The 60,948-nt window shown below is 48.3% G+C and overlaps 11 protein-coding genes across 12 annotated transcripts; 4 read left to right on the forward strand and 7 right to left on the reverse strand.

Annotated features, from left to right (window-relative positions):
* The first annotated feature begins 3,086 nt into the window (after positions 1–3,086).
* On the forward strand, positions 3,087–6,599 carry LOC100826775 (tobamovirus multiplication protein 3). Of its 2 annotated transcripts, XM_024462412.1 has the most exons (9): positions 3,186–3,448; positions 4,126–4,216; positions 4,318–4,370; positions 4,455–4,628; positions 5,312–5,430; positions 5,659–5,776; positions 5,868–5,945; positions 6,054–6,170; positions 6,287–6,599. In XM_024462412.1, the coding sequence occupies exons 1-8, from the start codon at positions 3,311–3,313 to the stop codon at positions 6,150–6,152; spliced, it is 870 nt and encodes a 289-aa protein (XP_024318180.1). In that variant the 5' UTR covers positions 3,186–3,310; the 3' UTR covers positions 6,153–6,170; positions 6,287–6,599. The 2 variants fall into 2 exon arrangements, with proteins under 2 accessions (XP_014755600.1, XP_024318180.1); XM_014900114.2 differs by having other exon boundaries at positions 3,087–3,448; positions 6,054–6,599.
* A 2,139-nt stretch (positions 6,600–8,738) lies between these two features.
* LOC100827083 lies at positions 8,739–9,733 on the forward strand. The gene has a single exon (XM_003572778.4). It carries the CDS (start codon positions 8,789–8,791, stop codon positions 9,539–9,541), a length of 753 nt encoding a protein of 250 aa, XP_003572826.1. The 5' UTR covers positions 8,739–8,788; the 3' UTR covers positions 9,542–9,733.
* Positions 9,708–11,937, reverse strand: LOC100827692. The gene has a single exon (XM_003572780.4). The coding sequence runs from the start codon at positions 11,281–11,283 to the stop codon at positions 9,925–9,927; it is 1,359 nt and encodes a 452-aa protein (XP_003572828.1). The 5' UTR covers positions 11,284–11,937; the 3' UTR covers positions 9,708–9,924.
* A 1,893-nt stretch (positions 11,938–13,830) lies between these two features.
* Positions 13,831–15,553, reverse strand: LOC100828000. Its single transcript, XM_003572781.4, has one exon. It carries the CDS (start codon positions 15,357–15,359, stop codon positions 14,034–14,036), a length of 1,326 nt encoding a protein of 441 aa, XP_003572829.1. The 5' UTR covers positions 15,360–15,553; the 3' UTR covers positions 13,831–14,033.
* Positions 15,554–18,319: 2,766 nt separating this feature from the next.
* Positions 18,320–19,787, reverse strand: LOC100828303 (cytosolic sulfotransferase 5). The gene has a single exon (XM_003572782.4). It carries the CDS (start codon positions 19,717–19,719, stop codon positions 18,718–18,720), a length of 1,002 nt encoding a protein of 333 aa, XP_003572830.1. The 5' UTR covers positions 19,720–19,787; the 3' UTR covers positions 18,320–18,717.
* Positions 19,788–27,184: 7,397 nt separating this feature from the next.
* LOC100828908 (glutamate receptor 2.7) lies at positions 27,185–30,807 on the reverse strand. The gene is made up of 3 exons (XM_003572783.3): positions 30,356–30,807; positions 28,574–30,202; positions 27,185–28,492 (listed from the first exon to the last, which is right to left on the reverse strand). Exons 1-3 carry the CDS (start codon positions 30,669–30,671, stop codon positions 27,408–27,410), a joined length of 3,030 nt encoding a protein of 1,009 aa, XP_003572831.2. The 5' UTR covers positions 30,672–30,807; the 3' UTR covers positions 27,185–27,407.
* Positions 30,808–32,038: 1,231 nt separating this feature from the next.
* LOC100829207 (uncharacterized ATP-dependent helicase C29A10.10c) lies at positions 32,039–38,895 on the reverse strand. The gene is made up of 7 exons (XM_014900582.2): positions 38,716–38,895; positions 37,307–37,852; positions 35,992–37,188; positions 32,898–33,225; positions 32,528–32,786; positions 32,207–32,432; positions 32,039–32,101 (listed from the first exon to the last, which is right to left on the reverse strand). Exons 1-7 carry the CDS (start codon positions 38,893–38,895, stop codon positions 32,078–32,080), a joined length of 2,760 nt encoding a protein of 919 aa, XP_014756068.2. The 3' UTR covers positions 32,039–32,077.
* A 923-nt stretch (positions 38,896–39,818) lies between these two features.
* Positions 39,819–44,088, forward strand: LOC100824084. The gene is made up of 4 exons (XM_003570064.4): positions 39,819–40,384; positions 40,987–41,211; positions 41,331–41,684; positions 43,207–44,088. Exons 1-4 carry the CDS (start codon positions 39,926–39,928, stop codon positions 43,678–43,680), a joined length of 1,512 nt encoding a protein of 503 aa, XP_003570112.1. The 5' UTR covers positions 39,819–39,925; the 3' UTR covers positions 43,681–44,088.
* Positions 44,089–44,272: 184 nt separating this feature from the next.
* On the reverse strand, positions 44,273–45,392 carry LOC100824393. The gene is made up of 2 exons (XM_003570065.4): positions 44,979–45,392; positions 44,273–44,888 (listed from the first exon to the last, which is right to left on the reverse strand). The coding sequence occupies exons 1-2, from the start codon at positions 45,203–45,205 to the stop codon at positions 44,588–44,590; spliced, it is 528 nt and encodes a 175-aa protein (XP_003570113.1). The 5' UTR covers positions 45,206–45,392; the 3' UTR covers positions 44,273–44,587.
* An 8,310-nt stretch (positions 45,393–53,702) lies between these two features.
* On the reverse strand, positions 53,703–54,297 carry LOC100824697 (histone H4). Its single transcript, XM_014900215.2, has one exon. It carries the CDS (start codon positions 54,151–54,153, stop codon positions 53,842–53,844), a length of 312 nt encoding a protein of 103 aa, XP_014755701.1. The 5' UTR covers positions 54,154–54,297; the 3' UTR covers positions 53,703–53,841.
* A 1,267-nt stretch (positions 54,298–55,564) lies between these two features.
* Positions 55,565–59,603, forward strand: LOC100825000. The gene is made up of 7 exons (XM_003570067.4): positions 55,565–55,974; positions 56,587–56,685; positions 57,041–57,404; positions 57,606–57,740; positions 58,773–58,855; positions 59,002–59,107; positions 59,209–59,603. Exons 1-7 carry the CDS (start codon positions 55,820–55,822, stop codon positions 59,314–59,316), a joined length of 1,050 nt encoding a protein of 349 aa, XP_003570115.1. The 5' UTR covers positions 55,565–55,819; the 3' UTR covers positions 59,317–59,603.
* The last annotated feature ends 1,345 nt before the right edge of the window (positions 59,604–60,948 follow it).

A 60,948-nucleotide genomic window follows, 5' to 3' on the forward strand; every position in this document is an offset into this window, starting at 1 on the left:
GATAGGCTGTATTGTTGCATTCGTAACTTGAAAGTTTTGTCTTTCTCAGTTAAAGGATGGCGTTCAGTCCGTTGAAAGTTTGGGTTTATATGTTACAAACTTTGCATTTATCAGTTGAAATTTGTGTGTTAATTAGTTGAATCTACCCTGCCATGCCAGCTTAATTGGCGCATGTGAGATGGAACCAAATCCAACCAGAATACAACACGAGGCATTAAGGCCCGATCAGATATGCAAGGCTGTAGAGAGAGAGAGAGAGATCTTGTTTTGAAAGATAAAGAGTCCGGCAGCATAGGGTGCTAGATTCATATGGTCTCGGCTTTGTGCAGCATTACAACAGGAGAGAGAGAAAGAAAGACAAGGCATAAAAGACATCACCGATCTGGCCAGGTCCGGGCTCGTTCTCCCTCTCGTCCAAAGAAAACAAAATAAAAAGACGCCAGGCCGGGACCGATTGTGCTAGAACAAGTTAGAGATCGACCGGTTGACGAGCAGCAGAGTGCAGTGGGGGTGTGAATGCCGGCCGCATCGATCATTGCATGAACGCATATGGGAACGATATATCGCACAATTGTAGCATCGGTCCATCCACTGCTCGATCGATCGATCGCGCGTCATCCTGTCCAAAAAACCGTTGAGATCCCTTCGTCCCGTCGCTTTCGACACGGGCCCTTCCCTCCTATCGGCTCCCTGTTTCTCTGTCCCCATCCCCAATCCCCATCACCCGCGCGCTGCCACCTCGGCCGCTTGTGCTCCCGTGGCCCGATCGAGCGTAGCGTGACAAAGACCCCATGGCCTGGAGCGCTGCTCCCCGGCAGCTAGTCGTGGAAGAAGAATATCCACATATGCACGCATGACATTGACACCGGGGGCCGATTGAGCCGCGCGCGAGAGCGACCTGTATCAAAAGTGGAACCGTGGAGTATGTAGCAGCCTGCCGCTCAAACCGATCTGCTATAGTGCTCGGTGCTCCGGCCTGTAAATGGGGATGGGGGCCTGGCCGGGCCGGCGTACTGTTGCTCCGTTTGCTTGCCCCTTTCCGGAGTAAAATAGCGTTCTCCGTTGATCCATATACTACGATAAATTAACAAACCTCCACATATAATATACTCCAGTATTGACTGCGTGGTCGTGGAGTGGTGCGGAACGGGAACCACATGCAGGAGCTGGCTGGAACGGAAACCGCAGACTGGGCACGTAGAAATTGGCCGATCGAGCTAGCTAGAGACCGCGCTACAGTGTTGTGCGGTTGGGGTGCGTACGTACGAGCTGGTCAATAGGGTCTCGCACGTTTATGGTTGGTCTGCGTATAGTAGTATTGTACTGCTGCATTTGTACCGGTACTCGGCAGGATGTGCCGCCGCTGCTGCTACAGTAGTGGAGTACTACCTCCACGACAAGTATTTAGAAAGAGGAAGTAGAAAACTCGATGGAAGAGAAGGCCCAAGTATTCCCTACATACTTACATCTGCTTCGATTCCTGGTGCGTTCCGTATGCAGCAATGGCGACCTTTTTTACGCGTATGTGTGTGTGGTGGAAAGAACACATGATGGTGTTTTTTTAGAGGAAAGTAAATGTGTCCTATTTTTAGTGGAGGGCAAACCAAAGTGATATACCTGCCCGGAAGTCGGCCCATATTTGAGCCAAGGGGGTGGCTAGCGCTTCGGCAGAAATAGGCCCAGCTCGATGACCAGGTGCAGCCCATTTGATTAAATTGTATGGCCAGTTCGAGCAGTCAAGTTTGGTTTTTTACATTGTAACTGAGCAGCTGTCAAAAAAAAAAAAAGTAACCGAGCAAGGAGGCCTCTACCAATGTCCCAATAAAGTGGCTACTTAACCCATTATTAAATACAGACAAAATATTTGAACTCATCACTTAACAGTATCTTTATAATAGATTATTATTGAGAGTTGATACTGAGATAGAAAAAGATTAGAGATCCATATGAGACGCTGGAGCTCACAATTTAAGTATTTTAGTAACAAAAGGTTTCTACAACAAGTATTTGATTGCTACATATGTTTTTGTACAGAGCAAAAAACCGTTTTTTGTCAGAGTTATCGTTAGGTGACCTTGTAAAATTGGTACCAATATACTACTTACGTATATACAGCAATCTTCCTCTGTATAATTCTCTACATAGCTCTCAGGAACTGGTCCCCCGCAAAACAAAACTCTCAGGAACTGGGAGGTGAACTATGGCGTTATGTATCAACTCTTCAACGACGACAACGTCCACGCCTGCACCGTTATGTGATCGTATATGTATAGAGAGAGATGTCATATCAGGAGCAAGTTGATACTAATTAATTGACATTTTGCCTTGAGCAAGGGGAATGGGGCACAAAGATCGCTTATTAATTTGCTATATCTTTTGGAATTGACCACCCGATAGGAACCATCAGTGTAGGTGGTGATGCTGCCTATTCAACTGTTCGATGATCTCTCGGAAGGGTATCTGTAATCTTATCGATCGCACATGTCTCTGTGGATTGGACAGCATGCGTCGATCTCTAAAAAAGGATGCTCTGTTCCAGTCGTCCAGTTCCAAACAGATGGGAAGAGAATTTTTTGCAGCGGTGGCCCCGGCTCACGCTTTTGTCAAAAATGTCCTCTTTTAAAAACTATTGACAAAACTATCCTGACGAAAAGCACACAAAACGACACTTGGTCTGATTTGTGGTAGGTTTAGGATGTTGGTCAGTAATATATATCTCAAAAGGCACAGCGCAAAATAATTCAAATAATCAACGCACAACACATACTAGACATCATCAGCTGCGACGCCGTCCAATCTTGGGTCGTGAAAAGCATGTCTTTTCTTGTCCAACCAACCCCTGACAGAGCCAGCAAAGGTTGGAAATAAGCTGGACTAGACTGGAACGGACCGCGTCGGAATCAAATACTGGGGAGTACAGGGAAGACTGAAGCTACTCTCAGGAAAAAAGAGAGAGAGATTAAAAGACTGCAACTTATAAGGAGTAAACCCAAAAACTGAAGTTTTTCCGGACACAGGTGACAGATCGGCTTCTGCTCGAGTCCTAATTCGGGCCGACAAGGCGAGAACTCGGGCGCAAATAAAATATGCAACGCCCGTCTGTACCGATACCGAACACCTCGGCTCCAATCCTCCAACCAACCTGTGTGCTCTCAATCTCCCTGTTCGAGCAACGAAAGCGACGCGAGCCGTCCATATAAATCCACGTCGCCGCCACCAGATTTCGGAGGCCACCCCGAATTTCCACCCGGCGGAGGAAGTCCCTTTGTCTCTCTTTCGAGGGATCCCTCCGTTCAGCCCGGCGGCGGCGATGGCATCGGCGGCGCCGGTGCCTATGCCGGCGGTCTTCGCGGGGTGGTGGGAGCGCGTGAACGGCTCGCCGGCGTGGCAGGACGGGATCTTCTGGGCCCTCGCCGCCCTCTACGGCCTCGTCGCTGCCTCCTCCTTCGTAAGCATCGAATCCTCGGAATAAACCTGTAGAGTACTCCCACTAGGTTAGGTTGGTGCCTTGATTTGTGTGCCTATTTGGTTGGAGTACCGATAAATTCGTGAAATCACTATCAGCGATCTCATCTCACTTGGGAATAAAGGCGATTTCGTTAGCTTTGTGGCTTGTGAAGTTGTGAGCATAATATTGTTTTGCATCCGAACCTTGTAAAAGCTGATGATGAGGAGTAGATTACAGACCTTTAGATCAATCAAACCGAAAACTGCAATTTGGAGTAGGGATAGTTTGGACAAAGGCTTGCGTTTGTTTTCTTGCTTATGTTTCTGATCAATCAAGACCTTGCTGGATAAACAGCATACAGGAAAAGAATATCTGGATAGAATCCAAATTATGGATAACCTTACTATCTGAGGCCTGCCTGTATGGAAAGGACATGCTGATGCGTTGCTACCCGCCCGTGTTCAAGCCTCCACAGTCCATATGCTCGCAACTGCTGAGTCGATGCGCCACTCTTCTTAATAGTTAATATATAAATGCCGAGGGACTCTTGCTCCTCAGGCGTCAATTTTTGAACTGTCAATGGCCTCTACTTTTCGTGGACTGCCTATGCTCACAGTTGGATGGACAAATTTATTTGAGGAATAGTAGGCAATATTAATAATGTGCCTTACATGCAGATCCAAGTTGCCAGAATACAGCAAAGAGTTCCTGAATATGGCTGGACAACACAAAAGGTCTTCCAATTCCTTAATTTTGTGGTTAATGGAGGTATATGGTTCAATCTCAAGTGGAATTAATAACGGAGTACAACTTGCATGCTCATTTATTTCCCGCGTAATACTGATTTTTGTTCTGTTGATAATCTGCAGCAAGGTGTTCTGTTTTCGCTTTCCGTCGCCAAGTTCAACAAGTGAATCCTCAGGTTTGGATACCTTCAATATTTTCTATCACTCAAATGAAATGTTCAATTTGATTGACCAGAGTTATATGTTTATTTATATTTCAGATCTTTCAGCATGTTATTCTTGATCTGCCGGGGCTTGCATTTTTCACTACCTACGCAATGTTGGCACTTTTCTGGGCTGAAATATCTTATCAAGCACGTGGTCTAGACACTGATGGCCTGAGATCAGGTTTCTACGCTATTAATGGTGTCATTTATGCAATACGGGTAAAGCAGGTTCTTGACAAGTCTATACTGCTTGTTAAGTTTGTTTAATTCAACTAGAGTTGTTTTTGCTAGTGATCATATTTTTCTCTTTACGGAGTGGTGTATTTCATGAAAATTTCTGCATGTGGAAACTCCCTGTACCATTGAAAACCATGATACACTTTTCTCTTTGTTTTCTCTGAAAAGAGATATACTACCTCCGTTCCTAAATATAAGATGTCCCACCTTTGTCCCAAGTCAAACTACTCAAAGTTTGACCAAGTTTATAGAACAATATGCTAATATCTACGATATCAAATAAGTATATTATGGAAATATATAGCGTGATGGGTTCATAAAACTAATTTAGAGTTGTATATGTTATCGCATTTCTTTATAAACCTGGTCAAACCTTTATGAAGTTTGACTTAGGACAAAACTAAAACATCTTATATTTAGGAACAGAGGGCGTACTTGCTATTGCTATTAATTCTGAATCATCACAATAGAAACAGTGTATGAAGGTAATAGGAAATAACTCTAGATCGCAGTTAGTCATTTATTGGTATTTCATTGCAGCGTTGACGGTTGGGTGTTTTCTTTAAATTAAATATCACCGCTCGCCTGTCTGTTTTATATGTGTTCTTCTCACTTCACTTATTATTCTGCGTTCTGTTTATTGTTCACTTACTCACATAAATTTGCTTCTTCAGGTTCTGTTGTGGGGATTGTTGTGGTGGAATCCAAATCCATCTATGCTCATCCTTTCAAAGCTATTTGTTGCTGGCCTGTCCTTTTCCGCTGCCCTGGGTTTTCTGCTTTATGGAGGAAGGTAAGATTATAAGAAGACTACTCCAATGCTTCTGTTACGTAAGTTTAAAATATGATGCATTTAGATCATGTTTTGGGTCAAAGTACTCAGCTAGGCTAGTTGCAATAACCACCCTGTAGTTTAGTACTTTACACTACCTCCATTTCACTTTTGCTCTATTTAGTTATATTATGCAACTGTAACATCACATTATGAGTTGTATTCACGTGCTGGTGATTTGATTGACAGGTTATTCCTCATGTTGAAACGTTTCCCTATTGAGTCAAAAGGGAGGCAACAAAAACTGAGTGAGGTTGGCAGAGTGGCTGCTATTTGTTCCTGTTGTTTTTTGGCACGATGTGTGATGGTAGGATGTCTCTTCTCTAATCCTTGAATGAGATTCCAAGTCATGTAGTTCACTTCTCACTTTTGGTAGTCCAATTTTGTTTTTTCTACAGATGTGTTTCAATGCCTTTGATAAAGAAGCTGACCTCGATGTTCTTGACCATCCAATTCTAAATTTCGTCTATTACTTGGTATGTGTGACTTGTGCAACCCATAGTCACCTCCTTATATCTAAACTGGAATTGTCTTTCCCAGTTTGGTAACTAGAAACTGATGTCTATTTATACCTTTTGTTGCAGCTTGTGGAAATTCTTCCTTCATCTCTTGTCCTGTACATTCTGAGGAGAATCCCTTCCAAGCTACGGCTCTCACAGTACCATCCCCTCAGCAGCGGCTAGAGAAAAGCACATCCTGAGGTGAGCTGAAACATGGAGATGGTGCTGCATTCATACCTGATTGCAGCCCCAAGACTCAAGAAAGGTTGGCCTACAGTCTGATCGTTAACCCTTGTTCTTTTTTTGACTGAAAACAGTAGGAGAGGCTCCTACGATCGTTAACCCTTGTTCAAAATGTGCACAGTTAGGGATCTGGAATCTACATGTAACCTGACCTCCTGCAGCTAACCTTGGAACATCAATGCGCTAATTTCATGTAATTAATTCGTTCTTATTACTATTAGGAATCAAGCATCTTGGCTTCTTTACCAGGCAAAATTTGTCGTGAAGCAATCTTTGTATAACTGAAAATCTGGGGTCATAGACGATGGACCACAGGCAAACCTTCTGTGTTTTGACGGAAATCTTTGTCTTCTTTAAGTAAAAATCCGAGCCGACTATTGTACTTTACCATCTACAGTACAAGTTGTACTGTTGTCATAAAAAAAGCCTGCAGGAAAAAATATATTAAATCTTTGTTAAATTCAAAATGTTAAAGCAAGGGACGCTAGTAATTCAGATTCGAAAGGACGACTCACATGAGTATCTGAAGGAGAATAATACTCCTACTATAACTAGGAGCCAAAGTAAACATGAGTATTTGGTCTGTTATCGGGTTTTTTTTTGACAGCCGGTCTGTTATCGTATTTGCTGGTATGCCCAGCCGTTTGCCGTTTGGTCTGTGCAAATTTAAGCTGGTTTCCCCAGCAGCTACTTGCTCAGTTTGTCTGGTTTGGGCTTTGTACACAAAGCTGGACATGAGGTGCCTTTTCGTCTAAAAAAAAGCAAACATGAGACTGCACTTGACAATTTCAAAACTTGTGAATGTTCTCTGATTTTAAATACCCCTTCCGTTTCATATTAAGCGACAAAATATTACATGTATCTAAACGTATTTTGGATATAAATACATTCATATTTGAACAAATTTGAGCAAGCTAATATGGAACGGAGGATTATTATGAAAATGTGTATGCGTGGCATACTGGCATCTGCAGTGTCGGATCACCCTGTGCAAAACCGAACCGTAAACCGAAAAACCGGAAGAAAATAACCGTAACCGAACTGAAAGTTCGGTTTTCTCGGTTTTCGGTTCCGGTTCCGGTTCCGGGTAGCCAAACTGCTAACCGTATGGGTTTCGGTTAAACCGAAAAAACCCGAAACTCAGACTCCCCTCGTTCGTTCCACGCGCGCCACGCCCCCACGAACCGGCCAGGCGAGCCCAGCCCAACTTCCAACCGGCCCATCTAACCTCCTAGCGCCTGCCTTGACCTAATCCACTCGACGCACGCTCCGCGCCCGCGCCTCCGCTCTTCCCGACGGCCTCCACTCCCGTCGTTCCCCTCGCCTCGAGAGGTCGAGCCGCCGCCGCTACCAGCCCACTCCGGCACTCCCTCTCTCCCACCGAGCCGCCGCCAGCCCACTCCTTCTCTACCAGCAGGCAGCAGGCAGCGCCAGACGCCGTTGGCCGCCAGCTCACTCCCTTTCCTTCGATGCGCCTTCGCTCACCTCGTCCCAAGCGCTACTCCTCCTCTCCTCCCGCCGCGCCGGGATCTCCCAAGCTCTAGCCGCGCTAGCCTCGGACCCCTCCTACAAGACAGTGCTCGAGTCGCCCTGGGCCACGTCGGGCAATTACTTGTGCCCGCACTCACCGACATGCCGCTGTTCTACAAGACAATGCTCGAGTCGCCTCGTCGTCAGCTGTTCGGTGGCATTCCAGACCCTGACGAGGAGACACAGTTGTGGAGAGAACACTGAGATCGGCGTGAGGCTACCCTGGTGAATCGAGCTGTTGTGTTCTTAATTGATGAACCAACGGAGGAATCGGCCACAAAATAAAGCCATCCACCGCATCTGAGCCAGGACATCTTTGATTTCCTGCCGCCAGACGCATCGAGCTGCTGCATGCAGCAAGACTTCAATTAATTGTACAATCTACATGCTCGGTTCTTTGATCGTTTGATCTTGCGTTAGCCCAGTGCTCATGTGGTGATTCACTCCAGTGAAATCAGAAAAAGGAATTTAGGAAGGAGGCGTTTCTAGTGAGGTTCTAATAGAAACATGTTTATGTATTTGCGCTTTATGGCTATCAAAACGTACACATCTGCTCTCAGGCATTTCTCAGCCCAGGTCACTAACCAAACACCCCATGTACATGTATGCCTGGTCAGGTAAAAACATACAAATTTTCAGGAAGCTCTCAAGCATTGCTTCAGAAGAGTTCATGCCAAAATTTCAATTTTCTTCTTTATTATGAGTTGTCAGATTGTTGAAACATGTGTATAAAAATTTACGTGTCGCTCAAAAATTCTCGTCAATTTGGGTTAATTTGGTTATAACCGAAACCGAACCAAAATAAATGGTTATAACCGAAACCGAACCAAAATAAATGGTTAACCGAACCGAACCGTAGTTTCGTACAAAACCGTATAAACTGAAATATACAAACCGTATAAACCGTGTTAACCGAACCGATCTAAAAACCGAACGCACACCTCTGTCGGAGGCTCTGTTGCCACCTACCGCTCCCGAACGGTACCAACTAAAGAAATTCAATTCTTTTTCTCCACCAAACCAAACTCGTGCACCAAACTCCGTCGATGTGTCTCTGCCTCCAAACTCAAACCTTGGTAATCTCCGCGCCTCAAACCCTAGCCGCCGCCATGGCCTTCCTCGCCGGCGCATCATCCATCGGTAGCCCCTTCGCCCTCGCCTTCTCCTCACATCGCCGGAATGATCTTCCCATGGCCGTCAAAGCCACCGCCAGCTCGAACTCGGTTTCAACCCACCCCTTTATCTCCTCCCTCCGCCTCGCCGCCTCCGCCGCGGTCCTCCTCGCGGCTACCTCCCCGGCCATCGCGTGCACCCCCTCGCCGCCTCCCCCTCCCCCCGCGCTAACCGTAACGGTCTCACCCGAGGACGCCATCCCCGGCGACTGCCACCCCTTCGAGAAGCTCATCATTGAGACCGCCGCCCTCTCCCGTTTCGGCGATGCGGAGGCCGCGAGGTCCCGCCTCTCCGCCGCCGGGGGCGGCGAGCACTACGCCCGCCTCTTCGCGGCGCAGACGCTCTTTGTGGACGGAAAGGTGGAGGAGGCGATCGCGGCCTTCGAGGAGCTCGCGCGGGAGGACCCCGGCGACTACCGCCCCCTGTTCTGCCAGGGCGTGCTGTATTCTATGCTGGGCAGGGAGACGGAATCGGATTCGATTCTCGAGCGCTGCCGGCTGATCGCCGGTGACAAATTCGGCGGCGGTTTTGCAATGCCGGTCTCGGCTGCCGAGGAGGCGCGACTAGAAGCAGCAGAGTCAGCGGCAGAGAAGACGGAAACGGAGGTCGAAGGGGAAAAGCTGTGACTGGAGTGGACTTTGGATCCCCAAATAAGGTACTTCGTAGGCATTTGGTCTCTTCTTTTTAAAGAAAAGTGTACGAATAGGGGGGATATTCGAAATAGCAGTGCCTGTTTTGCATTTCCGATACGTCGGCCACAAGTAAAGATATGCATTTCACATGGTCTAAGAATAAATTGAAGTGATCGATTTTGAGCCTGTTGACGAGTACAGTAGACACCACAAATTTGGGAGATGAATACAGTGCTTATAAATCTATAAGTTAAGTTCTCTGCTTGAATGTTCTGCATTAAGATGAAATTACTGGATTAGAATAACAAGAACAAAAGTTTACAATGAAGTTTCTGCTATAGTTTGGCAAGGCACAATCTACTGTATAAAATGGTCATCTACGTCCTGGGCTTCTCGAGGAGGGCCGAGAGGTACCACTCGTCTAACTCGATTCCCCTGTCCAGCTTCCTACCAGCATTCCACCACACCTTGTTGAAACCGACCCGGTTGAACATGGGCACGTAAGTCGTGTTCATCTGGTTGCCGAGGCAGAAGAAATGATCTAGCCAGAACAATCCTCCGGGCCTCAACACCCTGTAGATGTCAAACAATGTGAACTCGAGGATCATATCTGGGATCCAGTTGCTGAGTACGTGCATGGAGTGCACGATGTCGAGCGTGCCATCAAAGAAGGGCAGCCGGTGCCCGATGCTGAGGTAGATGGGCACAAGGCCCCTTGACGCGATGAAGCTGTTGAATGGACCGTCGAAGTTCATGGACGTGGTCACCACGGTCACCTCACGCTCCCGCATGCGTGCAGCGAACGTGCCAGACCCGCCACCGATGTCGAGACCAATGCGCACAGTACCATTTGGTCTCGTCGCGAGCACAGCGTCAATGGAGTAGTCGAGGGCACCGTCACCGTGCAACCAACGGTCCTTCTCCCGACCGCCAAGAAGGTCGAAGCAATCTTTGCAGTCATAGTGCCCCTTGGTCTTGCCACGGTTCACCAGGCAGGAGTAGTTCTTGCACGTGTAGGCATCCCACAGGATGCTGGTATCCGGCGGTATAGTCCACAGGCTTGCTGGCAGCGGCGTTGGCTCGACGTACCCCAACGGGGAACGCGGCCGGCACCGACGCCGTGGCAGGGGCTCGCAGCCCTTGAGCATGAGCTGCTGCGCAGACCACTCGTCAGATGGACACTCGCCGAGGGGCTTGTAGTTCATGTACTGCTCCAGCTCGTCCTGGAAACGGTGGCATGCTTGCCCCATCGCCGGGAACAGCTCGTCGGATCCAAGGTTCCGCGTGAAGCCGAATGGAAGCTTGTGGGGGCCGACGGCTAGCTTGAGCTCGCCGGTCAGCTTCCGTTGCCAAAACCCTTCGGTTGGCGCTTGCTTCTGCTCAACCTTGGTGGCCGCCATGTTGCTGGCATTGGCCCTGTTGCCCAGGAGTGCCTCCACGAGGGTGTTGGCCTTGTCAAGGTGGTCGTGCAGGTGCACGAGCTCGGCATGGCTCGCTGCGAGCGCATACTCCATGATGTTCAGGTCGCGGAAGGACAGCTTACCGGAGTTCCCGATGCGGACAGTCCAGTCATGCTCACCGAGGCATACGCCGACTGTGGAGCTGCGGCCGGAGAAGAGAAGGACGGATGCGATGTTTGTCGCAAGGACAAGGAGCAGTACCAAGGCCCTGGACCTCCATCTCTTGTGCTGTTGATCTCTAGGTTTCTTGGAGATGTCGTAGTCCATGCTGCGCATGGTGCAACAAGAAAATGTGGCCTTTTGGGGGTAGTATGCACGGTAGAACGAGGGCGATTTATATACCGTTGCTGAGTTCAGAGTCCAGCCTCACTTCACAGCTCACATAAACAGGGTCTTCGGACGGAAGCTTTTGTGAGGACTGAGTATTTAACTGAGTAGGAACCTGATGAGTATTCCGTTTAATTGATGCTTAGAACTGGGGCGTTGCTTAACAACTGAGCAAAGTTACATGGACTTGAGTAGGAACCTGGGGATTGAACGGGTGGTGATTTGATTGACTATAGATGGCGTGCATCGGTCACTGCAACCCGGCGCTGAAGATAAGCCCTATGGGCTGTGGCTCCGGCTCAGCGCTTATGACACTCGGCTAAAAACTGGCGTAAAATGCTTATGCACGCACGGCATACCCTTACGGCTCGTGGCCTAGAAATTAACGATCAACGGATCAAGTTGTTCAATTTGTATTCCAATTTGCAGCTGAAGTGTACTGCCTTACTTTCTACTCATTTACAGCGAGGACTATAACCCATACTCAGCTACATGCTGGCGTAAAAAGCACGCAGTCAAAGAGGATCGGATTATATTAGATACAATGGATGGCAAATTGATCACAAAGAAATTATGTCCCATGTCCTCACTGTAGCACCCCAGGCTCGACAAAGGGGCAGGCTAGTTTGTCATCTTGCAGTTCAATCGTACGGTGGAGAGGGACGTGGATTGTTCAAAGTGTCACTACCCTTTATAATTTTTTTTAAGAGCCAACCACAACGAGCTATTTATTGCCAATAGAAGGTTGAGAGAATCAACCCAAAGGGAGTACACAAAACACGGAAAAGAAGTACGAGAGGGGGGGGGGGGGGGGTAGAGTTCAACCAAGGTAAACCAAGCTATCTACGAAACATCATCATCTCCAGAAACCAACTCGCCAAGCCTGGCCCCCGCGCGATTCCACAGAGCAGCCTCCCCCTTGATAAGAAGCAACACTACCCCTTATACTTGACAACTCATTCGGGCGGACCCATCGGTGGTGAAGGCCATCACTGACGAATTTGTAAAGACTTGTCAGACCCGCCAGCGATGACTTGGCAAGTCAACCTTGGGTCCATTGTCGATCGAGTCACCACTGAAGCCTCTAATTAGGGACCCTTCAGTGGTGACTTTCGGCCACTCTGCCAGTGTCACCACTAGCGGGTTAAGTATAAGACCTGTCAGTGCTGACTTTTTCACAAATCTCATTCCAGCAGTCCAGAACAGTACTGCGCACGAAAACAATTTTTCCAGGTGCATTGAGTGCTTTCTGGGTCCCTAGCTGCGGCCTCTGGGCACCGTGGATCTCGTCCCTGTCCGGGCCTCTCTCCCACACCCTTCACGCGCGAGGCCTCCTCCTTGATCTCATCCTCCCAAGCCTCCTTGATCTCATCCTCCCAAGATCCACCTCCCTCTCCACCAAGATCTAGATATATATCTCATCCTCCCACATTCACCAAAATCCACTCGATCTAGTTATTAATCTCCCTCCTATCTCATTCACCAAGGTCTCCACGATCTAGGTCTCTTCCTCCTGCTATAATTTGGCCACTTTTTTAGTTAAATTTTTACCAGGCCTTCGTATAGCATTAATGGTGAGTAGTGTGAATTAAAATCAAGCTCTATGTAAAAACAATAATTTATTATTTTGTAGAGGCTTTAGCAGGAAAATAATACTTAAAAAATGTCAAAAAAAATTAAATCCTTATGTATGGTGTCGTATTATGGGTATATATAGTCTTGGGATGAACAGGATGAGTTAATACACAATTATAAAATGGACTATCTCGAAAGAAGTTTCTGAACTTAGGATTTAAACCTACAAATTTGAAAGCTGAACCAACTTTTGTAATAATTTGGCCATTTTTAGATGAAATTTTTACTAAGCCTTCATTTACATTAATTACGAGTAATTGAATTAACAACCACAGATTCTATGTAAAAACAATTTATCATTTTTTGGACCTATTTAATAGGAAAAAAGAATAACACTGGAAAGTTGTCAAAAAAATGGCAGGTATGTAAGTTTGGGATGAAAAGGATAAGTCAATACACAAATTTAATCCGAGTGACGGCACCATGGATAGACCCCCCCCCCCTGCCCCCCGCCCCCATCTTGTCCCTCTCTCGGCCGGCTTTATTTTTTTTAATTTGTAAAAATATGCTTGTCGACTTGTTTCGTCGACACTTGGCCAAGAGGGAAGGAGGGGGGAATATTGTTTCGCCGTGCACCCTCCTTTGCCCACGGCAAACTTGGCAAAGAAGTTGTTTGCCGAGACGATTTTGCCATGGAGGCAACTCGATAAAATAAGAAATCAGGTTGTGGAAGTTTTGAGGAAATAAGGTAGACACATCCTCCTATGTCTTGTTTTTTCGAAAGTATATACAATCATATGAATAGAGGGGTGTTGGGAATTGCAATGTTGGTTTTGCAATTCTGATAGGTCGGCGACAAGTGAAGGCATGGATTTCGCATGTTGTGGGGATAGATTGAGGCGATCATGGCAAGGCGATCTATTTTGAGCTTGTTAATGAGTACTCTTGACACTAATTCATGGGTTGAATACATTGCTTAGAATTGTGGAATGAGTACACTACATCATTGCAAAATTGCCGAAGTAGAATACCCGCAAGTAATTTATTCATTTTTTACTGTGAAAAAAGCACGTTGTATAGTATCTCTCTTTGAAAAAAAAACACATTTTGTAGCAAACGGTGAACTAGGTCTTGGGCTTTTCAAGCAGTGCTGAAAGGTACCACTCGTCCATCTCGATCCCCCGATCCATCTTCCGCCCGGCGTTCCACCGCACCTTGTTGAAACCGACCCGATCGAACATGGGCGCGTACGTCGTGTTCATCTGCGTGCCGAGGCAGAAGAAGTGGTCGAGCCAGAACAATCCTCCCGGCCTCAGCACCCTGTGGATGTCGAACAGCGTGAACTCGAGCATCGCGTCGGGGATCCAGTTGCTGAGCACGTGCATCGAGTGCACGACGTCGAGGGTGCCGTCGAAGAAGGGCAGCCGGTGCGCGACGCTGAGGTGCATGGACAGGAGGCCCCTGGACGCGATGAAGTTGTTGAAGGGGGCGTCGAAGTTCATGGACGTGGTCACGATGGTCACCCCGCGCTCCCGCATCCGCGCGGCGAAGGTGCCGGACCCGCCGCCGATGTCGAGCCCGATGCGCACCGTGCCGGTAGGCCTCGTGGCCAGCACGGCGTCGATGGAGTACGCGAGGGCGCCGTCGTCGCTCAGCCACCGGACTTTCTCCCTGCCGCCGGCGCGCAGGTCGAAGCAGTCCTTGCAGTCGTAGTGCCCGCTTATCTTGCCGCGGTTCTCCAGGCAGGAGTAGTTCTTGCACGTGTACGCGTCCCACACGATGCTGGTGTCCGGCGGGAGCGCCCACAGGCTCGCCGGCAGCGGCGTCGGGTCGACGTAGCCCTTTGGGGAGCGCGGCCGGCACCGCCGCCGTGGCAGCGGCTCGCAGCCCTTGAGCATGAGCCGCTGCCCGAACGACTCGTCAGACGGACACTCGCCACCGGGCTCGTAGTTCATGTACTTCTCGAGCTCTTCCGGGAAACGATGGCATGCTTGCCCCAGCGTGGGGAACAGCTCGTCGGATCCCAGGTTATGCGTGAAGCCCAATGGAAGCTTGTGGGGCCCGACGGCTAGCTTGACCTCGCCGGTCAGCCTCCGTCGCCAGAGCTCGTCGGTCGCCAATAGCTTCTGCTCTTCCTCGGCGCCGGTGGCCACTTCACTGGCATCGGCCTGTTTGCCCAGGAGTGTCTCCACGAGGGAGTTGGCCTTGGCGAGGCGGTCCTGCAGCTGCACGAGCTCGTCGTGGCTCGCCGAGAGCGCGTACTGCATGATGTTGCGGTCTCGGATCGACAGCACGCCAGATTTCCAGACGCGGACGTTGGCGGAGCTGCCGCCGGAGAAGAGGAAGGCGGAGGCGGTGGCCGTCACAACGACAAGGAATATGACCAGGACCTTGGCCCTGCAGCTCTTGCGCTGCTGATCTCTACGTTTCTTGGACTTGTCGCAGTCCATTCTGCTATCTGCAGAGGATGGAACCCTTCCAGTAACAACAACAACCAACTAAAGCTCCACAAAGTCGCTACTAGCTTGCATGCGTCTCTGCACACTATGGAGGGTACTCACTCCTATATATGAAGCATGATGTAAATGAGATAGTTTCAATAAACTTCTGCTAAATTTGGATTCCAACCTCAACATATATAGGACCTGTATAGGGTCGTCTCTCGTTGATGCTTAGAACTGGGGCATTGCTTCACAAGTGAGTAAAGTAGACGAGCTAGCTCGACCGCTCCAGTAGGAATCTCGTGATTCAACGGCTGGTGATTGGATTAGACTTTCGGGCTGCATAGGTCACTGCAATCCGGTGCTCAAGATGAGCCTATGAGTTTTGACTTACAGTTATGATATTTCCGTGACAACTTTGCACGGCATTTGCCCTTGCAGTTCGTCGCCTAGAGATTGACGATCAACTTGTTACATTTATTTCCACTTTGTAGCTGCAAAGTGTAGTCTCTACTCATTTACAGTCAGGACTATATAGACCATACTCAGCTAGCGTAAAAGGGAAACAATCAAAGATAGTCAGGATACAAACAACAAACGTAAATGCGAAAATGGTAAATGGTTCGTCAAAACTCGAAGAATTATGTACCGTGTTCTCATTGTTGCAACCGAAAGCTTTTATGCATGCTTGCTTAGTGTAATGCCAGTGTATACTGAAGTTAATTAACGAAGATAGAGAGGGACGTTGTAGTCAGATTTGGATGCTGTCATAGCTCAAGCGGTAGCTTTGTTTCTCAGCTACCTCTGTAGCTTTTTCTCCCCGTGTTAAGCACTGCCTGTTGTATTTTACTGCCTTGTGCTACGTGTAAATTTCGTGCTTTCCGTTCGATGGATTGCCTGACGGAAGCTGTATTTTTATGCGAACAAAGCGGCATGGAAATTGAGATTGCAAGCACCTGATCACTTTAGGAATTAATCACATCAAACGCTTTTAGCTAGTTTAGTATTTCTAGATAAAAATAGCAAGGATGCTAGAGGATGCCTCTCCTTCACTTATTACCCTCGCATCGCTCCCAATGGGCAATGAGGGCGGAACCCTAGCTCCTCGACACTGCTGCCCAATCACTCGTCTCCTCCCCATGCCGCCGCTAGAGAGCGCCTTGGGCAAAGCTCAATTCGGGTCGGAGACGCCACGAGGGTAGGACGTCCCTTGGCATGGCTTTTGTGGGGATCTAGCATGGTGACATGGTGCGATAGTGATGTGCACAGTGGTCGTGGTCCTGGGTAAGCACGGAGTATTATGTCCTCCATTTTTTCCCTCGCCGCCGCCTATAGTCACGCCAAGCAAAGCACACGTGGCGTGGTTGATGCAGCGGCATGGTCTTCTTTAGGCTGATTGGGGACGGGATTCGTGTCGAGTCCCGCGTGGATGCATGTCGCAGTCATGGCAGCTTGTGGCGTCTCTAGGGGCCGGGCTGTGTTTGGCGGTGTCACAGGCTGCTATGAGGCGGTGGTAGCCGTGTGCATTCGATTCAAGCCATCGAAGCGACACTCCCCACTTGTTGCCATCGGCGGCAGCAGCAGGATAGTCCTCCAATGGAGGTAGTTGGCTCAGTCGGCCTCTGCTTATTATGTGGCAATGATGGCGGTTGTGCTTTCATTGATGAGGCTCGAGTGTCTCATCCATGCCATGCCGACCATGAGTAAATTTGGATCAATGGATCCCGATGGACGATCGTAATGTGTACTTCTCTCCCCTTGCATAGGTGGGGGACAGGGGAGCCAATGATATGGTCCAATCTGAGTTTGATTTTGGCAGGATTGGTGGACGCTAGAACTGAGTTCTAGAGGTGACCATAGGTGATTAATTTTGGAGGACACCATGGTGGTTTCAAGCAGAGTCATGGATTGTGCAGTCAATGACGACTTGATCGGCGTTTTCATGTTTTGGGTGAAAACCCTCGATGTGGCTTTCACTAGTTTGCCACGCAACGACACACTTTTCTCGTTATGTTGTCGAAGACGTCGTATTTGTGCAAATGATCTCGCATTTATTGGTGGGACCCAACGTCTTGGATGAAAATCCATGGCCTTTTTTTGACTGGCTGGTTTGCCACGCAACGACACACGTTCCTCATTATCTTGTTGAGGACGTCGTATTTGTGCAAATGATCTCGCATTTATTGGTTGGACCCAACATCTTGGATGAAAATCCATGGCCTTTTTTTGACTGGCTGGGTACAGGTAACAACGGTATGCGATATATTTCTTGAATGCAACACTTTGGAACAATTGTGACTTAATTAGTTGCAACTTTTTTTGCCATCATTAATTATTCATCATTTAATGTACTTAGCTTGTAAGCTTATGCTTTGGCAGTGTTGTATGGAATCTTCTTTGATAAAGTTTGGTTGTATAAGTCCAATGACACAGAAGCCAAAAGGTTTGACCTTATTACTTTTCAAAAAAAAAAGGAAGATACAACTAGATACAGTGCCAATGGTGTGGCGTTAGGAGGTGACGTGGGTGATGATAGAGGCGGCTTCGACGACGCGCACTCCGGAGGAAACACTTGATCTTTGATCAGGCAATGTCGAAGTGTGTTTGCGTCGTGTCCTTGTTGAAGGTGGTGGCTTGAAACTCGTCTCTGGGGAAAACCCCCAGTTCGAGCTACGGTTGGCCTCATCATCATCGGCGTTCGTGAGACTTTTTTTTCTTCAGATTTGTCTAGGAGTTTCGGTCTCTTTTATACGGTTAGTGGTAGTCCGGTGGAATCCCTGCCGTGAGGCATTTGGCGTCCAGTTTTTCTTTTTTCTTGCGTTGATTTTTTTGGCGTCGGCACCTGCTTTTGTCCGGGTTTAATAATATATGACAATGTGCATGCGTCCAGTTTTTCTTTTTTCTTGCATTGATTTCTTTGACGTCGGCACCTGTCTTTGTCCGGGTTTAATAATGTATGACAGTGTGCATCAATCGATACAGAGATCGGAGTTTATATTTTTTTCCGAAGAAAAAAGAAAGATAGAGTGCATGCGACTGGTTTTTCTTTAGTATACTGATGTGATTGATTAAAGACCCGCCAACTTAGAACAGAACGAGCACAGGCTAAATGCATCAGTTTTTTATGCAGCACTCAGGCCCAATAAAGTTTTGAGCCCTTGTAATATCCTGATGTCTGGTGCAGAGGAAGTTGCCATGGCAACGAAGCCATAATGCATCCATCCTACATAGGCCGTTGCAGGGCTTGGGCCGTCGACCCGGTAACATATAGGGGTACCTGCACGTTATTATCAAAAAAAAAAAATTGTACCTGCTCGTGCAGTACCAGCGGCAGTGCGCCACCTGATGTCCTGATCTGATCAAGTGATCAGTTACGGATCAACGAGAGTCCGGAGCCTCGCAGGTTCTCCTCCACGACGGCATCAAGCCTCGACGCCATCTCGGGCGTCAAGAGCTCCTTCCAGTCCCCAACCTCCCCCTTCCTGAAGAAGGCCGAGTTCTTGAACGTCCACCCTGATCCCCCGTGCTCGCCGTCGCGGTTGGCCTCCACGCTCTTCATCCGGTCCATGCCGCACAGCGACACGACGGCCTCGGGGACGCGCTGGGTCACCTCGTCGTCGGTGAAAGGGACGCCGAGGAACTGCGCCATCCGCTTGACGCTCCCCACGGTGTCCTCCTTGAGCTGCTCGTACCGGAGGAACATGACCTCCTCCGGCCGCGCCACGCTCTCCTTCCAGTACTCGGCCATGTGGTCCCACACGGGCCCGAACGCCGACACGCCGTCGCAGTACAGCTCGAAGACCTCCGGGAACGGCGCCAGGGAGGAGCCCGGCACGGCCGGGTGCTTGGCGGCCTTCGCGATGTAGTGCCAGAAGGAGACGAGCGCGTCCTTGGGGTCCCTGCACAGGTACACGACGCGGCACCTCGACGCGGCCACGGACGCGTTCATGAGCGACAAGGGCGCGTGCACGGCCAGGGTGCGAGGCGACGGCATCGCGTCGATGAGGCGCGTGGGATGGCTGCTGTTTTGGTAGAGGGAGTGCAGGAACGGGACGAGGTCGTGCGGGCTGGACAAGAGCAGCGGGTGGCGCCGATCACGCGGCGCGTGCCGGCCGCGGTGGACGACGGCGTAGACGAGGGCCTTGAGCCACGTCGTGCCGGCCTTGGGCATGGTGGCCAGGACGACGTCGGTCGGGCGCGCGACGAACGTGTCGCGCATGGCCAGCGTCGGCGCCATCAGGTGCGCCGGGTACAAGAAGTTGTTGAACTTCCTGTACGGAGAGGTCCCGAGGCCTCGGCACGTCGGGAAGGAGGAGGCGAGCACCTCGTACCTCGCCAGGCCGTCTGCCGCGCCGTTCTGCTCGCCCATTTGCTCCTCTCTCGGTGGTGCGAGCTGGTGTTTGCCTGCTGCACTCTCGTTAATGGCACGTTATATAGCAAAAGAAGGTGAGAGCCTGCCCAGCTGCTCTTCTTCCTCGTGAACTGTCTCCACCCCGGTACGGAGTAGGTTGAAAATATTGCAACAAATGCTCTTACCGATAAGAATAGAAAAAAGGGAATTAAAAGGTTAAGCCAACTTGTCAAATACAAACAAACTAGGTGTGTGCCGCGTGGGAAAGCAACGTAGTTCTGGTTGTTATTTTATTTTACTACTCTGAAAATCATCATTTACGCCCCATTCGGTTTGCAGGATTTCTAAATGATAGGAATAGGAAAAGTATAGAAATAGAATGCCCAAACTAGTCTAATCCTATGGAAAGCAAATCCCCAGGAATTATAGATAGAGAGCATTCGGTTGTACAAATTTGCAACATATATAGGAAAGGTTCAGGATTCACTAGCCGCCAATACACTCATTTAATTGACTCAACTAGCCATTAGTAGCTTTCAAAGTGTGCATAAATAGCCTTGTTATGTCCACTTCCATCATCTTTCTAGTTGCTCTGGATCACCTCTCTTCTTCTCCTCAATCTCGTCATTTTCTGAAGAAGTTTTGCTCCTGAACAAGCCAACACAGCAGGGTCTTGTTGCTCATAGTTCCGAGGATTAGCATTCTGTAATAAGACAAAATTATTCTTTTCAACCAAAATAATCACCACGACAGCTTGCTAATCTTCTTCATCTGCACTTAGGCAGCACACATTGATGCAACAGATTAATTTCTCTGGATTGAAATCGCTAGTTAGTTAGTATATTAGTATATTACTTGTTGAATTGGTTCTGGCTTTGGAATCGTGGTTTGGTTGTATCTAACCATCTACTAATGTCCAATCCAACTAATCACGATTACTTGAGAAAGATTAATAGGTAGAGTCAAGTACTAGCACTACTCTTCTACCAGAAGTGCAGCAATCCAAGTTATAACAAACTGACGTCAGGTAACGAACAGATATTGCAAACCGCTATGCTATGAACAGAGATCTGCACAAGGTAAATTGTAACTAACAATTAGAAGAACAGATAACCTACGTGGTGCTCTTTGTTGAGTGTAACAACAAAGATAATCACTTACCCTAAAAAATTCAGATCCAAGCGAGCCAAAAACCACGCATGACCAAATCTGCTCGGGATACGAAGAAAATATTGCAGACGTACGAGGAGTAAATTGCTCTTAATCTCTCTCAAACCACATACATTGATGCAGCAGACAGATTTCTTAACACGGCAGACATACCTGCAAAGAGGAACCACCAGCCATGCCCAGCCTTGCCGGGTAGCCGCAGACAACAAGGAGCAGGCAGTATGAAAACGATATACTATGTGTTTTCGAGTCCACAGGCAGTACGAAAAAGTCATGTTGCACTAAATTTACTCTAATGCATCAGTCCGCACCAGTCCAGAGTGGTTTATGTTTGTTAAATCGAGTCGTTTTCCGTCTTGTCTTGAAAATTGAGCGATTAGGCCGCTGCTTTCTGCCTTGTGCCCCGCGCGTCCCGTCCACCATCCTCTCCCGCGCGCGCCCTCTACCCCACCGGAGCGCCGCCGTCGCCGTCGCCGCGCTGCCGCCTGCCGCCCACCGCCGTCGCCCCGCCGCGCCGCCGCCCGCCATCTCCCTGCATCGCTGCCGCCCGATGCCGTTGCCCCGCTGCGCTGCAGCCCGCCCCCGTCGCCACAATGTACTGCCTCCCGCCGCCGCACACGTGGCGAAGCAAGCCGCTGCTGCTGTTGCTTCGCCTGTCCGGGACCTGAGCCGCCCCATCCAAAGCAGCATGCGGCTTCTTCTGTCCCGCCCCGTCCTGGTCGTGCGGAAGGCCTTCACGAGGCGGCGGCTATGGAAGGCTGGGAGATCACCGTGGATGCGGATATGGCGTACGCCGACGGGGCCGAGTCCATTGCGACGGTAGCCCAGCGTCGCTCCGAACAGCACATGGTTGGGCGCCCGCAACCTGTTCGATGGTCTGCCCGAACAGACGGAAGTATTTTTCTTCTACATCTTTTGGGTCAAATGTGTAGATGCGTAGATGATGTATAGATGCATGCACCGATCAATTGGGATAGAAATTTGAATGAAATGGCATGATCAATTGGGATGGAATAGCACGGAAATTGAGGAAACCGTGATGATCGTTGAACACCCCTAGTCCAGGACATGTAGTTTTTAGCTGTGGCAAATAAGATAACTAAAAACAGTATTTGCAAGTGTGTTTTAGCATTGCTGTTGTATGCGTTTTTCAAAATTATAGTAGCACTAAAGAAGGTTCCTTCTATTCAATATCTTTATGGGGAAATAGGATACCCAAAGGAGTGAGTAAAGATTTCGTTTTATCAACAACGAAGGTAATACAAGAAATAGGATAGAATCTTTTAGTACTTCCTGTGGGTCTAAAAATGTTTTTACCTATCCGCATGAAACGGGAAATACTATGTTATTTCCTTTTCTTGGAATTTTGGGTTAGGCTCAAGGCTCAATCTGAAATTAATTTCTGAAAAATCTCAAAAGCCCATTCATAGAGTGAGATGAGGAAGTGGGAATAGTCCCACCTTGCTAGTTTAGAGAGGGTTGGACCAATATATAAGGTATGTTGATTCTCACCTCTTGAGCAAGGGAAATCCCCATGCGCGCTCCTCCTCCGCCGCCGCGCCGCGCCCGCGCCGCGTTTCGTGGTTCGAGTTCGAGCCAGGGCGGGGTCGTGCTTATCTTTTTGGCAGTCGGAATCCGTTGCGGACGCGTAACAAATCCCGATAATTGCGGAGTCGGTTTTGGTTTCGAGTCGGTTTTCGTTTCCTAAACCGAACCGCCGCCTGCGTGCCTATATAATAAGACGACCGCGGCCTCCGGACGTACCACGCCACAACCCTAACCGTCACGCCCACGATCCAATCTCGCTGTTCGCCGCCAACTGTTACTCCATCCCGTCGACTGCGTGCACAGATCGCTGGGAGAGGAGGCCTACGGAACCCCGACCTTCGAGATCCTGCCCGGGAGACGGTCGATAAGGTTTTTGGGGAGAGTTCTCACGCGACTGCTCGCTTCTTCACGTCCCTGTTTCGTTGGCATCTTCATCACCAATGGCCGACGACCTCGGAGATCCCGCGGCTCAGGCTGCCGCTCTAGCTCCGCAGCAACAGGCTGCCCAACTCCAAGCACAATGCAGGCTGCTCAACTCCAAGCCCAGGCAACTGCTGCTGCACAGGCGCAATCGCAGGCGCTGGCCGCTGCCCAGGAGGTAGTCAAGGCTGCTGCTGCTGCCAGCATGAACATCGACGCCGCCGGACTCGTCACCGAGCTCAACAAACAAACACAAGAAAAGAGTACAACACCGTACGTAATTTGCTTTTTCTTGTTAATTTTGATTAGTAGTTCTATTATTCATGCCGTGAAATTAGATGAGTTTTATTGCTGTGCGTTGCTATTTAATTTGTCTACTTTGCATGATATAATATGTTACATGTTTTACACATTGTTTTTCTAGATTAAATATTCATCGAAATTACCTAATTATTCATCAATCCAAAAACCTTATTCATGTAGGCAAGTTTCGATGTCTCAATTTGCTGTCGCATTGAAACCACCTGTGTTTACTGGACTACACTTTAAGAGGTGGCAGTATAAATGTCATATGTGGCTCGTGGCTATGGGCGCATGGTGGGCGGTACAACACGGGAAGACTCAAACAATTGCTCCTCAGCAGTTGTATGTTGAGGCTTGTGTTGTAGTCGTCGGTGCGATCTGTAGTGTGCTGGGAGATAAGCTCGTTGATGCTTATCTGCACTATCAGGATGCCAAAGAGTTGTGGGATGCGCTCGATGCTAAGTTTGGCGCATCTGACGCTGGCAGTGAGCTGTACGTCATGGAGCAGTTCTTTGACTATAAGATGGTTTCAAACCGATCTGTAGTGGAACAAACTCATGAGTTACTGACTATGGCTAAGGAACTTGAGCAATTCAAGTGTCCACTACCCGACAAGTTTGTCACCGGGGGCATCATCGCCAAGCTGTCTTCCTCGTGGAGGACTTTGCTACTTCACTAAAACACAAGAGACAAGAAATCTTTGTGGAGAACCTGATTGGGACTCTTGATGTTGAGGAGAAGGCGAGAGCAAAAGATGCTGCCCCAAAGTCAACACACAAGAGGGTACGTCCACTGCCAACATGGTTCGGAGGAACAACCACAACAACAGTAACAACAAGGGAAAGGAAAATGCATTCAACAATGCTGATCCAAAGAACACTACCACTTTCAAGAAGAAGAAGAAGAAAGGAGGCAACAAGGACAAGAATCCTTGCTTTGTGTGCGGAGGACTCGGCCACTGGGCGAGTAACTGGAAGGAGCGCAAAGGAAGACAGATTCGGCAAAGTTTGCTAATTCGACCATTGGCAACAATGAAGATGCAGGCGGGTATGGTAATTTATTTACTGTATTTTTTGTATGTTAGTCCACCGATTGGTGGGTCGATACAGGTGCAACTATTCATGTGTGTGCTGACATTTCCTTGTTTTCTCCATATCAGGCCATCAGCTCCTCAGTGACGATGGGGAACAGCGCCCATGCTTCTGTTCATGGTGCTGGCACGGTGGATCTGAAGTTTACTTCGGGAAAGATCGTGCAGCTGAGGAACGTGCAGCATGTGCCCTCCATTCAGAAGAATCTTGTTAGTGGATCCCTTCTTTGCAAGGACGGATTTAAGTTAGTGTTTGAGTCCAATAAAGTTATTGTGTCTAAGTATGGACAATTTATTGGTAAAGGTTATGAGTGCGGAGGTTTGTTCCGCTTATCCCTTTCGGATATTTGTAATAAGGCCGTGAAAAGCGTCAATTCTATTAATAATGAGTCTAATGTTTGGCATTCACGACTTTGTCACATTAATTTTGGTTGCATGATGCGATTAGCAAATCTGAGTTTAATCCCTAAAATCACTGTGGCTAAAGGTTCAAAGTGCCAAGCTTGTGTGCAAGTGAAGCAGCCTCGTAAGCCTCACAAGGCTGCTGAGGAGAGGAACCTAGCACCGTTAGAGGTCATACATTCTGATTTTTCTGAGATGAACGGTGTATTAACCAAAGGTGGAAAACGTTACTTTATGACTTTCATTGATGATGCAACTAGATTCTGTTATGTGTATTTATTAAAATCAAAGGATGACGCATTGCATTATTTTAAGATCTATAAAACTGAAGTTGAGATCAACTTGAGAAGAAAATTAAACGTTTGCGGTCTGACCGCGGTGGAGAATATTTCTCCAATGAGTTTAATTCATTTTGTGAGGAACATGGCATAATTCATGAGAGAACGCCTCCCTATTCGCCCCAGTCAAACGGGGTTGTTGAGAGGAAAAACCACACGCTGACTGACTTGGTCAACGCTATGTTAGACACTGCTGGTTTATCCGAGGCATGGTGGGGGGAGGCGCTATTGACTTCGTGTCATGTCCTAAATCGTGTTCCAACAAAAGATAAAGAAGTCACCCCATACGAGCTATGGAAAAGAAGAGACTCACACTTTCTTACTAACAGATTTGGGGTTGTTTGGTGAAAGTCAATGTGCCAATTACCAAGAAACGTAATCTTGGACCAAAAACCGTTGATTGTGTCTTTCTTGGCTACGCACTTCGGAGTGTTGGCTATAGATTCTTGGTTGTAAATTCTGGAGTACCTGACATGAGCGTCGGTACAATTATGGAGTCCAGGGATGCTACATTCTTTGAGGGCACAATGAGCTATGGTATACACTATACTGGGTACCCCAAGGTACTTGAGGGTTATAGTGATTCAAACTGGATATCTGATGTTGATGAGCTAAATGCCATGAGTGGATATGTGTTCACACTCAGAGGGGCCGCTGTTTCATGGAAGTCTTGCAAGCAAATGATCTTAACCAGATCAACAATGGAAGCAGAACTTTCAGCATTAAATACATCCACGGTTGAAGCCGACTGGCTTCATGAGCTCTTGATGGACTTGCCGATTGTTGAAAAACCAATACCGGCGATTCTTATGAACTGTGACAATCAAACTGTGATAGACAAAATGAACAGTTCTAAAGATAACATGAAGTCATCAAGACACGCCAGGAGACATCTGAAATCTGTCAGAGCAATGAGAAATTCCGGAATAATAGCATTGGGAGATATCCCAACGGCTAAAAATATGGCAGATCCCTTTACAAAGGGTCTATCAACGAATGTGATAAAATCTGCAACAAGGGAGATGGGGTTGCGACCCACGTGAGTTATCATTGCGGTAAATCAACCTATGTGATCGGAGATCCCGTGAATTAGGACCTGGGAAACAAGTCATTGGATAACTGAGGAGAGTGTACATTCTTTATCCCACTCCGTTGACGATGCATTACTCTCGTGTACTATATGGTAGGTTGTTTAACTTAATGTGTTCTAACGTGTTGAATTAAATTGCAAGGGAGATACTGTCTATATGAGCCTGACTGTTGGTTGCAGTCTATGAGATTTGGGTGCTCTCTAGTAAGCTCATGAAAAGGCCTGAAGAATGACTTATATGCTCCACACCGCGGGGTAGCATTCGGCAGCACAGTACCAGACAACAATTTAGTGAAGGTCTAACACAGAAAACTAACAATTCAAGGTTTGTCCATTGTTCAGTTGTGCGTGAGCGAAGCTATTTGTTTAGGTGGATGTTCAAGCTTAACCGGTCTTCACTGAAACGCTGGTATATCAAAAACAGAGTTTTGGATCAATGGCAATTTTATGTGCTTATGAGATATTGTGGGGGATAATTGCGGAGTCGGTTTTGGTTTCCTAAACCGAACCGCCGCCTGCATGCCTATATAATAAGACGACCGCGGCCTCCGGACGTACCACGCCACAACCCTTGCCGTCGCCCACGATCCAATCTCGTTGTTCGCCGCCAACGTCTACTCCATCTAGTCGACTGCGTGCACAGATCGCCGACGACCGCGGCCTCCGGACGTACCACGCCACAACCCTAGCCGTCACGCCCACGATCCAATCTCGCTGTTCGTCGCCAACTGCTACTCCATCCCGTTGACTGCGTGTACAGATCGCCGGGAGAGCAGGCCTCCGGAACCCCGACCTTCGAGATCCTGTCCGGGAGACGGTCGATAAGGTTTTTGGGGAGCGTTATCACGCGACTGCTCGCTTCTTCACGTCCCTGTTTCGTCGGCATCTTCATCACCAATGGCCGACGACCTCGGAGATCCCGCGGCTCAGGCTGCCGCTCTAGCTCCGCAGCAGCAGGCTGCCCAACTCCAAGCCCAAGCAACTGCTGCTGCACAGGCGCAATCGCAGACGCTGGCCGCTGGCCAGGAGGTAGTCAAGGCTGCTGCTGCTGTCGGCGTGAACATCGACGCCGCCGGACTTGTCACCGACCTCAACAAACAAACACAAGAAAAGAGTACAACACCGTACCAAAGGATTGATCTATTAGAGTTGATCCCATCCTGAAATACTTATCACATGCTAATAATCAAACTAATTATGGTTGTGTGCATCGATTGATGCAGAGGCCAGGGAGTCTTCCCCTTTCCGAAAAAAAAAATCAAACTAATCAGCCCAAACTAGTGTTTGCAGCAGAACTGTAGAACGCAATTCCACGAGAAATGCTAGTACGTAGATTCTACTGCACTTAAGAGGCCGTTATCTCGGAGGCTGCTGCCCCTGCCATCCTCTGCTCGGATGACTCGCCGATCACCCATTCCGTTGTTCCCACCGGTGAAGAGCCGGTGTTCATGTGTGAGCTCACGGGGCTCCCGCGGCCCATGGCGTTTTCCTCCTCCCCGGCCATCGGCATCTGGCTCACATCACCACGGCCATTCCTTGAGCCCTCAGCGATCCGTCTCGGCGTTTGGCCCGCGAATTCGCTGCCGTTCCTCAGGGACTCGTCGTTCGATGTCTTGAACGTGCGTGACTTGAGGTCCTTCTCCTTCCTGTCGTAGTGCTGCAGCCACGCACACATCCTCCGAATTAACGCGCTCCGGTAGCCAAAGTGACCGGCGGCCTCGGCCTGCGCCTCCACGACCCGGACCTCCCCGCGCTCACGGTATGCGAAGGTGGCGAGGTAGAGCAGCAGCGTGAGGCTGGACACCAGGCCCGTGATGAGGAACAGCCCGCCGAAGCTCTCGAAGCTGAGGTTGGACGAGCTAGAGGAGCCGACAGCGGCGGCACTGCTGCTGCTGCCCCGGCAAGCACCGTCTTCCGGCTCCCCAAACCACGCCTTCTCGATCCGCGCCATCTTGTCCCCCTCGGCCAGCCTCAGTATCTCCCTCGACACGTCCGCCACCATGGGCGAGGCCCTCGGGAACACGAACCCGAACCCGTCCGTCTTGTACACGGGCCCCACCATCATGTACCCGTCGCAGTACTGCGACAGGAAGAGCTTCAGGTAAGGGATCTCGTCGAACACGGCGGCCACCCCGCCGTTCGCCGACCCCCTGGACAGCGCCTCTGCGTACTGCCCCTCCGTGCTGTACTTCTTCATCCTCCGCTCGTCGAAGCCCATCTTCTTGAGCAAGGGCTCGATGAAGGTGCCCTCCTGGTACCCGATGTAGTGCCCCCGCCTCTGCAGCTCCCTCACGTCCGTCACCATCGGCTGGAGTTTTTGGACCGTCAGCATTGATGTCAGGCTCGCCGTGTAGCTCGATGTCAGGATTAGCACCACGAACACCCATACGATCACCACCAACCTGGACAGGTTGTTCACCAGCTTCTCCTCTGCAAAACCATTCATTAATTCGACCGTTCAAGAATGGAAATTTGGCAGTTCAGAAGAGACATGCATGCATGACTACGTACTGTGTGAGAAGACAAGGGTGGAGAAGGCGAAGTAGAAGATGAGGCCGAACTGCTGGGTGGGGGTTCCGCGGAACTTGTCGTTGACGCGGTGCTCGAGGACCCAGACGACGAAGCCGGTGAAGCAGAAGAAGGCGAAGCTGGCGAGCCAGAGGCTGGTGGTGAGCGGCTGCAGGAAGACCCACATGCAGGCCGACCCGGCGTCCTCCCGCACAGCCACGACCATGGCCCAGCCGGACTCCGTGAACGGCATCGTGTAGTCCACCCCGTTGTCCATCCGGCTCGCGGTGATCGTCACGTCGCCCACCACGACGTCCGCCTCTTCCCGCCGCACCAGGTCCACCAGCTTGTCATACGAGTCCGAACTGTCCGGGAACGGCACATACCTGTAGGCCACCGGGTACGCCAGGCTCCTCATCACCTCATCGAACACGTCGATGCAATAACCTGTAATTCTGGATGAGTTCTTGGGGTCGACGCCCACGAACTGCTTGAACCCACGCTTCACCGGCACGGCGACCCGGAGCACCGGCATGCCGTTGTGTGACGCGGGAGTCCAGCCTTTCGGGGTGGACAGCGTGTCGCCAGGCCACAGGATGTGTTTCAGTTTCAGCAGCTTGCTGCCCGAGGAGGACTCCGGCGGCATCCAGAGCCCCACCGTCCTGGTGCCTCTCCCGACAACGTTCACCACCTCGTACGCTGCCACCTGCAGCTGCCCGTCAACGAGCTTGAACTTCCCGGCCATCCCATCGAACCTCGTGTCCACCAACGCCTTGAGAAGCCTTGCTCCAGTCGCCGACACGCCCACCCAGTCCAGGTCCGGCTGCGGCGGTGTCGGCTGGAACGCCGATGAGCCGACCGCCTCGTCCGCGGCGGCAGCAATGGCCCACGCCGTGTCGTACGACCAAAGCCTCATTACCGTCGACTCATCATGGACAACATGTTCATCGTCGAGGTCCGGGTTGTCGTGCCGGAACCGCGCCCTGAACCTCGCTGCGAAGTTCCTCACCTCGCGCGTGCGCTTCACCTGAGGCCTGACGCTGACGACGCCCTGCATGGCCTCGAGGTCCTCCTGGGACAGGCTATCGACGAAGCTCCCCACCCCGTCAGTGGCGACCCAGACGTAGCCCTCCGACACCATGCCGGCCTCCCACGCGCGTGCGAACAGCCGCGCCGCGAGGGCGTACCTCGCGTGCACGATGACCACGCGCGTCGGCGCCGACGCGAGTGCGCGCAGCACGGCGTCGAGGCGGTCGTTGCCGGCGTCAACAGGCAAAGCAGCACGGTGCGTGATGGCTGCCGCGCTGCCGCTGCCGCCGCTAGCGGAGACGAGCGCGTCCGCGAGCGCCGGTAGAATGCCGGCGCCGTAAGGCGAGTCCTCATGCACGACGGCCACCGCGCGCCAGCCGAATGCGGCAAGGAACGCCGCGAGCGGGAGCGCCTGGAGGGAATCGTTGGCTGCGGTGCGGATGAAGAAGGGGGTCTGGGACGGGGACAGCGACGGTGAGGTGGCGGAGTAGGAAAGCACGGGGACGTGGGCCCTGCTGCCCAGGTGGGCCACGAACTCGGCTTCCGACGAGGTCTGGGGCCCGATGATGGCCTGCACCTGCGCGTTCTTGATCAGGTCCACCGCTGCAATCGCAGGAAGAGTTAGAAAGCTGGGCAGTTGGATTCTCTGGTTCGTTAAGGGCCCAAGAAAGAAGACAATTGACTCATTTTGTTGTTAAAAACTACAGCAATTGATGTGTCATGTGTGAGCGAAGGAGAGAGGGAAAGCTTAAGTACCGGCGGAGGCGGCGCCGACGACGTCCCCGGAGGAGTCCCTGAAATGGAGCTCCACCTTGGCGGGCGAACCGGGGTGCGCCGCGTAGTAGTCCTCCACGGCCATCTCAATGCCCGTCCGCCGCCTCCGCGACACTGGCGACGCCCAGTTCAGTATCACCCCGACGCGGACAGGCACCGGCACCGGAGCGCCCTCCTGCGCCGCGGCCACCACATGCAGGCTCCCTTGCTGCTGCCCGACCACCGAGGACACAAGGAAGCAGAAGAGCGGGACGAAGAGAGAAGAAGAGGACGTCCCCGGATGCTTCCCCATGATCATCAGTCAGTATGTGCGTGCTTATCAGTGCTACTGCTGCATCGATCGGTCAGAGCCCGGCTGCTCTAAGCTCGGTTTGGATGGTGTGCTCGTGCGTGAATGATCTGAGCTAAGCGGAGAAACCTGAGATACTAGTTATAGGAAGTTTAGCCCGCATCCGGACGCGCTGCCTTATCGTAGTTTATATGCGATCCATGGAATGCGGCCGGCATCTCTGCCTCACACATGCACGCCACGCCACGCACCCATCGAGAGTTGCTGCGAACCTCGGTCGATCTGGTTAATTCATCGTTATCTGCGACGCAGACTGATCGATGTACCGGAAACTTTGTATTTTTGCTCGTGGGCTCTTCGACTTACCTGGCTGCGTTACGGCCTGTGGCTGTGGGGTAGCAGGAGCGGTACAAGACGACAGGTGAATGGCACTCCATCAGGATCAGGTCCCAGAGTCGGTCGTACGTCCTCTAACCGCAAGTTTTTATTTTCAGGCACCAATGATGGTGAGAAGTTTGTCCATCCAAACATTCAAAACAAAAAGGTTCAAACAAATTTGTCCATCCAATTAGTGGAGTATTCATCATCTTAGGGCTCATTTGGTTACCGGTAAAAATACAATATTCCCTCGAAACGGCCGGACTCATCTTAAACTCCGCGCGCGATATTTTTCTTTTGGGATCAACCGTTCTGTTTTTCTACAGCGTGTACAGAGGACGAGACAGTATAACGGACAAGGCTTGGATTACTTTTCCTGCTCTTCAGGAAGATTGTCGGTCCGTCAGTCCGGCTGTCCGCTGCGCTTGCGTATTTTACTGTTAAGCTTGGCAATTTGGACGCTGCTACCTCTGTTAAGGACTTACGGAGCTGCTTCGTTACGCACGGCAGCTGACTAAACAGTCAACAACACGGCTCCGGCCTCACGCGTTAGCGAATGCGTGTGTCAGTCAAGTCGCGTCCCTCTGTTACTAATTCGAATCTAGTGACTGTTAATGACACAGTTCCGTATCCAGAAATTGGGGTGGTAAGAAATGTGTTTCAGCAACTACTCCGGCATGCCTGGACGAGCCAGATAATTATACCACGATATTCACTTCATTTGGTGTTTCAGCAACTGAAAATTCACGGGCATAGTTGCATGACCATCGAACAAAGATAATCTTTGATGATAGAGCAGTTTAAAACTTTAAATAGCTAATTATGGTTTTCAGACAATCCCAAGAGTTTTTCCATCAGTACAAGCATAGTAGTCCTACTAAGAAAGGATTGCTTGCAAACATACGCCTCCGCCACAAGCATTCTCTAGCAAAGCAGGCGCTGCTTGGCTGGTAATTTCTCAGCTCGTACGTGCGCCTTCGACGACCAGAGAACAAAGCCATGTCGGCGGTCGGCAGCATCCAACTCCATCGAGATTTTCATGTGTACCTCGCCCTGGATTTCTGCGGCGAAGAAAACAAGATCTGTAAGTGAAAAATCGCATGCTGTGAAAATGATAGGATCGATCTCGTGTCTCGTCCTATGGAAATCATGAGCGATTTTTATACCCCAGAGCGTGACCCGCCGCCTATACGGAGGGCACCCATTTCCATATTGAGCACATTCTCTACTTCATCCAGCTCGATGACGGCCTTGATGATAGCGCGCGAGAGGTCGTTGTCGTCGTTGGCGTTGAAGAAGCAGCCTCTGTCCTTCGCATCCGCCACAATCTTCTGCCAGATCGTCTTGCTGCTCACCAATGTAGTCGCGTTGCCTAGGATCCAGAGGCAGTGCCTGCGAAACACGCACAACACAACACAAAATTAACAATCACGCACTTCACCAAGATAGAACAAACCAGCCGGGAGGGAGTGGGAGAATGGACTCACTTGGCCCTCGTCAGCGCGACGTTGGTGCGGTTCACGTTGTTGAGGAAGCCGACGGACCCGGCGGCGTTGCTCCGCACGGTGGAGATGATGATGATGTCCTCCTCGGCGCCCTGGAACCCGTCCACGGACCGGACCTTCACGGAGAACTCCCCGGGGCGCACCTCGTACGTTTTGCCGAGCTTCTCCTGGATGGCGCGCACCTGGCCCTTGTACGGCGACACCACGCCCACGCTGAGCTTCCTCCTTGTCTCCATACACTCTGCGTCCACAGCCCATTCACGAGAGAACGCAGATTAAAAGGGAAGGGAAACAACAAACTTTGATCGATGCATGTGCTACTCACTGGCGATGAACTCGCCTGCGTACGTACCTTTGAACAATCTTTGCACGATCCGGGTCACCGCGGCCACCTCGATGGTGTTGACGAGGCTCTTGTCGAACTTGCCGGTGCTCTCCTTTCCACCCTCGATGTTGATGAACGAGTAGGACCCGTACATTGGGCCCGTAAGGTGCTTCCTCTCGTAGTCTCTTTTCAGGACGTTCTCGCCATCGGTGATCCTGCTCTCGTAGAAGCTCGACACCGGGAACTTGCTTATCCCCGGGTGCATCCTGTACTGCACGTCTAGCAGGTGCTTTGGGTGCCCCAGTGAACTCAGCCTCTCGAAGAGGCTCCTACCGAAGCAGGCGTCCTCACAGACCTGCAAGAGCAAAACGTCGAATCAACAGAAATTGTGAAATCATATGTGATGTGTAACATTGGCAAGTGTTTTAGATGAAACATTGATGTGGATACTTTGAATAATATGGATATTTAAGTGATGACATGTATCTTGTTTGGACTTAGTGCTTTGCTAGTGGTGTGCTGATCCATTAGTTTCTTATGTGAAAACATGGTGTGAGTTGTGTGAAACTTACCCTGAGTCAAGTCGTGTACTTATGCTCGTACTGGTTATTTGTGTGTTCGCTTTCAGGTGTTGTCGGAGGTAGAAGAACGTGGTCGATGACGGGATCGAGAGACGAAGCTTGGGAAGCTGAGGTCGAGGATCAAGGTCATGCGGGACGTTCGTGCGAAGGAACAATGGAAGTGAAGACTACGATGATCCGGGAGGGCACCGGTTTGTCGTATGTTGTTTATGAAGGGGCGCGTAGAGATAAACAAAAAACTTTTCCTACGCGAACTCCCAAGATCTAGCCGAGGTAGAAGGCCACGAGGATTACCACTAGACGCGCAGTTGCGGATTATCGATGCGGCGCCTTGATGCAGTGCAGTCCCTCGATCCGATCCAGCCGATCCAATCCCACGATCGTCGAAGTGCTGAACGTACAGCACCTCTGCCGGTATCCACACGTGCGAGGAGGAGCTCCGGCGGCGGACTGCTAGGTCCGGTGCGACGGTTGAACTGAATCGGGTTAGGGTTCTCAACGCATGAGAGTGGAAAAAACCGTGCCCCTTAGGCATCCCACGCCCCTGCTTATATATCGAGTGGAAGTGGGCTCCAAGCCTTGTGGCCCATCCACCCTGCGAGTCCAACTCGCATTGTCAGCCCAATTCCAGTTCGGGTCCAACCCGACCAAATATTTGCTCCCGCTCTTAAGTGTGTGACCCCGCAGGCTCATGGCGACTTGGACACGATTGGAGTCCGACTCACAATCGATCAATCGGTAGCGGCTCCTAGCAGAACGTGCCAACTCCCAAGTACCATCGAGTCATGACGACGTACCTTCCAATGTGACATACGTCTTAGTCTCTTTTGCCTCACGATATACCTTGTCGAACTATAGGCGATTAATCGTCATCCCTTTAATACTTCAACTCTCTTCTCGATCCGTGATATACGATTCATCCGACTAACTTTTAGTCGATCGACCCGGTTAACAGTTAACCAAGTCGCGCATGGCCATGCTTCCCGAATCATATCACTCGAGAGGGCCCAGAGAATATCTCTCCAGTCGGAGGGGCAAAATCCCATCTTGGTTATCCACATCACACAGCTTGATTCTCAATCAACCCGAACTCTGCCTTTATAACTGCCCTGTTACGGAACAACGTTTGACAGAACCTAAGTTGGTGATCCACAACTCGGATTGTGCGATAACCTCAGGTCTAAGGATTACATTGATTGAGACATGCAAATGACGACCTACTCGTTGCATCTCAATATGGGTCAGTCCGACTCGCTAAACTCTTTAGCCAAGTCCGTGTAAGCTGGAATGACATCACCATGCCCATGACAAGTGGAACCGAGTCATCAGCCAACTTTCACATTAGTCTAGGTTATGTGTCCAGCACAACCTCAATGACTAAGGACAATTTAGTATGAACAACATGAATACATAGTTCCACAATCAAATCACATATTCAATGATACATATCAGATGTTCAAACAAGGACAACTTAATAATATTTATGAATACATTGGGAATTACATCATACATGATTGCCTCTAGGGCATATTCCCAACAGTTTATACCGGAGATGTACGGTATTGGAGATATTCGATACGTGATGGTCGAGTTTTGAAGACATCACAAAAAGAGTTGATGGCATGAAGTGACATCGAGGTGAAGATATGTAGGTCCAGCCGTAGCTGGATGAGAGCTGTTTAAAGATTAAACAGTAGCGTCATCAAGATGGCGTCGGATGGAAAAGTGATCCACATAAAAGTTGTGTGCATCGTCAAGACGAACAACTTTGCTTTTGGAGTCATCTCAATCCGAGGTCGTATGAGGGCCCCACGGGCAAAATACTGACCGGGACAGAGGAGTCCGTGTTGGATTCGGATTCGGTTTAGGGTTGCGAATTTTCCCTTATAAATAGAGGGCATCCTAGCTAGGGTTTTAGCAAGGACGTGAGGGAACTCAAAGTTTTGGATCTAGATCAATTCTTGGAGAGTTCTTGGATGCATGGTTGCATCTTTTGTAATCGATCGACATCGTTGCAATAAAGAGATTCGTTGGCGGTGTCATCTCTGTTCTTCTCGGATCTTCGTGAAATCTTCGTGCTAGATCTTTGTAATACTTTGGTGCAGGTTCATCACAAGTTCATAATACTTTGCTGCAGATTTATCACGAGATCAAGAGAAGATTGCGATTAATTCATCTTTCTTGTTATTCCTCGAAATTGGTTTTAGATTAATCCTCGTAACTTTCTGTCAGCTGTTACTATTTTGATCATATATTTTGATTGGTAAGTCCGATTGAGCTGATTCTTGTTGCGTTGATTAGATAATTTTAATACCTTTCTTTTCCATACTCATACGGTTTTTTTTGTTCATCCAATCAAAAGTTACGGCTGTTTTACTATCACGGACAGAAAGGTGATTTAGGGTTTGAACTTTCGGAAAAAGTTTTAATTTGCTTCCGCGCAATCATTCACCCCCCTCTGTTTGCTTATCTCGATCTCACAGAAATCATAAATTGTTAATATCTCTAACAAGAGCTGGTACGAGTTTCAGTCAGATCACCTTGCTTTTCACAAGAGCCGGTAGCTGGTACTCGTCTCCGACGAGAACAGCGAGACGGATGCCAGGAATCTGCAAAGGCAACAGCGACTCGCACTCCTTCAGCTGCGCTGCCTCGTCGACGACAAGGAGGTCGAACGGCTCGGCCTTTTGCAGGTAGTGCAGACGAGATGAGCTCGACGCAGTGCAGAGTACGCTTTTGCAGCTCCTCAGCAAGAAATCCTCGATCGACCGCTTTTCATAAACCTCTGGAAGATCAAAGTTGTTGGACAGGTCATTTAACCTCTCGATGCCGAGGGATCTGGCCTGCTTAAGCTCTGTACGCACGCTGTCTTGCACATATACCACGAGACTCCGAAACAAACAGCTGGTTTCTCCATCTGTGTCTCTGATTCTGAACAGTGTTTCCAGCTGCTTGTCTGGCTCATGCTGCGCTAGTCTCCCAAACTCTTTAAGCAAGCGCAGAACCTCGGTCATGTAACGGAAATTCTGTCCAGCTGTTGCAGATCTAGGGAGATCATTGCAGAAAATCTCGATGCAGTTAGCCAGACTACTCTCGACTTCCTTGTAGTGACTTAGGAAGTCGTCCTTGAATGACATTTTCTGAATTCTCTTCTTTTTAGCAAGATCCTCCTTTGCCTCCACCATTTTGTTCTTATCCTTCTTAGCACGTTCCTCCTTTTCCTGCCTAGCAAGTTCCTCGATCTCCCTTTCGATCTGCTGAACATACGAATCGTACTGAGGCAAAGGTTCCTCGAGAATTCGTACCATGGAACTCAAGCAGTTTGTCCACCCTGCACCTGGCATCAAGCACTTTTGGAGACGGCGAACGCGCTTCTCCAAGAAAATCTTCCCGGGGCTCTGATCCACGTTCATCCGATCCTCGTTGCCGAACAACACAACATCGCTCAAAAAGCATTTCTTCCCACTGCTGCCGCCACAGGAATCCTCGACGAGGCTGAGGACCCGAGACGCGACCTCCACGACCGCAGTGTTGGTCGGAGCACAGGTCAGTGTTCTGTGGTTCTTGACCATCATGGACCATAGTAGAGTGCTGATGGTCTTCGTCTTCCCTGTCCCTGGAGGACCCCATATCAGACGCACCTGACACGTATCTGGCTGCTCCATTGATGAGACAGTCGAGTACTGCCCTCCGTTGGGACCCGTTGAGCTTGAAATTTTCAACGTCAAGTTCTCTGTCTGGCAAATATAATGGTAATTCCGATTCGTCCTCCTGGCCAACCAACAATAAAAAAAAAGAACACTTAAAACAACAGTTGAAACATGCTAGAAATAAGTAAGAAAACAGAGTTCATACCCTCGGAGCATAATTTACAATCTTCGCAATGATGCTAGTGTTCCTGTGACAAGCAACCTCCACATCCAGTGCATTCCATATACGATTGTAAGTCGTCATGTTGATCAGGAACACCGCGACAAGAGGCAATACGAACTCTCCTCTCCCGCCGCGTTCATGGACAGGCCTACCTGACAGCCTTACTATGGCTCTGCCGTTCGCGTCCTCGGCCTTCAACACTGAGGCGATCACATAACGCACCTTGCTACTACCCAATTGCGAGATATGCTTCGGCTTCTGATCCGTCAGCAATAGTACATCGGCGTCCTTCAGGGCATAAACTTCCCCCGGATTTATTTTGGGGTCAGCCTTCTTCACCAGGATGCTGAAAATCGACTGCTCTGAATCTGAAGAAAGTCCCTCGATCCGGACAAATTCAGTTGCTGGTGCGTGCTTGATGCCCTCCAGCGCCGAAGAGAGATCGGCACGAGTTTCTTCTATCAGTGGTACGGTGAATGAGCCCATGTACTCCTTTAGAGATGTAAAAGTGCTCGGTACTTTCTTAACCTGAAGTGGAGATTAGCCATGATTTGGTTGGTTTTCTGAGCTTACAGAATAACAGTACAGTGTCGAAAGCCGGATCACTGTAGTATTCTTTTTTTCAAAAACAAAATTCTAAACCGTCTCTTTTATAATGCTAAGTTTGCAATCAATGCTTTCTGATAAATTAAACTGAAAATGTCACTGTATAATAAGTATAGGGACTAATTAACTTACTTGAAAAGGCGATTCAATCTGGTAATGACTATTTATGTTACATATGATTTAAATTACGGAGTAGATCAGATAGAACAAACTGAAAATAAAGTTGCAAGAGACGCATAAGGTGAAAAACTAGCTACTCCTTCCGTTACAAAATATAATACTTTTGACCGCCAAATTATGTACTTATATGATAAATATTTCGTACTCACTCCGTCTCATATTAAGTGTCTCAAATTTGTTCAAATACGGATGTATCTATACATAAAAAGCGTCTAGATACATGTAATATTTCGACACTAAATATGGGACGGAGGAAGTATCCATAAGTACAATATTTCGTATCGATAAGTACAATATTTCACAAGAAGGTGTTGTTGAATAAAGGAGTACATGCCCGGGTTACTAGACGCGTATATCTAATGAAGCTGAGAGTTAACAATTCATAGACCCTTGCAACAAGCATTAAAAGACACAAAAACCTTGATTTGTATAGATACAATATCACAACAAGTATTCTACACGCCCGCGTAGTTCTGAAAACGTAGACGGTTTATTTTGACGAGCAGGCATGAGTTCATGTTCCCATTTCTTGGCCAATAACAGTATTTCCGCTATGGGCATGTAACCTAGTTCTTCATTCCAAAAGCAAACGAAGATAAACATACAGGTTCGCTGGAACGACTCGCCTTTTTCTTGAAGAGGTTCCTGTTGAGCACTTCCTGAAGTGACCACGAGAACATCTGCTTCTCCAAGTCGCTCTGCGCCCACGTGCTGTACCTGCTATCATTTGTTGACCCCGCCGCCTTCTCAATTCGCCGCACCAGAACAAGGTCGTCGTCGCTCATCTTGCCCCTCCCACACGCTCCCAACTCTGGCGAATGAAAGCTCTGCTCGGTCGAGAGCTTTGAAGATGCGTGCGTGGATCTGTTCAGGTCAGGATTTAAAGGGCAGGGAAGGGAGCCGGTTGGATTCCGGCTGCCAATTAATTTTTAGTTGGGATGCGAAGAGCCAAGGGATTCAGTAATTAACGCAAGCGCGCTCCTTTCAGTTTCGCAATGGTAATGGCGGATCGAGGGGAAACCGGGAAATGCTTCGGATGCTGCTGCACGTTTTATTTGGACCCTGCTTGAATGTTGAACTAAATACCAATACTCTCCATAAAAAAAAATCAACAGCAGTTCGTGCATAACTTTTTGATTCTCGAACGTCAAAACATGAACTACGTGATGGTATACTACTCGCATGTCCAGTTGTCCACGACCCCACCTCCTGGTCAAAACCCGTACTGTTTCGTTCATTTCTCGGGTTTACTACTACTCACTCCGTTCCAAAATAAGTGACATGAATTTGTATAAGAATCCATACAAAATCTGCGTCAGTTATTTTGGGACGGAGAAATTATTTGGTTTGTAATTGATGGTATATACCGTCTGAATTTTCTGTGGAGTACTTGGTTTGTAATTGATGGTACATACTATCTAAATTGATATACTTCCTTCGTTCAAAAATAAGTGATATGACGTCATTTTATTTTGGGACGAAGGGAGTATGGAATTGCACTGTGAATTAACAAGGGGGAGTGGGTACCAGATTGTCAGATTATAATGCACGGAATGGAACTGATTTACGTGCTATTTTTGCAGTGAAGGTTTAAAGTTAGCTTAGCCACTAAGCTACGAACTGACCGATGAAAGCCCTCCAAACGCACGAAAACGAGCTCTCAAACCAAGCAAACCACCCCCGCAACAAGACACGTTCGCTCGCCTGCTCTTCCCCGTTCAAAAGCTCAGAAATCAGCAATTCAGAACTCCCGAGACAAAACAAAAGGGGGAAAACCATATTCAAAACCTCCCCAAACCCTCATCCACCGTCGCCATGGACAGGGCACCGCCGCGCGGCGCAACCCGCGACGCCGTGGGCCAGCGGTGGCTCGCCGTCTTCGCCTTCCAGGCCGCGCTCTCGGCCGCCGCCTCCGTTGTCCACCTCGCTGCCTCGCCGCGACGCCGCCACCCTCGCCTCGGGGTGCCCCCGGCCCTCCTACTCGCGCTGCACCCGCTCCTCTCCTGCGCCGCCACGGGACTCCTCGCGCTCGCCTTCCTCATCTCCGCGTCGCCCCACCCGCGCCCACCACCGGTACCACTGCGCGCCCTCGCGGCGTCCTTCCTCGCTGCTGCTGGCGCGCTCTTCGTGGGCGCCGCGGCGTCGCTGGTCCCCGAGGACGCCGGCTGGGCTGCCGTCGCGGGGCTGGGATTCCGCGGCGCCGTGTTCGGCGCCGTGTTCGCTGCTCACTACTTTGGGCGTGGGAGGTGGTTGCTCCAGTTCCCCGTCGTGCAGGTGAGTAAATAGGGGAAAAGTTAGGGTTTCAATATGTGCTGTTTGGTTCTTCCTAAATTGCTGATTGATTTGGGTATGTTTAGTTTTTAGGCTTAGAATTCATACCAATATGATTAGGATTAACTTCATAGGAATGATTGGTGGTGCCAATGACTATTGCTGCTCACTACATTTGATGTTTGTCAAATGTGGTTTGGATTATTGGTATTTTTACGCTGGGGTTTTGTGATCAGAGGGGGGAATGGGTGCTAGCTAATCTTTTGGTGTTTCAGTTTAGAAATCTAAATCATATAGTTGATGAGACTATTGCGATCTCTGTCTAATTTCCCGAGGATATTGTATTGCAATTGTCATGGTCGAATTCCCAGGCAGACACCTTGTTTTATCTTAATTCTTATTGGTAGGAGTATGTTTGTAAGATCAAAATGGGGTTTACTCCAAACTTAGGGGTTGTGATTTATCAAACCTATGGCTGGTTAATTTTGAGCCCTTAGGAATCTTAGACTTGCTGGGTATCTCACTTGCTATATTATAGTTCTTCCCAGCAGTCACTTGCGTATGTTGTCAGTTGTCTTACCTTTTTAACTTGTTTTATTGTCCAGCGACCTCTATTCTACGGATTAAAGATGGGGCTTCTGCCATCCATAAAAAGGGCTCTAAAGGTGTCGATTCAGGCTTTCTGCCTTTCACTTGCCCTTACTTTTATTCTTCCTCGGCAATTCAGAATTGGAGGAACCATTGGAGGCCAAATTATCACCCAAATCAGTATTTTTGTATTGACCACTGGTGTTTCCTTCTGTTGGGAAATAAGCCATCATTTTGTCCAGGTTTGTTCTCTGCGAAATGCAAATCAAAACAACTTGCCATAGATACACTGTTTTTTCACTGTCTGGACTCTGCAGCTTCATTCATGTGGAAATTTAATACAATTGCTTTCCAATTTCAGGTTGTGCATACAAGAAGGTGCAGTTTTACTCCACCTCAGAGCACTGCTGCTGCAGAGACTAATCCTACTGATTATATCCTTGAAACGTTGGAACTAAGTGATCCACGATCGTTGATGCAATATCTAGCATTCCAAGATTTGTGTGCGGTATCTGAATGTAACTTGGAACCTTGGCGTCGAGCTGCCTTCTTTGAGGAATCTGGTGAAACTTATAAAAGAATTGTCACAGCCTGTTTGAAGCCACTTGAGGAATTCACTTCAAAAATTGCTGAAGCTCTCGAAGGGTTTTCTAGTGATAAGCCAGAACTGCTGTCACAACAATCCAAGCTCTTTGGGGCATTTAATGATTCACAGGTGATTTGGCAATCATTTTTTAGTACTTATGAAGTTATAGGTTGTTTTGTCAATCTTGTTTGTGTTCCTTGTTGTAGAAATAATGATACATGCTCCTTGCTAAGGACCATCATCTAGCAAATAGTTGGAATCTAATGTTAATGGAGTTGCTTCTTTCTATTTGAATGGGAGGCCATACTTTATAGTCCTCGAATTGAGTATACTTCAAGGCTCAAGCATATGTGCATCATGATTGGTTACTCACAGTCATGCTTAATAAACTCGAAATCTGAATAATGAATCACATGATCAGAAAGATTTTGCATCAGAAATGATTACCGAATGTATTTTACATAGTATGTTGTGTGGGTAAGAGACTTTCCACATTTAATCTTTTCTTGAAAGATATAATAGCTTGACTTCAAGTGTTGAGACCTTTATTTGACAATTGGTACGCGCTTTTTAAAACTGATGGTTAATGCTGGCAGCTAGTGTATCAGGACCACATTTATTTTTATGGTGATTAGTATATTTGGGTTCATAGGGAGTGTTAGCTATCAGTCTGTGGCATTGCAAATGGCACTATTACTATGCATTTGGACTATTCTGCACCACTTTAGGATACTAGAGTTAGGGTTTCAGCAACTATGGAAAGTTGGTATGATTGTGAAATACAGCACATGTGATGGAGATGTCCTGGTATGACTGTATGACAAATTGATCTCTAATACATGGATGCAGTATGCACTGCCGTCGTCTGGTTCTCGAGATCAGTGGGAAATTATGGTTCTTCAATCTACCAAGTGTTAATGAAATAATAGTTCACCATTAACTTGTGGAGCATGCTTTGCCTCAGAACAAATGGATTGCAGTTACGAGAAACACTCTTTTCCATTTGAAGAAAATTATGACAGGACTATATTGACTTCTATTTAATCAGAATATTATCCGGCATTCTCAATATAACTGAATCTGTTGGATTCTCATTTCTACTTTTCGTTCATAGAGGTTAGAATTCATATTACCGATTCTAAGTACCAAGAATGGAAACTGCTAGCTGGTATGCAGAACTCACATCAGCTTTGACAGTATCTGGAAGCCTGAAACTGTGAAAACGATGTTCAGTTTAGTAGCAGTTCGAGTTTATTTTTATATATTCCACTACATAAGGGTTTTCCCCATATATTTTTTTGGTTTATCACCAGATGACTACTCATAGAAACTATAAATCACTATCAGTGAACATGGACATTTTGAAGATTTTTACTATCGATTTTGAAGATGTTGCAATGTTTTGTGGCTTTAGTACCATCCAGAAGCTATATTCTTATTCAATAGGTGTCTTTCTGAATAAATTCAATCAAGCTACATGCCTGTGCTTTAATAGCCTGGTCATAAGATTTTTTAATGCCTACAGGGTTCAGGCCATCAAATGTTTGTATTTACCTGATATGGTGTATCATTTTCAGATTATGTAATCCAAAGATTAATTTATTCAGTAATACCTAATGCTAGATTATTTTGTGTGACTCAACAAATGTAGATATGCTCATTGTGTGCTCGGACATTGGCGGCACTAACTGCACGCTCACGGCGAGAGGATCGGTATGGAGTTGCTCAACTCACTGGCTGCAACGCTGCTGTGATGTCTACTTTGCTGTCTGTGCTAGTGGCAGTTGAGGCGTGTTTAGGAAAGAAAACTAACCCACAACCTGTGCACTCACTGGGTCCAGCAAGCATTAGGTGGGCTAACTTCTCCACGGGAAAAAAAGGCAATGCAACTGCAATTGCAAGCACGCAAAGAGGTGGTCTGCACACAAAAGCTTATTTGATGGCTGATGTCCTCCGGACTTCAATTTATCAAATGGTTTCTGCCTTTCTGGATGACATGCGGGCAAATGCAAAAGCATCAAGTTTGGAGAAGAATTGGATCAGTGAAGGAAGAAAACCTATATTTGGTTCACAGGCTGTGTTGGTTCAGAAGTTGAGCCTGTTTATTGAATATCGTGCTGTCTGAACCTGGTGTGATGTCTCTCAAATATTTGCTAGCAATTCAGACCATACTTCGGGTGAAGAATTTTTTGGAACTGCTGATCAGCTCGGGAGGCATTTCCCATTCAAAATCTTCAGGAAGGCAAGGAGGGCCCTGACCTGTCAATTTCACAGTTTTAAACCCGTTGGAAGCACCAAGTTAGTGATTGGGAATTTGCTCACTCATTCTGTTTGCTACTCCCAGTTAATTTCTCATAGCCTGGAACAGTAGAGTACAGTTATCTGTATGATGAAATTTCACCGTAGCTTGGAACTTGAAATGTTTTTGGCTATCATTCAACATGATTGTCTTCTTAAATTGTCAGTACGTACATTATACACGCAATCTGTAACTTCTTACGCACTTGGTCATTGAGTACTAGTCATATTCGAATGGTTTTCCTTGTTTGGTGGAATTGGCATTACCATGTTTTGTTGTTCATGCTGCATCGATCCAACGTTTTAACAAGGGCTTCACTGGTAGCCTGCTGGAATCGTTGTTTACTTTCTCGTACTACTCATCCAATTCAAATTTGCATTTGAGTTTGGACGTGCATTTTAACCACTAATACCTTGAATGATACGGAAAATCCACTATGTTGAGCCCATCTGTCATTACCCCCCCGTATTGACTCACAGCAATTTCACGCTAGCTCGCAATTTCGTCTCAGTAGACACATGCTGAAGACGTACAGTATCTCCATTTCAAGCGACCATTACGCTCTAATTAAACCTAGGAAGTATATTACACAATCTCGTCTACAAAGAACATAAACACAATGGAGAAGAGCACCCAACAGATTCCGTAGACGCCGTTGCCTATTTGCCTAGACACAGTTGAACGCAATGGCCCGTAGCTGCGCGTCAGTGTTAGGCGGAGCGATGCCGAATTCCTAACTAACGACCAGGGCGTTGCTGGCCAGCCTCGGCGTTGCAGCGACCGCCAGCGGCGGCCTCCTCGGCGAGGTCCCGAGCACCGAGAGTGCGGCCCTCGTGGCAGCCTTCCTGGCGGCCTTGGGGCAATGCCGGCGCGGCGAGAGGAATCGACCTCGGTGCGCGTCCAGGCCTCCCCCGCAGCTCCGTGACGGCTTGAGGCGCTTCCTGGCCGGCTTGGCCAGGTCCTCCAGGGATCCCACCGCCGCCAGCGACGCGAAGGACTGCGACTTGCCGTCGAAGAACTTGGACAACCCCCTCCTGCAAAACAGAACCGCAGCGGCGTCAGTTCAGCCTCTCCGCTTAGATCAAGAAGGTAAAACCAGGGCACATCGTGGCGCGCGCACGTACTTGAAGGGGAGCTGCGTCATGAGGGCGGACATCTCGAAGTGGTCGGCCGAGCCGAAGGAGGAGGTCGCGTCGTCGGCGAGCTCCGAGGACGAGGAAGCCGCCGAGCTCCTGGACGTGGACTCGGACTCGGACGCCGAGCCGATGTCCTCGTCCTGCTCGTCGTAGGCGGCGATCTTGGGCTCCGCGGCCCGGCGGAACAGCAGGTACGCGTCCATCTGAGTCCCCATGCCGATCAGATCAGATCAGATCAAACGACAGGAAAGAGGAAGCAGACGATAACGGGATAATCAACCCGTGAGATTTCGATTGTGTTTGCCCGTCGATGAGAAAGGATCGATCGGCGCGGCCGCTATAAAGGGGAGGGAAGGAGGGTGAGTCACTGGGAGGATAAGAATGGAGGAGGAGCTGCCACAAATAGAGGGGCGGGCGTACGTGGGGCGAGCGGAGGAGATAAAAGAGGCCTCGGCGTTTATTCGTGCGCAAGTAATGCGGGTAATTTGTAGATTCGGCATTATCTCCTGCCCCTCATGACCCCATCCCATCTCTTTGGTTCTTTCTTTATTCGCGGGGAATTTCTATCTTGCCTTGGTGGGAGAGAGGGACGCGACGAGGCGAAGAAGGGTGTGGATAAGGCCTCCACATGGAGGCGTCGCGCGTTGGAACCCGGGGCGTGCTTCGGCCTGACTGGGACGGACGGACTGGCTCGGCTGAGTACTGCTGACTGTGCCTGCGTGGCTGTGCTTGGGCAGGGGCCACACACTTGAATTCTACTTGCGGCACGCGGGTTTTCCCCGTCCACTTGTTCTGGGACTGGGTTGTAGGAGAACTGGTGGGCTGAGTAGTTGGACGGGACCATCGCCCTTTCGAATGACCTCGGCGCGTGGCATCCCCACCTTGTCTGTACTTTATTTATCAAAGCTACTGTGCCTGTCATCACTTGCTGGATCAATTTCCATTCCTTTCTTATATTGGCTTTTTAATTGTGGGTGTCTTTTGTGGTGGGGCTAATCAATTTTTCATGGCTTGATGTTTTTTTTAAGACAGTCATGCCTAAGAGCATCTCCAACAGCATACTCATATTTTATAGAATATCCAAAAACTGTCAATACGTGTATTTTGTCCCAAAATACGTCTCTAACAGCGTACCCATAAATTTCGGATAACCAAATTATTTTTGATAGCTATTCATATTGGAGGTTAAAATATGGTAGCTGTCCAAAACACCCGACCAGTGGCGGGACGGCCAACTGCCTCGTTCCGGCCATTTCCGAGCCGGCGCCGGTCTCCGATTCCGGCGGCCGGACCGCGCCGCCGCCGACCACCGCTGTCCTCCCACCGTAGCCGACCCCTCCGCCACCTCCCTGGGTGCCCCCGCCGGCGTTCCCCTGCCCCCGTTCGGCTTAGCCCCGGCCGCATCGGGTGCCGCCGCTGGCGGGGCCGCCCCCAACTGCTGCCCCGCGCCTGGCGCCACCGTAGCCAGACGGGGAGAGGAAGAAGAGCAGGGGCCGCCCGCTCCCTCTGCCCCGCGTCCCCAAGGCGCGACGGTGGCTCGCGCGGTGCCGATGCCGGCAGGCGCCTCGCGGCCCTCGTCCGAGCCTGCGGTGGCCTCCGTCAGCCCTCGTCCAAGCCTTCCGCGGCCTCTGCCGGCCTCGCCGCTGCATTCCACCGCCCGAGATGGCTGCCGCCGCCACCTGCGCCCTCGGCCACGCACCGCGCTGCAGCCGCCTGCGCCTCCGTGTGCAGCTCTGCTCGTACCGCGCCGCCACCGCCCGTGCCCTGGGTCCCCGCCTGTGTGCCAGAGGGCGCCATGCCGCTCAGCTCTGCTCAGAGGAAGGAGAAACTTTTTAGTGTTACGATGTTGGAAATGTTCCTATGGGTTGTTATGTTAGTCTTGTTTGGCAGGGTGCAGGCTTGTCCTGACGTAATCAACTACTGCAAAAGTGAAGTGCCGTCCACTCGGTTTTGTCTAAACTCTGTTCCATTTGGTACAAGGAGAACCAACGGATGCCGTTCTTTTCTCGATTGGGATAGGAAGGAAGGATGTGATGCTATGAGTGAACAAGCCACTTGTATTTTATTTATTTATTTCTTTTTGGAGAGAGAGAATATCCCTGAAGATGAAAGAGAGCACCAAACGCCAAAAGCTAGTCGCAGCTAAGATTATTAGACCCAAGTATTTGAAGAAAAAGACGGCCATCTGGGCTTGTATTTTTAAAGAATCCTGTTCTTATCTCTCCAATTTTCTGCAAAGTCGGAGATCACCCACTTGACCACTAACGTTGACTCATTGTCCAACCTTCACTTTTGGTCTTCATCTTAAGCCTTCCCAAAAAATTATTGTAGTGACAATTCTGAAGAATCAAACACTTTACAAGTGTTCGCATGTAGCCCAAATAGCATTTACTCTTGTAAGAGGAACAATTGATGGCGGTGGTCCGTCACCACTCCGCTTTTTTTATTTGTAAAAAAGTTACAATTAGATTTATTACATAACTAGATAGTGATGATATTTGCCATAAAAATTAGATAAAAGAACTAGCAAGTGCTATATAATACTACTGCTTTTTAATTTCATTTATCTTCAGAAAGCGGTCTAATTTGTCTTTTCTGTAATAACACGGGTTATTTAGCTAGTATGGAGTATAATAAAGGAATCATATTCTTGCAGCTAGGCCTATAACTAGGTTTAAAAAGAACCTTCTATGAAGAAAACGGATGTTCACATGAAAGTTGACAGTATTTCATGACATTTAACCTGAGCACCGAAGAAACCAAGCAAATCTCAAGGAGCTCACCAAGATCAACGCACTAATCTCAATATGCAGTCAGCATCACCGAGCCACGGAGCCAGTATAAATTTAGTAGCGCAGTGGAAGACAGGGACTTGATAAGGGGATGGGGAGAATGAGATTGGCCACTTGGCCTCTATATTAGCCTATCTGCTTAAGGGGACAAACAGCAGAATTTATGTGGCTATGGTAAACTAAAGCTTCAGACAAGCTCATTAAAGTAAAGCTGGAAAGGTCCGTCAGTGCGGTTACTCTTATCCACAACTATCGGTCAACACAAATCTAATCCGCTTCTGGACACCGACACAAAGGTATGGACCCTAGCATCTTACTATATCCTCGTCACACAACAAACGGCAGAAGAAAGCTACTAAGCATTTCTTAACCACAGATTTGTATGATTGGGGCCCCAACCGAAACAGACCAAGGGCTATCGGGGACAGAAATGACTATATAGTGACGGCTGTGTAGATAATAAAGTAAGGATGTGATTTCAATAAGATGGAGCCATTCAGCAACGATGAACTGATGAAAGATTATATTTCGCATCTTTTCCACCAAGGAATCACCAACCCGATAACTAGTGTTTTGAGAGGAAGCATGGACTGATCAGTGGTCGGTAAGGCTGGACGTCGGCTTCTCTGGCTGGATTGGGAGCCCGAAGGACCACACACCACATCGTTTTTGTTTTTGAGAAAATTGACATTTGTTTTCTCCGCTGAAATCCATGGGGTGGCTCTACTGGGCCGGGAATGGCTCTGATGAACAAATATATATTGGGCTGGGCCTTTTTAGATTAGGCTTGATATTTAAATACAACCACGTCCCAGATTATACATTGGGCTGGGCCTTTTTAGATTAGGCTCGATATTTAAATACAACCACGTTTTTGGGTGCATTATCGATTAAAAAAGAATAGGTCAGACGACCATACAACACCAGCCAAGCGGCAACACACTGTCCAAACGGTTACAACGCACCTAGTGGCCAAGGTCTCAACACCTTGTAACATCTCAATTTTCAAAACTCTTCATATGCATTGCATATCATAAGCATCATGTCATCTTTGCATTTGATCACTTTCAAAACTATAAAATTTGCCCAGAAAACTCTTTTGCAAAGATGCCTTTATTTGATTTTGAACCTTGATCTTGCTTTTCAGTATTTGCATTTTAACCCATGAGGGTATTGTGGTAAAAAGGGATTTAATGCATATATAGAGCTATCCCATAAATTGGCTTTTGAAATTATTTTGAAAAATAATTTGTTTTGATAGCTTAAGGGGGCTAAAAGCCATTTTATAGGTAAATGTATTTTTAAATATTTTACTTTGAGAAAATTCTTGTTCCAAAAGTTAGATCATATGAAAATATGATTTTACCAATTTTGTTGCATTTTCTTTGAAGTGTTTTGGAGCTCCGAATCAATTTTGAGGTTCAAAACAGAAAATAGACAAAAGAAAAGGACAAACCGTAGAAAACCGGTCAAACAGGACCGAACCGAACCGACCGGCCCAGCCCGAACCGCCCGGTCCCCCTCATTGACCGGTGGACCCCGCGCGTCATCTTCTCCAACTGCCTCCTCCGGAGTCCACGCAGAGCACGCCCCGCGAACTGCCCATGATTCCTTCCCGATTTCTTCACGCACGAGCTTCCAACTCCAAATCCCTGCGCGTCACCTGGAAGCACTCGCGTTTCTCCTCCAATTCCCCCAAACCCCACGTTCAATTTCGCACCGGTTAGAGACTAATTGCTAGCCGGAGTTCGTTGCGGTCGTCACCGTTCTTCTCGATTCGTCGCCGTTCCGATGAGGTTCCCGCCGCGCCAAGCCCCTAACCTCTCTCCTCTCCTCGTCCTGAACGCCCTGACGCGCTCGCTTTTGTGTTTGGCCGCGGCCGCCGCGCTCCGCCCCGCGCCGGCCATCTTCTCCGGCGCTGGCCGCCGCCCGAGCTCCCCGCGCCCGCGCCCTTGCGCCGCCGCGCCGCCCGCCATCGCCTGCCGTGCCGCCGCCGGCCGGAACCCTAGGTCCCGACCTATCCCGCTCTGCCACGTGGCGAGGCCTTTTTATTTTATTTTATTTTCGGCCGAATTAGATAAGGTTTTTTTTTCAGAAAAACCCCCGTAACTTCAAAGTCTCATATCTTTCAAACCGTTTGTCCAAAAATTGTGATCCGCACCTTTCTGGAATCGTCACAACGTGTAGAATAATCATGGCATACTAGTTTAAATATTGCTCTATGTTGCAAAAACCACGCAATCTTTTAATTTAAACCTTATCCTTGTTTCATGCATATTAATTACCTATTTGATGTTGTATAACCTGTCCAAATCATTTGAAAAACCTTTCAAAACAGAAACAAAACTTGTTACATTAAAAGTAACCAAGTGTGCATTAACATAGCATATGCATCATGGCATGATTTTTGCATTGAATGTTGTGTTTATTGTGTGCATGTTTCTTTTATTTTAGATTGTGTGGGGTGTATTCCTTGTTGTTGCGAAGAGTGCGAGAACTATCACAACCTTGGACAAGGCAAGTTCACTTTGATCATATCCCATTATTATTGTTGTTTTAAAATACTTATGCATTAGTGTTGTTGGTAGAGATGCATTGATAGGACTATTACTCGTACCTCTATGCTAGCCATAAATCCCATGTAGTATAGTTTACCCTCACCATTACCTTGCCACAAAATTGCCATCGATTGTAGTTGAATGCTAGGCTATGGTAGTATCGTGGGGGAAATAACTACATTATGATATTGCTATGCCTTTGGCTATATGAAATGTTTTTGTTAGATGTAAGGCAAAACAACTAATTCAATGAACCGTCCTGGGTGGTCTGCTTTGAGGATTTTGAGGATTAGCGGCATCAGGTCCATTTCTATGGGTCCCTCTGAGTCGAGTTCCTGTGGATTCAGGAATGGATCGTCGATGGACGTCTCTCCCGTGGATTCGGGGAGCGCCTACGTTGCAAATGTGGAATGCCACCTGGGGTAACAGAGACTGGACTAGTTTCCTGTTTAGTAGCTTCCAGTACAACCACATGGTAATATGGGCTCTGCCAGGATGGATGTAAGACATATGATCCTGGATCCGAGGGATTGTGCAGATGTAACCGTGTAGGTGGGAACGTAGGTCCCTCAGGTGGTCTGGGTGATTATGGTCTGAAAATTCCTGTAATCGATGCCGTTGCTACTCTACCCTGAGGACAGCAAAGGATCAACACGTCGATTTCTTGTGGGTAAAGTGTACAACCTCTCGAGAGTGTCAAACTAAGTACTTAGCCGTGTCCCCGGTTACGGACAATTTATGAGCAACTAGATTTGTGAGCTGTAAGGAAAGTCTCACTCATTCCAATTTCTTAAATAAAATGAATGGTTTGAACAGGGTAGGAGCATTTGATGAATCCACTTCAATGTGCTCTAGGTTAATAGGAGCATGGGTGTGTCTACCCCGTGTCTAATAGTTAACATTATTATAACATTCCTTTATAGTAGGGTAATTTATGTTCTGCTTCCACGCAAACAGCCTGAACTCCACCTTGCCAAATACTGCATATACTTGTTAGGTCTGTTATAACCCTTTGGTGTACTTGACAATACATTCAATGTATTGACCCTAGTGGCTGCATCGCTTAATGATGCAGGAAACTCCGACGACGAGTAAGATGTACGTTCTGCTTGTTTGGGTTACGGGCCTACATTCCAACACGTTCTCACCGTGGTGTTGATGTGCTTACGCTTTCCGCTGCTAAACAGTTGTTTTATTTCCAGCTAACCCGTGAGGTTATGCGAGTTGTAAGTACCTTTTAAATTCTGGATGATTCGTTGTAATATTGAGACCTTTGTTTTTAGATATTACATCTTGAAACTGGGTGTGCTAGTGAGTCGATCCAGGGACTAGCACTAAAGCACAGAGATCGAACCCGTGTACGGGGGCGGTTGCTTCACACCTATGTTGGCGGCGTCCACCGACTACCACTCAGAGCAGGAAAGGAAACCCTACCCCTAAAGAGCCCAGCCAACTCCCAACGCGCCGCCTCCTCCACGATCCCGTGCAGCACCTGAAGAACCAAAGGAGTCGCCCCATTGAAGACAACGTCGTTCCTATGACGCCAGATGGCCGAAGATACCAATCCGAATGCTGTCCAAACGTCCCTCCTATCTCCAGCGGGCACCGGCAGCAAAGTCCACCAGACTCTAATATCCACCTCCCCGGCCGGCAGCCATTCAGGACGGCCCAAGCCGTGAGCAAAGGAGACCAAATCTGACGAGAGAACACACAACCCAACAGCAGGTGAGAGATCGTCTCCTGCTCCTGGTCGCACAACGGGCAACGAGGTGGATGCTGAAGCCCCCTCCTCTGGAGCCGGTCGGCAGTCCAACACCTGTCACGAACCGCCAACCACAAGAAGAACCGACACTTGTTCGGAGCCCGTGAGCGCCAAACCAAGTCAGCCATCGGGTCCACCATCCGTCCCGCGAAGAAGTGAGCATAAGCAGTCCTAGCAGAGTACTGCCCATTGCTTGCCCAGTTCCACAACAGGACGTCCTCCCCCATCTCCGAGAGCTGAAAGCCCCTCAAGCGATCTCAAAGGGTGAGTAATTCCAGGATGGCCTCCGGCCCCAGATTAGGCCCGACATCACTTAACCACGCGCCAAGCAAACCCTCACGCACCATGCGAGAGCGCACGAAGCGCGGCCTTACCCACGCCGAAAGGCTAGGAAAGGCATCTCGGATGAGGACGCCATCCAGCCACCTGTCACACCAAAACAGCGTATTGCGACCATCTCTCGGCCTAGAAGAGGTGGCCGCCTCAAAAACATCCTCAACGTCCTTTGACGTACCAAAACCTAGCTCGCGCCAAGGTTTGGAGTCATCCACCCTTTCAAGCCACCTCCAACGAACTCGGAGCATAGTGTTGAGGCAAGCAAAGTTCGGGATCCCTAGCCCCCCCCCCCCCAACTACTTGGGTAAGCACACCTGGTCCCAAGCCACCGAACAGTGCCCCCCCCCCCCCCCCGCACCTCCTTCCTCCCCTTCCACAGAAAGCCACGGCAGACCTTGTTCAGCGCATGCAAGGTCTTCCACGGCAGGTCCAGCGACATCATCGAGTGAACCGGAATGGACGCTAGGGTGGACTTGATAAGCACCAGCCTCCCACCTTTGGACAGCAGAGGTGCCTTCCAAGAAGCCAGCCTGTTCTCCACCTTGTCAACGACGGGCTGAAGCTGTGCCGCCGACAACTTCCTGACCCCCAACGGTAGCCCCAAGTAGGTGCACGGGAAGTCTTTCACCGCGCATTGGAGCTGCGAGGTAACCAACACCTTTTGCTCCTCAGAGCACCTTATGAGATGGCCCCGTCCCAGAATGGAGTTCGATTATACCGACGACATTACCTCAAAACGAAAATACTATTGTACTCCGTAATCGTAACAGCTTCTTAGCCCGCTGCAGAAAGAATTAGCATTTCTTATTATGAAATTTAATAGCAATTCAAAATAGTATTTCCTCCGTCTCATATTTAGTGACTTTCTATTACATGTATCTAAATGTTTTTTAGACAAAGATACATTCATAGATGGAGGGAGTAACTAATTAAATAGCCGAGTTTCAGTACCAAAGAATGAAAACAGAAGAATGCAACAAGCGAACAACCAACTGTGTTTCACACCACGTCTCTAGTCTTCTCGGCCGCAGCTAGTTCCAACAGCTGCACAGGATTCTTCTCTGGAGAAATAAAGCGTTGATTTCTCATATTTAAGACACTGAACTGAACTGGAACTAAATATATTAGTATCAAGGATTACGGTGCAGATGCTCAACTTAACCCAAAGAAACCGCAGAGTAACAATTAAATCTGAAACTGCAACTGCGAACGGAGCAATTATATTTGCTGGGATTGGAATAAACATGTCATTGCATCGAAATGATAGAACAGGGTTTAAAACAGGAGGTTGAGACGCACCGACGCACTACAGGAACAATCGAAACAGGCAAACTACAGAAGGGATTCTTGATCTCTCTACACAGGGGAAACAAGAGCACATCGCTAAGGCACAACCAGCAGAATCAGCCGCCGAAGCCATAGAGGGTGCGGCCCTGGCGCTTGAGCGCGTACACGACGTCCATGGCGGTGACGGTCTTGCGTCGGGCGTGCTCCGTGTAGGTGACGGCGTCGCGGATGACGTTCTCGAGGAAGATCTTGAGCACGCCGCGGGTCTCCTCATAGATGAGCCCCGAGATGCGCTTCACGCCGCCCCTCCTCGCCAGCCTCCGGATTGCCGGCTTGGTGATGCCCTGGATGTTGTCGCGGAGAACCTTGCGGTGCCGCTTCGCGCCGCCTTTGCCCAGCCCCTTGCCGCCCTTGCCGCGTCCGGACATCGTCGGAGATCCGATGAACTGAGAACAGTTGTACTAGACGAGAGATTTGGAATCGCTGCGGAGTTTGGTGAGGGAGAGGAATGGATCTGGGGTGGAATTTATAGTGGGAATTTGGGTGGGGGGAGGGAATTTTTGGTTTGGGTTTTGAGCGGGAGGATTTCGATTTCGGGGATGGTTTTGTTGGAAGGGTTTGTTTGAGACGTCCGATGGAATTGGGATCGGGTGGATCGGAGATGTGGAGGCAGATCCGTGGGAAGAGGGATTAGTTGGCGTTTGATAGGAGATGAACGGTGGTAAATACAGCGCCAGGGTTGCCGTGGATCGGTGACGTGGCGACGACTGTGTTCAACTGGATCGTCGCTGCGTTGATGGGCCTCGTGGCCCATAACTCGTCAACAGACAACGGCAGCTGCTAATCATGACTCGCGACTCCATGGTTCAGACTCACATAGTTTACTCACATGGTTTTGTCGCACATAGTCACAGTGCATCGTTTGACGCGAAAATATATAATTCGGTTTTGTTATTCAAAAGTTGTAAGCTTTTTAGTTAGAGATCAGTACAACGGTAGCACGTGAGAACGGGAAGAGACACTCCCAGATCTTAATCCAACGGTTATGATACATCGATTGAGATTTGACATTTTTTTTTTAAATCAGATGACTTCAAAATAAATAGCCACACCCTATATAATTATACAAACCAGATGGAGACTCGGAGAGAAGTCTAAGGTTTCGTTTGGACATAGATATTGGTACGCTTGAAATTGATTTCGCCCAACAATAGTTTTTTTTTGTTGTACATAGATTTTTTGTGAAATCTCACGCGACACCGATTCCAATTCGTGTTTGATTTTTTTTTGAAGAAATTCATGTTTGAATGAACAACGTCTGGAATTGTATATCCTCCACATTGGCGGCAGGCTAGCAAACAAAAAATGAATAGCCGATCTTCGTTATCAGGAATTACTAGAAAGTGTTTGATTTCTTCGCTCAACTGGCCTCTTGCTGAGCTAGCTCAGATAGGCTAGCTCGGCATTGCTAGCTTTGCCGTTGGTTGTTTGCTTTTGCATGGACGAGATCATGGTTTCCGTGAGGATTGGAGATTTGTTTCCGGCGTGCAGCGCTTCTCGCCGTCGGAGACGAGCCGATCTTGCTCTCCTAATGGGCAAGCAATTTCTCGCCCACTCGGGCTGGCTCACCTCAAAATCGAGGATAAATTTACGGATCCAATCGCTGGCCCTTGTAGGAGCTAGTTAAGCATTTGCCTGAAACCAACCGGACCCTTGGTCCAAACCACCTTTTGCCCGAAAAGAAAAGAAACTCAGGTCGTCTTTTCTAAAGGAAAATCCAAACAGTTTTTGCTTACAACCTTTTAACACCCCGTTGCTGCGTTGCAGGACTTCCCAGGAAAATCCAAACAGGCTCCCTGCCCAAACCGCTCAAGCCGACGGGCTGGTCATTGATCCAACGGCTTCAAGCTTCGAAGGTACCGGATCGCACGGCATAGCCCCCCTACGACGGAGCACGGCCGCGCACAGGCAGCGAACCACCAAAGCACCGTCCAGATTCCAGAACCAGGAAACCCACGCCCACGCCCGCGCCCGCCGCCCCCAACCTCGCCGCCTCCTCTCGGCTCGCCATCCTCGTCAGAGCCGCACTGCCCCATGGCCTGCGCCGGCTCCGCGCGGAAGGTGTCGGCCGTGCTGTACCACTACCCGTGCCCGGACGGCGCATTCGCTGCGCTCGCCGCCCACCTCTACTTCTCCGCCGCCGCCCTCCCCGTCCGCTTCTTCCCCAACACGGTCTACGATCCCATCAGGTAGTCTTGTCTTCCAAACAGAACCTCAACTTGACCCGCCGTAACTTCAATACCCGTGACTACATCTGTTACGATGCACGCGCGTTTCAGGTGTTTGCTCTGTCAGTATTAATGCAGTTGATAAATTTTACCTTTTGCGATGTCTAGGTGTAGTTCCATGATCAAGTAAGCATGTGTTTTTCGCAACAACAAAAAAAGTAAGCACGTGTTGTTCACTTTGACAATGCTGTGGGCCTGTGGCGTTGATTCAGTTCGTTTAAGCTAAAATGTGTGTCCATTTTTTGTGCTGTCCTTTTGTAGTTTTGTGCTTCTAAAAAATCACCCGAAACTAGGGATTATATCTCCCGCATAAAAGGACCATGCAATGGAGTCATATTCTCCTGGGGATAAGAAAATTGGTAGTCTGAAACTGGATGTTGTATTTTATCTCTGTCTGGATTTCAGTACGTAATCAGTTGTGGCAATTTGGAATGGGCATTGGGCAACAAATTCACCTAGAATGTATTGGTGTTTTTGTTGTCACGCCATGCGAGCCTTGGAAATGCAAACTCAGCATGATGATCTTGTGTTTCTCATGTTATAACCCTGATCTTATTGTTTGCTTGTTTGTAGGAGCGATGGTCTTCCGTTTGATGAAATCAAAGATGTTTACCTTCTTGACTTTGTGGGTCCTCCCGGTTTCGTTGCTGATATAGCCCCAAAGGTTGAAAGGTATTCAAACATTCATCTCGTACCTTCTTCCCTTTATGTCGTATTATTTACTTGTTTGTTTGAGTAGATGTGAATTGTTTTATTTACTTTGGAGCCATACAGATGTGAGGCTTCCTACTTTGATGTGCAGTAGTCGGTCATTCTCAATATTTGTATTATTTTTACTAATTAAGTGTAAAACACCTTGGCCTTTTATTCAGATACCGTGGAACAATTTTTGAACGCCGTATTATGGATATGCGGTTCAAGTGTAACAATCTTCAATCTTAGATCATCATAAAACTGCTTCAGAAAGTTGTGTGGGAATGGCATACTTGGAGATATTTCTATTAGTATTAACTTATTGTTTTTTCAGTGTAACAATCCTAGACCATCACAAGACTGCTATGGAAAGTTTATGTGGAAGTGCTGCCCTTGGACAAAATGTCAATAAGGTGATTGACATGCAACGCAGTGGAGCAACTATTGCATTCGACTTCTTTAGGAACAAGTTATTGACGGAAGCTAGTAACTTACGGAATCATGGAAGTGGCAATGCTGCAACTGAAGTGAAATATCTACCTGACAATAATCATGAAATGGTACAAAAGCTTTTCAAGTTTATTGAGGATGGAGATCTTTGGAGGTGGACTATTCCGAATAGCAAGGCCTTTAGCAGTGGTCTCAAAGATTTGGATATTGAATTCAATGTCAATGCAAATGGGAAGTTGTTTGATCAGGTAACAATTTTTACTTGCTAGTACTAGTGTTTTGCTGATAATTTAACTTTTGGTACTTGATGATTACTTCCTATTCTGTAGCTGTTGCAAAACTGTAAATCAGTCATGTTACTGCATAATCTGATCATGCCTATATTATTTTTGCATTTCAAAGCTTATCTCACAATATCTTTTTGTAAATGTGCACTGGTCTTGTTAAAGTTGCTGGAGCTGGATCCTGAGCAAGTCATTGCTCGGGGACAAGTGACATTATCGCAGAAGCAAAAATTAATTGATGACTGTTTGGAGAAGTCCTATGAAATTGAACTAGGCTGTGGCAAGTTTGGGAATTGTCTGGTAAAAATACATATGCATATCCCTTGTTTCTTTCTTGATTGTTCTCTATGATCTTTTGCTGTATGCACGGCACTGTTTTTTCCATAAGATGTCAATATTCCATGGTAATTGATGTGAAAGACTGAAAGTGCATTATTGCATAAAGATGATCTGGCATTAGCGTTGCCTGATCACAAACATTATAAATTAACATATACTTTCTGTTGGTAAGTATTAATTCTTGATTAAAATCCCTTTTTGTACTTGTTTCATGTGGCTATTTGATTTTTAATAAAATATCAGCAATCACCTTTATGTTGAGCGGTGTGTGTACTTCAAACTACATGTTTGTTCGAAGGCTGTTTTCGTTGAGTTGTTTTCTACCTGATGGTTGTAAGAATTAACTGTTGAGTACTTTTTACCCTTGTGCTAAAGATACATAGGGCTATGCAATAGGTGCAGAAGCTTTGGGATGTTAAAATAAAATTTGGTAGGGAAGGTTCTGCAGATGGCATGTGCAAGTTCCGTGGTGCAGGGGTGTTACATATGCACCTCTGTTATCTTGGCTTGTTCAGGATTTTTCTTGGTTTGCACCATTAGTTTAACCTTCAGTGATCATTTTCTATATTCATTCACATTTGACTGTCTGGTTCTCCAACTTTAGTATAACTCTTATGCTTTTATTCAGGCCCATTGCCTAATATGTCTTCCTAGGATTGGCCTGTAATCCATAACCTATCCTGTTAGGTGTAACCTTTCGCTCAATACTTAAATCTACAATTGAAGCATCTGAGGCCGCATCAATCGAGGATACACGATAGAAGGAATTGTTAATTAACCTCACCTTCCCAAAGCGTGGGTTTGCTTTACTAATTTTGTTCTCTCTATGCGAACCCCCTCTCCTTATCAGAAGACTGAGGTGTAGGTAGGGCTAAAAAAAACAAAAAAAAAAGAGTCAAATCGCACCATCTCTATGCATCCAGTTTACTATCTTCATTTTGCGTTTTCACCAACAGTATTGGCTCTATAAATTATTTGTATTTTGTCCCTTAGGCTGTCAATGCTGATGCTATTTCAAAGTTGAGAAGCGAACTCGGAAACCAGCTAGCTAACAAGAGTCGAAATTTGAATCTGAGGCAAGTTTAACGTTCCACCGTTTGCACATTTTGTCCATAATCTTTATTTTGGTGTTAGTTCTTGTTCACTATCTAGATATGATCTGTACTTAACTAAACCATGTTGTCTTAATCTCATAATGACAGCTGTGCTCTATTTTTCTCAGAGGTATTGGTGCTGTAGTTTATAACGTCCCTGAGTTGAATAATGACCAGATGCTAAAAATAAGCCTAAGAAGTTTGGAACAAGAAGACACGACATCTATCTCTCAGGTACTTTTTCCCTTATGCAGTCTCTAAAGGCACACCATCTTAGCTTGTGAAAGGTCTTTTTGTTAGAATTACAGACATATAATGTTTGATTCTCTGTCTAGGAATACGGTGGCGGAGGACATCGGAATGCAAGCTCGTTTCTGTTGAGCGTTACAGAGTTTGAGAGGTGGAAGGTTGGAGCTGAACCTTCCAACACTAAAACTGCCTAGCGGTTTTCTCTATTACTCTGTCAATCGAGGAAGTCTTAAGGTTGAGAAGGAAGAAAATACAGAAGGATACAACAGATGCGAGCAAGTTTTCTGTTTGGCAGCACATTGTCATGGAAAGGAGACCGCGGCAGAAATGTCAGGAGACTTATTCAGCATTGTGCTGTCATGAGAATCATGATATGCCTTGTTGTTTGATACTGCTCATGAATATGCTGGGAAGCAGCGCTTACTTTACAAAGTTTACTGAAACTTCTGCATTTCTCACCGCATAACTGTATTTTTTTTTCTGTCCTGTTAGCTAACCTAGACCGTGGCCCCCAATCTGGACATCTTTTACCAACTTTCTTAAGCTAACATACTTAAAGTATACCAGTATATGATACGCTAGTACAACATTGTTAGTAATGGGCAACTTGAAAGGGCTTTCAAATGAACTGTTATGAATTTCCCGATACACGAGGCCCCATTTGCAGTAATTTTCTTCAACGTTACAATAGACAATGTGTTCAAAGTTCAACTAGATGGCATCGACCCCGGGTCCACGGCCGTTGTTAGGGACTTGGGTTTAGTGCGGCATCTGCAGTCGTAGCACAGTGCGGATGCTTAGTTTCACGAAGAATCTAGCTTTTTTTTTTTAGAGCAACACGAAGCATCTAGCTGGGCCTGCTTGTGCCTGCGCTGTCCCTTTTTCTCTTTCTTCTTCCACGATCTACTTGGGCCCCGACATGGGCCGGCCTGTTCACGGCTTTGTCCGGCCGGCATGCCGCGTGGGTGTGCCGGTGCCGGGGGGAGACCGCTGTAATCATCGGTGTCTCTTTTCACTGAAGAGCGTCTCTATCGCTTTATATCAGGTATAAAAAAGAACAACTCTTGAACTCAAGAGAGGAGCTTGTAGAACATCTGTACATACAAAGGGGACCAAGACGAGCGCACGCGTATCGGCGTATGCGAGGCGAGGGTGGTACGCCAATCAAAAGAATGGGATCCTCTTGGGATACTGGAGAAAAGCGTACAGTTCTGAACACTCTGTGCTTCTTTTGACGTAGAAGAAATTATTACCGGCTCGGATTCGAACCGGACGGGCAAAGGACGCATGCATGCATGCATGATGAGCTGGGAAAGGAAAGGTCCTACGAATCAATGCGGGCCTAAACATCGACAGGTCCTATCAGGGACCCCAAGCTTGTTCAAACCACAGGGCCGGGCCAGCGTTGCTATCACCAGCAAACATTGTTACCTCCATCAAGCCAGTGGAATGGAGTACTTGTAAACGAGGGAGATGAATACAGAGCAATTCCATACTGAAAGTCTGCGACACATGTCTCTAAATCTGGTATAGGTGTAAGATTTGCGATTGCGACTAGTTGGCTTGATGTTATTTTTCTTTCGAGACGGAGGCAAAAGCTTTGCCTCATCTATCGATGCTCGGTTAATTAACAGAAAATCAGGCAAAAACCGTTACAACACTCCCAAGAACCGTCAAAGATGACAGCCCCAAGGACACCACAAGCCAACATGGTTACCAAACGCACTACACACAAACTATCGAGGGAGAAGACCATCGTCAACGGAGTTCGAAGGTGTCATCGTCATCACACATCACTCCTCGAGCTGGCGACTCTGACTTCACCG

This window comes from Brachypodium distachyon, chromosome 3 (assembly GCF_000005505.3).
Source record: "Brachypodium distachyon strain Bd21 chromosome 3, Brachypodium_distachyon_v3.0, whole genome shotgun sequence".
In the NCBI taxonomy this organism is placed as follows: Eukaryota; Viridiplantae; Streptophyta; class Magnoliopsida; order Poales; family Poaceae; genus Brachypodium; species Brachypodium distachyon.

Bases quoted from the DNA above. Each gene is read 5' to 3' on its own strand.
- LOC100826775 (XM_014900114.2), top strand. From the start codon at position 3,311: ATGGCATCGGCGGCGCCGGTGCCTATGCCGGCGGTCTTCGCGGGGTGG. The intron at 4,629-5,311 runs GTTCTTGACAAG...TTGCTTCTTCAG, and splicing joins ATGCAATACGGGTAAAGCAG to GTTCTGTTGTGGGGATTGTT. The intron at 5,431-5,658 runs GTAAGATTATAA...TTTGATTGACAG, and splicing joins TTTCTGCTTTATGGAGGAAG to GTTATTCCTCATGTTGAAAC.
- LOC100827083 (XM_003572778.4), top strand. From the start codon at position 8,789: ATGTGTCTCTGCCTCCAAACTCAAACCTTGGTAATCTCCGCGCCTCAA.
- LOC100828000 (XM_003572781.4), bottom strand. From the start codon at position 15,359: ATGGACTGCGACAAGTCCAAGAAACGTAGAGATCAGCAGCGCAAGAGC.
- LOC100827692 (XM_003572780.4), bottom strand. From the start codon at position 11,283: ATGCGCAGCATGGACTACGACATCTCCAAGAAACCTAGAGATCAACAG.
- LOC100828908 (XM_003572783.3), bottom strand. From the start codon at position 30,671: ATGATCATGGGGAAGCATCCGGGGACGTCCTCTTCTTCTCTCTTCGTC. The intron at 30,203-30,355 runs GTACTTAAGCTT...CTGCGATTGCAG, and splicing joins CGTCGGCGCCGCCTCCGCCG to CGGTGGACCTGATCAAGAAC. The intron at 28,493-28,573 runs GTACGTAGTCAT...ATGGTTTTGCAG, and splicing joins CACCCTTGTCTTCTCACACA to AGGAGAAGCTGGTGAACAAC.
- LOC100824084 (XM_003570064.4), top strand. From the start codon at position 39,926: ATGGACAGGGCACCGCCGCGCGGCGCAACCCGCGACGCCGTGGGCCAG. The intron at 40,385-40,986 runs GTGAGTAAATAG...TTTATTGTCCAG, and splicing joins TCCAGTTCCCCGTCGTGCAG to CGACCTCTATTCTACGGATT. The intron at 41,212-41,330 runs GTTTGTTCTCTG...TTCCAATTTCAG, and splicing joins TAAGCCATCATTTTGTCCAG to GTTGTGCATACAAGAAGGTG.
- LOC100825000 (XM_003570067.4), top strand. From the start codon at position 55,820: ATGGCCTGCGCCGGCTCCGCGCGGAAGGTGTCGGCCGTGCTGTACCAC. The intron at 55,975-56,586 runs GTAGTCTTGTCT...GCTTGTTTGTAG, and splicing joins ACGGTCTACGATCCCATCAG to GAGCGATGGTCTTCCGTTTG. The intron at 56,686-57,040 runs GTATTCAAACAT...TTGTTTTTTCAG, and splicing joins ATAGCCCCAAAGGTTGAAAG to TGTAACAATCCTAGACCATC.
- LOC100824697 (XM_014900215.2), bottom strand. From the start codon at position 54,153: ATGTCCGGACGCGGCAAGGGCGGCAAGGGGCTGGGCAAAGGCGGCGCG.
- LOC100829207 (XM_014900582.2), bottom strand. From the start codon at position 38,895: ATGAGCGACGACGACCTTGTTCTGGTGCGGCGAATTGAGAAGGCGGCG. The intron at 32,787-32,897 runs GTACGTACGCAG...CTGTGGACGCAG, and splicing joins CGTGCAAAGATTGTTCAAAG to AGTGTATGGAGACAAGGAGG. The intron at 32,102-32,206 runs GTATAAAAATCG...TCTTCGCCGCAG, and splicing joins GCGGCGGGTCACGCTCTGGG to AAATCCAGGGCGAGGTACAC.
- LOC100824393 (XM_003570065.4), bottom strand. From the start codon at position 45,205: ATGGGGACTCAGATGGACGCGTACCTGCTGTTCCGCCGGGCCGCGGAG. The intron at 44,889-44,978 runs GTACGTGCGCGC...TCTGTTTTGCAG, and splicing joins ATGACGCAGCTCCCCTTCAA to GAGGGGGTTGTCCAAGTTCT.
- LOC100828303 (XM_003572782.4), bottom strand. From the start codon at position 19,719: ATGGGCGAGCAGAACGGCGCGGCAGACGGCCTGGCGAGGTACGAGGTG.